The sequence below is a fragment of the Polyodon spathula genome, chromosome 4 (assembly GCF_017654505.1).
Source record: "Polyodon spathula isolate WHYD16114869_AA chromosome 4, ASM1765450v1, whole genome shotgun sequence".
In the NCBI taxonomy this organism is placed as follows: Eukaryota; Metazoa; Chordata; class Actinopteri; order Acipenseriformes; family Polyodontidae; genus Polyodon; species Polyodon spathula.
This window is the reverse complement of record NC_054537.1, coordinates 8,995,199-9,067,287: the sequence shown is the minus strand read 5'-3', so window position 1 is coordinate 9,067,287 and position 72,089 is coordinate 8,995,199. Positions and strand designations below refer to the sequence as shown.

General features: G+C 35.8%; 2 protein-coding genes and 1 non-coding gene across 10 annotated transcripts in view; 1 reads left to right on the top strand and 2 right to left on the bottom strand.

Moving 5' to 3' along the window:
• The window catches only part of LOC121314139 (protein AF-10-like), a 61,181-nt gene extending 52,135 nt beyond the window's left edge, over window positions 1–9,046 (top strand). For 5 of the 7 annotated variants that reach the window (XM_041247102.1, XM_041247101.1, XM_041247100.1 and 2 more), the window contains 10 exons: window positions 1,169–1,286; window positions 2,723–2,795; window positions 3,492–3,643; window positions 4,943–5,131; window positions 5,420–5,496; window positions 5,858–6,216; window positions 6,554–6,574; window positions 6,698–6,794; window positions 7,378–7,584; window positions 8,090–9,046. In XM_041247102.1, the coding sequence (XP_041103036.1) occupies window positions 1,169–1,286; window positions 2,723–2,795; window positions 3,492–3,643; window positions 4,943–5,131; window positions 5,420–5,496; window positions 5,858–6,216; window positions 6,554–6,574; window positions 6,698–6,794; window positions 7,378–7,584; window positions 8,090–8,134 (1,338 nt within the window). In that variant the 3' untranslated portion in view covers window positions 8,135–9,046. The remainder of the gene's footprint in view (window positions 1–1,168; window positions 1,287–2,722; window positions 2,796–3,491; window positions 3,644–4,942; window positions 5,132–5,419; window positions 5,497–5,857; window positions 6,217–6,553; window positions 6,575–6,697; window positions 6,795–7,377; window positions 7,585–8,089) is intronic. The other 2 variants (XM_041247104.1, XM_041247099.1) reach the window with 1 other exon arrangement.
• Window positions 9,047–12,726: 3,680 nt separating this feature from the next.
• dnajc1 (DnaJ (Hsp40) homolog, subfamily C, member 1) lies at window positions 12,727–63,849 on the bottom strand. 2 transcript variants are annotated; one of them, XM_041247096.1, is made up of 12 exons: window positions 63,468–63,849; window positions 45,549–45,650; window positions 44,993–45,039; window positions 39,469–39,634; window positions 38,062–38,147; window positions 36,611–36,704; window positions 33,343–33,433; window positions 30,757–30,926; window positions 17,765–17,884; window positions 14,515–14,570; window positions 13,605–14,073; window positions 12,727–12,907 (listed from the first exon to the last, which is right to left on the bottom strand). In XM_041247096.1, exons 1-12 carry the CDS (start codon window positions 63,615–63,617, stop codon window positions 12,839–12,841), a joined length of 1,620 nt encoding a protein of 539 aa, XP_041103030.1. In that variant the 5' UTR covers window positions 63,618–63,849; the 3' UTR covers window positions 12,727–12,838. The 2 variants fall into 2 exon arrangements, with proteins under 2 accessions (XP_041103030.1, XP_041103029.1); XM_041247095.1 differs by having other exon boundaries at window positions 13,605–14,079; window positions 14,521–14,570; window positions 63,468–63,848.
• A 7,743-nt stretch (window positions 63,850–71,592) lies between these two features.
• Window positions 71,593–71,666, bottom strand: trnan-guu. Its single transcript has one exon. It is a non-coding gene; the product is annotated as a tRNA-Asn (tRNA).
• Window positions 71,667–72,089: the final 423 nt, after the last annotated feature.

Below are 72,089 nucleotides of genomic sequence, written 5' to 3'. Positions count from 1 at the left end.
AGTTTTTTGTTTTACATAAAACAAAAAAAACATTATTGAGAAACTTGTGGTTTTAAGACAGACTTATTAATTGGTTGTTGTTTTGTTATTTGTTTGTACTGATCTGCACACATTGCACTGTGATTATACCAGACAGGATTTGGCAAAGGGTGGCTGAAATGCAGATTGCTGAATTATTCTTTGTAATCCACCTCTGCTGGCTTACGCATTGTTACCAGATGCTAAAGCCAGGACTTCAGCAGGCTAATAACGTACAATGAAAGTTACATATTCTTCGAAAGAGCGAAAGTAAACACAGCCATGGGAAGGCATTTTTATTGCATTGGATTATGTAAGAATTTGGCCAGTGTTTGCTGCTTGATCTGTTGAAGAGTTCATTTTCACTTGTTTGGCTCAGGGCCTAGCATAGGCCTTCAGAATTGTGGTTAGCACCATGAATGAACACAAACTTTTAGACAGACTTTCCAGTAAGTAGGGCTGGCTGGCTGCCAGACTTGCAGCTCCTTGGACGGGGTCATGGTGTAGCCGTGATTTGTCAAGCCCTGCATTATATAAAAATGCATACTTGTGATGCCTGTGTGCTTCCCAAAAAGACTTGTCTGACTTCCAATTCTGTCATTGAAGGAAGTAACAGCATAGCGTGAAGGCTTTACTAATGCTGTCGCTCAGCAAAAGGAAATGTGGCTCTAAGTAGTTAAACTGCAGAGCTGTAAGTCAGACCTTTTTAACCCCTACATACGGCCTGTGAAGTAAAAGAACCAGGCATTTCTGAGACATCTGTTGTCTACCTGCCCTTATTTTGGAAATGGTTTAGTAAGGTTAAATAATTAATGGGATAACCCACATGGTCAGCATACTGCTAAGTCTATTGAAGGGGGTCCTACCTGAATTGTAAAGGTAGCAAACAAACAGATAAGCTCAGTACCCCTAGCGATGCAACATCTGGAAGATTTCTTAACCATTTCACCACTGAACATTATTTGCATTACTGTTTTTATCCCTGTTATGCTAATGTTGCATGTATACCTGCTAAATTACAACTATTTTTTCAGTTTTTGAAGATGTTTAAAAAAAAAAAAAGTTTTTGTATAGTACATCTGTGTAAATTACCCTGTTTAATTTCTCGAAGTGAATTCATGAGTTGAAGTTATTTATCTATTTATTTTAGGCCAATGCATTACCTGGATCCTCATTAAACCTCGCTCCATCTCACATGTTTGGGAACTGCCTAAATCCAAACTCGTCAATGGCAGCACTAATAGCTCAGTCTGAGAACAATCCATCAGGTAAAGGGGCACCCCATTTTATATTCTATGATACAACATTTGTATATTTTTTATAACCACACGCACAATGAAACATTGAAATTCTCTGTACAGTATTTAAGATGAATGCTTTGCAACTGTTAAACAGGATAATAAGCAAGCTATATATACTAAAGATAAACTATGTACTAAATATAAACTATAAATCAGTCCATTCAACAGTTAAACACAGTCTACTTGTTTATGTGTTTACTTTTATATATTGTAATGTCAGGAATGTGTGCAATTGCAGGATTGTATTTTCTACTGTGGCTCATTGAGGCCATCAAAAAAAGAAATATTTTTTGTTGAGCATAAGACTTTATCTCCGTATCTCGATTTGATTACCATTCCGTTCACGTGATGTCATTCCTTCAGTTTTCTTGACCAGAGAAATTATCTTGACACAATTTTTTTTTTTTTTTTATGGCCTCAACGAGCTGCTGTAATTTTCACCTAAAAGGAAACAAAAAAGCACCTATATTTCTGTTTTTAATATGCAGTACTTTTGTTTCTTCCAGTGTTTTTAAATCATGTATGCAGTATATGAATAATAACTTAAGGATTTGTTAATGGATATTAAGTAGGGATGCCTGTGTGAAAGAAGGGGGAAGGGTTTTAGCAGTATAACGAATTAATCAGTTATGCCCGTGGCCTCAAAGGGAGGTCAGGAGGTCACATGACTCACAATTGGGGGGACGGACGACAACTCCTTTTAAAGGGGCCAGATTGGGAATGTTTTTCTTCTCCAAAGCTGCTGCAAATATGCATCCTTTTAGGCTGACTTAAAACATGACCTGGAGCAGCTTTTGTTTCTCTTGTGCAAAATAAAGTAAATAAATACTATTAGAAAATAACTTGCACTCATACTAGATAATACATGTTTTGTTTTTTAGTACCTGCAAATCTGTGAGGCATATGTGAGCTCCTGCTGAACTTCAGGGTCAGTGAAATAGTCAGTCCCGACCCTTAAATGAATTGCACATGGTCTGCCAGACTGCTCTGATGGGAAGTGTGCATTGTGAATAGCCTCGGGCTGGAAAGTGTTAAAAGGCACAGCGTTTTGGATTGGCTGTGACTGGGCATACAAATCCGCTATCCACAGATGCGATTCATTACTTTCACAATAGAAATTAAAAGTGGCTGTTGGGAGGCTGAGGACAGGGCTTGAGAAGATGCAAACCACACTTTGTCTTAAAGAAGTAGAAGAGGTTGAAGAACAGGATCTTAATATATGGCTAAGTCTGGTATGCCCACAGACAGCTTGCACTGATAGCAGGATGCAGCTCATCAGTGCCAAAGTGGGAACATGTCTATAACCTGCCTAGCTACTGGAGCTTATAACAATGTTGGATCTTCTGAGTTTAAAGTGTAATTTGGTTGGAGCCTCTGTCTACTCCGTTATATTTACATTTCAGATCAAGAACTAGGAGACAATAGTCATAGCCTTGCTGGCAGGGGCAGTTCGCCAAGAGGAAGTATCTCTCCACGGTAAGCACTGTTTACACTCCAAGCTGCAGGCAAAGGAAATGTTTCAGGTTTTTTTTTTTTTTATTAAAAAAACTCTGTTCTCTCATCAACAAAGTACATTTGTTGTTGCTGTAAAGAATTAAGTTGATACGTTTCATGTTGAGGCATTACCATTGCGGAGTGTGTGTGGTTTATTTTTCTTTTTTTTTCTTTTTAATGTATATTGCTATGCATTTTGTGAAAGTCCAGTGTTTTTCATTGAAGTGTAATCTGCAGAAACATTCTTCTAATTGTGGTGTTCAGAGAATAAAAAAACCAATTTAGAAAGTAAATAAGAATATAAAGAAAAGTATTTTGGAAACAAAAAAATAATTTCTGTTTTAAATCTGGAGAAACAAACAAAAAAAGTATCGGTAATATTATTTTGATTAATGACATTACGGCAGTTCTGTCAGCACTGTAATTACAAGCAATGTGTGGAATTGGTTTTAGAATTGATGAAGTGTTTGTTGCTAAGCATTCGTAAGATAGATCAAGGATCTGTCTAAACATTCAAGATTTACAATGCCAAATTATCCAGGATTATGAAATTTAGCTCTATTGTATTGCCTTTTTGATTCATGCACACAACACAATGACGTGAGCACAAAAGCACAGTGTTTCCACCCTCCATTTAATTCAGAAATTCCAATCGCTATTGTATTGCCTTTTGAACAGCTCCCCAGTAAGTGGCTTACAGATCCGCTATGATCAGTCAAGCAGTGGCTTTGAGAATCTGCCCCCAGTTGCAACTAGCATCGAGCAATTGTTAGAGAGACAATGTAGTGAAGGACAGCGATTTCTACTTGAACAAGGCGCTCCTGGAGATAGTAAGTACTGTTTTCTTGGGATTATCACAAATTGTATGTACGACGGTATTTTGTGGCATTGGTTACTATTTAATACCTATACATTTGAGTATGATTTCCATACCATGTGAGGTTTAAACATTTGCCTGTTGTCTGTCAAATATATGTTTTTATAAATATATACATACAAATACTAGAACCCTAGTATGATTCTTTTTTCATTGCTTCTCAGGGTAAGTTTGCCAAACTGCCTATTTGCTTTAAACAAGACAACTTTCTGTTTTATTTTGTTTTATGTATTTATTTGTTTATTTATTTATTTACTTCTAATGGGCATATCACTGAAAATGGTAATTGTGGGGGAGCACATGGAGGGATAAAAACAATATTGTTGGGATTTGAGTAGGTGGAAGTACACATGCAGTGTGCATCAGTGGCAAGCACACTGGTTATATTCAATAAATGGCATAAAACTACTTTCTGAAAAAAATAAAACACACACTCAAGGAATAAAATCTCAGGATTTGAACTTACTACATCATTTTTCTGTTTTTTATTATGTATTCATTTATTTTTAAACTGGATCTTGGTGTGTGTTTTCTGTATGCAGGTTTACTTAAAGGCATTGTATCCAGCATCCTATATCAGATGTATTTATTGTGAATTATAGATGTTATGCAAGTATGAATGGGGCAAATTAAGGGAGTAGGACCAGTCTTGTAATTTTAAAATTTTTTTTAAAATGAGTGAATTTAAAAATAAATTCAAAAGCAACAATAATTAAGAGTTGATTTTTTAAAGCTTTTTGTATCAGCTTGGTCAGCCTGTTTGTAGTTCAGATATTTTAGGTCTGTTCTTTAAAAGCAGTGCTAGACTGTGGTGTGTCAATAGATTTGTAAAACTCTGTGTGCTTGTCTGGTATCACTGTACTAAATCAGAAAAACCACCACACAAGTTAAAAACAGATCTGTTGACGACTGCTGAAAATGATTATACATTGTTATGTGTGTGACTTTCTCTCTATATATACATTTTCATTAAGAATTTACATTCTTCTAAAAGAAAAAATATTAAGTCAGTTATTTCATCGATGTAGCTAATGTTATCTTTTGATATGGGTTGTACCTCATAAACGTAAAAGCACGCATCTATTTAAATATGAAACATTTTCTGGAATACATAAGAGAGAGAAAAACCACAGCACTCTCTAATCAAGTACATATTTCTACGTTTAAAACAATTTATGTAATTTCATGAATATGTAATTACTTTAATTGAATTAATCCTTTAAATGAATGCATTTAATTTCTTCTTCCGTAGTCCTGGGAATGCTGAAATCTCTTCATCAGCTTCAGATGGAGAACCGTCGCTTGGAAGAGCAGATCAGGACTCTGACAGCAAAGAAAGAGCGTCTGCAGCTCCTGAGTGCACAGCTCTCTGTACCTTTCCCCAGCAGCGTGCCCAACCCCAGCGCCTCTTCTCAGTTGCAAGTCTTTGCTGCACAGCCTGGTAAGCATGTTCTTGGGACACACCCACAGTGTACACACTGCATCACGTGGTTACAAAGGGGCTTGAAGTGACTTCAGTGTTCCGTTTACTTCTACCAGAGAGATGCACCTTGAAGAATCGAACGGTGTGTGGCTGATTTTGTGTTTAGTAAAGCTGAAAACATTTAGAAATACATTTCTTTTTGCATTTCTTTTTTTGTCCAGGAATTCTTTTGGTTATGATTTAAATGTGTTGAAATTTGAATTGAATTATTAATATTGCTTTATTTGTTTTTCTTTACCATCACAGATCTGTTGAACACAAATACAAGCCCACATCTAAGCAACAGATTTTTGCCTGACAATTCTCTTTCTTTAGCAGCTCAGGTAACTGTTTACCTCCTAACTTTTTTGGTTCTTTCTTTGTGTGTTCTTCCAGGCACTAGTGTCACATACATGGCAAACCCATTAAACATTCAAATTTAGTTTTAAATGTGAAACTGTTGTTGAAGCCAGACTTGCAATAAAGATTCTAAGTTATTAATCTTGTCACTTTGTCTTTTTTTTTTTTTTTTTTTTTTTTTATAAACCGGTTAGTATCCTGTACCAAAAAAAAAAAAAAAAAAAAAAACGCTATTGGATTCCCCAGCATACGATAATTGATTGTAAATAGGAGCAGCTGTGTTAACACAAAGGTGCTGACTAAGGTTTCTTCAGTTTAAAGTGTTCACTGTTTTCTTTGTTCTAGGACGTGACCTCCAGTGGACAGAGCACCAGCAGTTCTTCAACACTATCTACTCCACCCCCTGCTGGGCAGAGTCCTCCCCAGCAAGGGTCAGGGGTCGCTGGAGTTCAGCAGGTCAGCAGTATGACAGTGGGGGCACTGGCCAGTGGTATGCAAACTATGACCTCTACAATTCCAGCAATGCCGGGAGTGAGTGGATTGATGGGGGCTATGCATGGAAACCAACTGGCGATCAATGGGATAGTAGGGGCTTTAAATGGAGTAATCCAGACCCCTGCGTCGGTAGCACAGAACCACAGCCCCCTCTCCCACACAGCTGGACCCCCCAGTGTGTCTCTCTCACTGCCTACCACTCTTAACAGGTGCTTATTATTTCAAATTATTATTAACAGTATATGTCTTCTTTATAGATGTATGATTTCTGCTTTACACCTTAAGGAAGTCTCTGTTGTCCTTGAAAGGTTGTATGTATTATTATGTCTTGGTTTTTTAAATGATTGTTTGATTTTTTATTTTTTTTTTACTTCTTGAAAGTTTTATTCTAAAGCAAATCAAGTTTAAAATAAATAAATCCAGTCTTTTGATATGCAAAAAAATGCACTAATTTCTTACCAAATACAATCAAAAGTTTGGAAATTCATTTAGTTGATGTGTGGATGTTTCCTTTTGTTTTTTGCCTCACTTGCCATGGATTTGCAGTACTGCTCCAGCTAAATCTAGGTGAGCATCGTGTATGTTGGCACTGTTTATTTATTTTTATATGAAGACAGACCTGAGCTGTAGTGTGTGTGGGCTGCTTTTCTTTCCCATTCATAACAGTCATAAAGAGTCTTTGTTTTTCAGTGCTCCTGGACTGGGTATACTCTCTGGCCAGCAGAGACAGCTCTTACTTCACCAACAGCAGCTTCAGCAGCTACTCACATCGCAGCAGCCTACTCCGGTAAGAGACAGCCCCTTTATTAATATTGTACCACTTTCACATACAAATTACACTACTGAGCCGTCTCAAAGACGTTAAAAAAAAAAAAAAAAAATTCTTAAATTCACACAGCACGAAATTGCGCAATATATGTTGCTATAATACCGTCATAACAATTTCTTGTCTCTTAATGTATGGCACTGGAGAACTGCAGTGTACTGTAAACTTCCCTGTGCTCGCTTTGTCCTCTAATAATAACAATATAGATGGAAAATTTAAATAAATATTTAGTTGGGGATGCATTATTAATATTATTTTCATTCAGCAGTCTGATACTAGCTGCAGCGCATTAAGTTGTAGGCTTGTCAACCGTCACATAGCCTTTCACACAGGAGTTAAGACACTTCAGTGCCGTCTTTGAACCACCTCGCGAGCATAAAATATAACGGCTCTGTGACGGTATAGGCAATTCACATGGACCAAAATGATGCATCGGTGCCGGTTCTGAGCCGTCATAACTCGTCTCTGTGAAATGGGCTTTTGAGATAAACAATTAATTTAGTGGTTGATACTGACTGTATTTTTTACCATTGATTTTTCAAAGGAGCAGCAACAGGCTCTTCTGTATCAGTTAATGCATCAGCAGCATCAACATCACCAGCAGCAAGAACTGCAACAGCTTCAGCTCTCAGCAGCTGCACAGGTTCCTATGAATAGCCTGCTGACAAGCACCCAGGCTCCCACACAACACAGCATCACTACCAACCCTTTCCTGACCATGCTTGGGGACCCTTCTGTGCAAAAAGTTACAGTAAGTCCTGCACATCAGATGATCTTTAATGGAAGTTGAAAAACTGCTAATCATAAGTAAAAGAAAAACAAAATGTTGTATTTTATTTTTTAACTGAGATACGGTGTTATCTATTTAATTGGTCTAAACAGACAAGTGTCACCAATGTTTTGTTAAAACATTTTAATTTTGTTATATTTTTGTTCCAAAAGTAGGGATGCCAGTATGTTTTGTCATGAACAACTGCTTTTAAATTAGTTTTTTGATAAACATTATTTGTTAAATTACTACAAATTGTGTATTTTGCATTTTATTTTATTAAAAAGTGGTTCAAGTTTACCAAATGCTTCTCCTTAATCAGTTACCTTGAATTATGGTATAAGCGTAGGGGCCAATACTGTTGTCTGCGACTGTAACACCAACAGTGGGTGATATTATTATTATTATAAACTTTCTTATATACAGCCTCACAGTCTTTTATACTCTAGGTTATAATGTTACAATGTTGTTTTTTTTTTCTTTGTAGAGATTAACCGAGAAAACTGGACCTGCTGTTCAAGAGAAAAGTTGACCGATGATTCGGAGGTGCCTTCAATTGTTTAGCACTTCACAAACATATCACTGTTGATCTATTTTTCTACATGGTGGTGATTTATATGAACAGGTGGACAGGTTTCACAAGGAGGCATTGGACTAACAAATTGATGTCATTTTGTTGCACTAAATTGGAGCTAATCACTTACTGACTTCAGGGACTGCAGAAAACGACAAAAATTGAGCTTACTTTGTACAAGCAATTTCTATCAGCTTGAAACTATTGAAACTTTTCACAAGCATTTTTTTTTTTTTTCCTTTTAGGGGTTTCAGGTAATACAAAATCAAAAGGAACATTTGGGTTTGGGGTGTTTGTGATTTTTGAAATACTGTAGTAGCTAACTTTCTGTGTTGGTTTAAACTTTCAGTACATGTGGTAGAGTTTCCTGTATGCTTTAATTGTGTATTTCTTTGGACCACTCTTGATATGACTGGATGTAGGATTCCAAGCTTTTTATACTGGCTGCTGGTGGAATTAGATCAAATGTGGAAGAAATGGATGTGTCTGTCATAGAGGAGGCTTCCTTTTGATTGTCCGCCTAAACCAAGTGCCTGTTGCTAAGTCCATTGTTTCAGCCAGGCTCTGGACAGCTGAGCATGCACTCGATCGCAGTTCCTGTCAGTGGCAGGAATTTTTCAACAGTATACCAGCAGCCTTTTTTTTTTTTTTAAATAAGCATTTCATTTTACTCCTGTGTAGCTCAGGCAACATATTTAATTATAACCTGAGTGATTTTCTTACTTCAGCTCTGTCAAAGTGAAAGAACTCAATCTGGATCCTCACTGTTGTTCCTGAGGGTGCAGACATGGGAGTGTGTATATTTTTATTTTATTATTATTCTGAGAAGGTATGTACAGTCACAAAAAAAAAAAAAAAAAAAAAGTATTGGCACCCTACACTTAAGATAATTACAAAAAGAAAAAAAAAAAGTGTTACATACAAGCATTTGTTGAACATTAGCCACTAATTTAATATGACAAAGACCAAAATACACAATTTCTGGTGGTTTAACAAACAATCTTTATGAAAAAGACATAAGCACTTAAGCAATTTCACATATTTTCATGACAAAAGTATTGGTACCTTTACATTTAAAAGTCTGTACAAAGTAATAGAACTAAAATGTACTCATTGATTGGAAACCATTGCACAGTAATCAAGCTGCATTATAAAGTAAATAGCCTTAGAGGTAATTATTGTTTATCTTCCAACATGACAATGACCCAAAGCATAGTGTTAAGTCAACTCTGGAATTCTTGAAAAAAACAAAGGTAAAAGTTCTGGAACGGCCTTCGCAATCAGAAGATCTGAATCCAATAGAAATGCTTTGGGCTGATCTGAAAAAAACTGTAGCCATGCATTGTGTATCCAATCTGTGTGAGCTGAAGGAAATATGCAAGATGGAACTGGCCCAGATTTCACCAACAAGATGTAACATACTTGTTAAGAATTATCATCAACGTCTAAAGCTGTAATAAAAGCAAAAGGAGGACATACAAAATACTAAAGCAGGGGTGCCAATACTTTTGTCATGAGCAAATACTTAAAATGAAATATGTTTTTTGCTAAAGATTATTTGTTAGTGCTAGGAATCCTATATTTTGCATTTTATTTTATTAAAAAGGGGTTTGTTTACTAAATGCTTGTCCTTAGTAAATATTGGGTGCAACTGTATATATATGTAAACATATATAATGTATAATTCTTGAAAGTAAATAATTTTTACTGAACATCTCGGGGGGGGGGGAGACAACAAACTTAGGATCCTGAAATTGTAACATGGAATATAAAAACAAAGTATTAATGAATAACAATAACTAAATGCATTTCCCAGGAAAGTAACTACAAAACTGGGTAAAGTTGTAGCTTCTTAGGAAAACTACCCTATATATATATAAAATGTGTGTGTATTAGCACTGTGTACAGAGATAGACAAGCATCTTGGATAAAATCTTTAAAAGGTTTGACACAGTTTGTACCTTGTATTTGTAAATATATGTTGTATGTGATTCTCCTTGGATGTCGTGAAGAATTCTTAAAATAACCTCAATATTTGCTTTGTAATATTTGTACCACACACAGTTGTCCAGTGATTGGAGGCAAAATATTAATTTATTTTTATATATGCAGGGGAATTTTAGAAGTCACAGCACCATTTTCTAGAAACACATATGCAGTGTAGTTAAGTTTATTTTGTATTCATTTTGCCCCACAAATTTCTGTTATCAATCTTTATACAAAATGGAATTTTAAAAAAAATCTTCATCTTATTCCACAAAATTTATTGTTGTATAAAATCCTCTTTTTAAACAAGTTTGTAGTGGCAGCTGTTGCTGGTTTGTTAAATCCTGCATTTTTTTCTTTTTTGTGTGTACAGCCTAAGAATGTTTCTTGGGATGAATTTAAAAAAAAAAAAAAAACATTTACTACTGTTTGTTTTAGTTCTCAGTCTTGTGCTTAATCATCTGTATAACTACACACATGTCTACCTCTACCCTTGTGCTGTAACTAAATGAGATTCTGCATACATTACTTGAAAAAAGAAATGGTGCTGATGCGTACACTTTAGAAATATTTTAAAGTATTGTAATATGGTGTGATCCTGTGTTAGTATATCTGAATGTGCTATGTTAGCAATGTGTGGCTCTCAAATCAAAACATTAAGATTTGAATTATGCTTTGATACAATGTGGTGAATTCTGGAAGTACGAAGGTACTTGTTAATTTCTGCATGACAATAGTTAACAGATTACAAAAATTCGTAGAACTATTTTTGAAAGTAAGCATGTTGCAGCAGTTGTGTTTACAACAATAGAAAATTGTCCCAGAACGTTACAGCTCACTAGAAGTTGAATTCTTCCCAGAATTGCATAGCCCAGCATGTTGCCTCTGATTTCTCATTGGTTCATGTTCCTACTACCCAATTAAGGCTGGATGGGGTCATGGAAAGTACCTGATGGGTATTTAGCAATTCTCAGGCTAAGCTAGCAGCAGAATCCAGTATCTCTTCAGTAATAAAGTATCACACATCCCAACTGCATGAGCAAGGTAGCAAAAATATGGCAACACATTATTGAGATTCAATGAAGTTTATTTCCTTTGTTTTAACTTTTGGACAAGTTAATAAATGTCTGTACTTTTCCTGTACTCTCCCCTCAAGTTTATGCAAAGGCTTTTCTCAAAAGTGTGAATTCAGGATCATGACTTCAACAGGAAAGGGTATATTCAGAATCCAAAAGACTTAACATAAAACAAAAAACTTGGTGCTGCTGTAATTTTGAGAAAAAAAATGGAGGCAGGGAGTGCCGATGTTTTGTGGCTGTATGTTGGACTTGGAAGATCATGAAAGCATGGGTAAAGCTTGTTTAAAACAAAAGCAGGAAGCACACTATGATGGGAATAACATTTATTATTTGACCCTGTTCTTTTTTTATGTGACATGGGTTTCATTTTATGGTAAATAAGGAGGGTCTCTGCTAATATTTCTGATGTCGTGCATCAAAGGCACCAAACTATAAATCAAATGTGCATTGCATTTAAAAGGCTGTGTACAGCGACTTTGTAAGGCACTCTCAATAGCTTCACTATGAACTTCATGTTAAAACAAAATGTGTCGGAAAAGATTTAATTCTTAACTCCAGATTAACTCAATTTTCAAAGAAAGGCTAGAACTGATATAGCTATATATATATATATAGATAGATATATATATATATATATATAGATATATATATATATATATATATATATATATTAGATATATATAGCTATATATATATATATATATATATATATATCTATATCTATATAATAGATATATATATATATCTATATTATATATATAGATATATATATATATCTATCTATATATCTATATATCTATAAATCTAGAAAAAGAATGTTCTTTGGATGTCAAAAGTCACTGTAAACAGCCATTTTCCCAGTTAGAACTACCAGCCCTGAGGCCAAGAAAGGATTGTAATGCATACTTATCATCTGAAGGGAAAAAGAAAATTGTTTGATCATCTAGTTTTATTTCTCGGTTCTATTTTTTTAGATGTAATTTTACAGTAAAATGTATGCTTAGAATTGATGCTATGTTCCTGAAAGCCTGTATTTTTATTTTGTAAGAGAGACCTGCTGTGAAAGTGCGATAAGTTCAGCTTGAAATTAAGAAACAATTCAGGCAACCAATAAAAGACATATTTCTTTCTCATGTAAACCTGTTTGCATAGAATACATTAAAAACGACACGGTCTTATTACGTTTGATCATGAAGAACCGTGGTTTGCTATGCGGCGTATTAATTTTTAACACGGGTAAATTACGTAAAATAACAACCCTTTTTGTAATTGGGTTTTTTAAAATGAACGTATATGCATACTACGGTTGCCAATTTGTAGTTAATACAATAGTCGGTTTTTCTCCTTTATGTAGACAATGCCAAAAACAAATGGAATATATAGATATATATATATATATATATAAGATATATATATTATAATATATATATATATATATATGGTATAATCCATTACAAAAATAGTTTTACACTTAAGTAGATGTTAAAGCAAAATGTATCATGTTTATTGGTGTTCAATTAAGGCATGTAACACAAAAAACAGGGAATTAAAAGGCTTGACACTTTAAAACAAGAGTCCTGGCATTGCATGTTTCAGCTCAGCTCGTGGCCTGTTTCCTCTTTTGTACCAATTCCGCCAGTAGCTTATATCGCATCATGGACTCTTCCTGCAAAAGGAAACAAGTGTATTCAGTTATTTTAGAAAAATGCTTTGTTTTATAGCAAAAACAATCATATTTAAGAAGGTTCAATGTGTCCAGACCATACCTTGTCAAGTGTTTGAAATAATTCAGTCATGTTAGTATAATTCAAATTAAATCGTATTCCCTGTTAACACTTTTAATGCAGTTTAAACTCCACCACCTTGGGTTAGGCACATGAGACAAAACCAGATTATTTGTCTACAACTTTCAAACATTGTCATAAGTCAGTACAAAAAATAAACTTGGTAATTCCACTTATTGTGCAGTAGAAAGTGAACCATCTCTAATATATATTTTAAACACACATTCTTCCACACAAAGTGAACCAGTGTTTTCAATTTGTGATGGTTATTCCTACAGTTTAAAATGCAGCCAAAGCATGAATCATCACTGTTATAACAGTATGTGGGACACAAATACACCCTGCAATTAAAATTAGATTTGCACAGATAATCCTCCCCCCCCCCAGATTGCATCTAAACGTCCTATCTAGAGATCTTCAAGACCAGCACCAAAGGATTGCTTATTTGTAATTTCTGACACTAAAGTGGCATGCATATTTAATACATGCCACCTTAACTAGAGTATATGAAATACATCAAGTAAGGAAAGGTAAGGCATCCTTATTCTGATCAAAACTAGGTAACCTCTATCCACACACCTTTGATTTTCCTGGAACACATTTGGCTATCTTATCCCATCGCTCTGCGGTCCCCTTCGGATACTGCTGCAGGGCCAGTTCAAGCAGTTTCTGCTGGTTTTGAGTCCACACCTCCTCTGCAGGTTCACCTCTATCTTTCCCTTTTTTTTCCTCACTGCTGTCGTCATCCAGCGCCTTGCTATCAAAGTCCCTCTGCCGCCTCCCTTTGTGCTTTTCCTCAGAGTCATCTTTGATCATGACTGTTATTTCTGGGGCCTTTGCCACTTTTCTCTTGCGATGTCTGGCCTCTGTTCCTGCAACAGCGGTTTGGTTTCCTCCAGTATCTCTGCGTGTCGCTGCGTCCTGAGTAGGGTTATCAATCTCCTCCTCCTCCTCCTCCCGCTTTGTGATAATGTCATCTGGTAAACCTGCTGCTCCTCCTTTCAATGCCTTGGTGGTTTGGGCAGTGGATTTTAGTTCAGAGAACCTAACTGTAAAAAAAAAAAAAAAAAAAAAAAAAAAGTTATACAAATCAATGAAGCATAAGGGAATATGAATTCCCAAAAGACAAAAATCATTAAATGTAGGCCGGTAATTTTAGTAGGCATGTCTAGGCTTTGAACAGGGTCCTACCAGAAAGTGTTTCACTTTGCAGGGTGCCTAGAATCTACCCGCACCATACACCACTATTTTATTAGATTATTGTCAACGCACACAACAATAAACAATTCAGGCAATTAAGCAACATTTTGTCATATAGGTTGAACAATTATTTCTAGTTAAGTATGGTGCTACAAATCTGGATCTACCAATCTTTAAAACATTAACTTAGTTATTACAACAGAAACATATATTGTGTACACACTAAAGAGATACAGAAAGCTGATTAATAACTTTTTTCAGCTATGTTTACCTAAAGGAGTCATAAATTACTGTACCTGAAGTGCTGGCAACGCAGTCTTTGAGTTGCTTGACTTTGGAAGTTACCTACATGAAAATCAGATTTGCAAATCAAAAATCAAGATTGCACAGTACAGGTTTTCAAATACAAAATATTGAGGCATAACCCAAGTACAAATACTTAGAAAGAGGAACACACATTTAAACAATCATGTATTTGTACATTTTTTTTTTTGTATGCACTGTGCATTTTCTAAACATCTCCGACAAACACGTTGCACGTAGTACTGATTTAAGGCATGCTTTTCAACAAATCCCTTCACATAACAGGGAGGATCAACGCTACAACCAATCCTTTGTTCCAGGCTGGACTTAAACCATTAAAGTTAATCAATGGCATCTTGGGGTTCAAATCTGAGGGTTTTATATCCCAGACATTTTCTGTTTCATTATTGTTCACTGGAAAAAGACCGGACTTGAGTTTTATGTAAAGAGCTTCATGAAAAGTTAAATCAGAAATGCGTTACTTTAAAAGTATACCACTCACTGCTGTTATAAGCTTACATAATTAGTTCATGCTTCCACAGTTTATTTAAAAATAAATACCACATAAATGAATATATACAATTTGAAAACTGAAATAATGATCAAAGTAGCAGTCAAATTCTATTAATATAAACATATGGCTCAAGCGTTGCAATGAAACATGGCTTTTGAGTAGTTGTTTTTATTCAAATTGTAGTTCAGTAGAACATACCAGCAATACAAAAAAAAAATGTAACTGATAGCCACAGTTAGCTTTTATTGTATTATTCTTAGTGTGTGTGTGTGTGTGTGTGTATATATATATATATATATATATATATATATATATATATAATTTGCAAGTACAATTCCTCTTTCAAAATGTTTGCTCTCAACTATGTAATGTCTGAAATTGAATAATTTCCCCTTTTTCACAAACATCGTTAACAAAAAAAATTAAAAAATTATTTACAATTTTACAATACTGTGCAAATTTTGTATAGCTATTTACATAGGCACTGAGGAAACGTTTACGGCTTTAAAAAAAAAAAAAAAAAAAAAAAAAAACACACACAGTCAGACCTCTTTGATAACATTAATGTTAATTATCAGAACAGACACACCACCACAGCACAGACGTTTATTCCTCAAACTTAATTTACTAAAAGTAGCAGCTGCTACCATCCAGGAGCGAGACACTGGGAATCTTCCTTTGTGTTTTTTTGTCCCTGCATGCTGATTAAACAGGCAGAAACCTATAATCACCAGCCTGTAAGATTCAAAACCAGTTAATCATTTCCTTGTGTTTCTACAAAAAGACAGGAGCTCTTATCTAAGTCGGCTCCTCTTTTCTGCAGCCCAGCGTCAGGCACCACACTAATTACAAAGGTCTGTCTGACCCTCCCTGCCTGTCGACTGTTTTGTTTCCTACCTGAGCCCCATTTTTTCCACGCAGACAGCAAATCCCCTATCAGTCTGTTATCATGGTTGGGATACACAGGATTTAAAAAGTGCAGAGGAAAAGGGGAATCGGTTTACATCCTTTCGATTGCAAGAGTAACGTTACTTAACAAATACATAACCTGAGCTCTGTCTGTCTGTCTTTAATTTAGCAAATCCACAGTTCATAATGTCACATTATGCCAGACTTTTTTTCTTTTTTTAATAGTTAAATACATTTTACGTTTCGCAGCTGAACAGTTTGTGGATGCTGTAGTTGGTTGATTTTATTTATTTATTTATTTTTTTACAGTATCTAGTTTATTGCATTGATCCTTGAATTGAATCTTGCAAGTTATTTTAAAGCAAGCGCTTTTGCAAGCGCATTAGTTATAGTAATTGTTATTATGCGCGAACAGAGATACATGTAGGAACTATTTTGATATACATATGTTCCTGCGCAACTTAAAATACTTATCGTAACCTACAAAATGAAAACAGAATTGTCTGCATCTCACTAGACTATATGTGACTTGTCATACACCAAGAGTCTAATTAGGTTACAGTGTCAGTCTATGGGACTCCAAGCCTGATCCATGGGATCAAAGACCACAGCAATGCATGCACTGCCACAGTGCCTAGACAGCTTCAATTCATGACTCGCTTTCCTGAAGAAAATCAGCATGTCAGATGTTTGTCAGTGGTGCACACTGGGCTCCAAGCTGCAAAGAAGTGGAACGAGAACTAGGCCTGAAGCTACCAATGCAGAAAGGAAAATGGGTCAAAGAACAGATGTGGGAAGACTAAGAGAGAGGCCAGGTGCAGATAACCAGGTCAGCTAGCAGGAACTTTGATTAGAGTAAACTGACACTGCCTTTTCTTCTCCCAGAATACCTGATGTAAACAATCAGAACGATTCAATTAATCCTGCACGCCAGCAGCAAGGCCAAGTGAAATCAGGAAATGACTGCCATCTCTGAAACTACAAAAACTTGTGCTTTTACCTTGTCAACAGCACTAACTACTGGTGAGCCAAGGTTAGGGCTTTTTTTTTTTTTTCTTCTTGTCACATAATACTTCAGCCATAGAAGATGTAGTATTTGAGGTTGGGGGTTGGGGAGCTTGTGCAATAGCTGTCCCCTATAAGCAGGGGAAAAATGTAACCACTAGTTTGGAGTCATTGTATGAAGAGTATTTACCATATCTTGCTGTTTCTTCTTAATTCTAAGGAAAATTCATGAAAAACAAATCCTTATCACTAGTCTGTCTTTGGTCAAGTTGTTTATTTTTCCAAAAAAACATCTGCTTTGTAACACAGGCTGAGCTATGAGCTATTTAAATACCTGGGTCACATTTCTTAATTAGTGGAAACCACCTGCTTCATCCAACAGACCAGGCACTCCTGTAAGCAACAGTATCTAGACACCAGAAATCTTTAAATATGTAAACTCCAACTCCTACATTGACTGATCTGACTAATGTTCTTTCACTGCTCAAAAGGGGTTCCCTTTCACAATTCAAACTGTGGTGTTGTCTTCCCATGCTCACATTACAGTAGCGCAATTCCCCCAGGTCCAGAATCCCCTACACAGCTGATCATGTTACAGCTGTTATTTGCCAAAGTAGGAACCCTCTCACATCTGCTTCTTGCTTAGCTAGTTAATGGTTCACTTCCAGGTCTTGAATGCATTGTAGCCTTTTCTTTCATATACATGCGTGCATTATTCTTTCCCAGTCTTGCGCCCCAACTACGTTCTCGTTACACGGCCAGTATTGTTCTGTCACTCATTATACAATACAAATCCGGGTGAACTCACATCTACCACTGATCGACCCAAATCGTGAGCAATCTTTTCCCATCGACCCGGGGTCCCTCCTGGGAACTTAACCATACTTCTTGTAAGCTGACTGAGGTCCTCTTCTGTCCATTCAAGTGCCTGCAACAACATTAAATTGCACCGTTAATAAAATAATTAAGGGGAACATTTCTCACAATTATTGAAATGTTGCACTTTCACACAAGTATTGTGCTTTTTAAAATGTATTGATTATTGTTAAAGTTGATTAATGGCAATTGTTTTATTCTTGAAAAAAATGCATAAGACATACATGAAAATATTAACAATGCAAAACAAAATGAAAATAGAGAGCAGTAATAACAACAAATTATCCAAATGGATGTCTGTTTATTTTTGTTAAGTTTAAGGGGCAAATGATTCTTAATTGCAGTGTAATAGAAGGACTGCTCACGTACTTCTATTGCTGGGGAGATTGATAAAATATATCAGCAGAAATAGCACAAAACAGTCCTAAAAGGGGGAGAGCTTCATAAAAGTAAAAAAAGAACCTGCCAGATGTTTTCTGCCTAACGAATCCAGCATCTTCCATTTTGTATTCATTCATACATTCATTTTTTTTATTATTATTATTTTTTTGCTTAATTGTGAAGAAAGAGTAATACTTGTTTGTTCCCAATTTCTTTCAGATAACAATTAGACATGTTATTAGGTATTAGTCTATTTGTATTGTCAGGATAAGTATTTGAAATGTAGTTTTCAACAAAAGCTGTTTCATGCAGAACCTTTACACACACACATATTTTTTATAAATCTGAATTCTGGAGCTAGTTTTCCTGCTATACAATCACTGTATTTTTTTGTGTATTAGAACTAGGATAATGATAAAAATGAATACACTATTTGAGGACTGTGATTAGCTTGTAGCCAAGATGCAATTCATTAGACTTCACAATGTTAAACTTTAGTGCTAATGACCTTTGCATGATTGTCCTTTAACATTTTCCTGATAGGGGAGTCAACTGCATTATTCGCTGTGATCATTTTTAAGTCACTAATTTAAGATTGGGATCTTAAAATAAATTGCTGATACTTAAAAGTATTTAAAATAATTTACTAAAATAAAAAAAGTTACAAAAACCACAGAAAGAAAACATGTGGCGATGTTCCCATTAAGCAGTACAGACGTCAATGGAAATGACCACCATCTTGGATAATGCACATCCCTGCATCGCAGCCCTCAGTACAGAACAACAGCCACAGAGGTGAGCGAGCCCAGGGCCCATCTCCACAGTTACTGAAAGCTCCTCGCTGACACTAATCCTCCCTGTCATTCTCCCACTGTGCACGGACCACGCGGTCATCCGCCTGCCGCACTGCAGGCTTAGCAGGGCCCTTCCTGACTTCTTATACTGCCTCCCCTAATCAATGGCTTGAGTGTGCTCCTTTCACCATGTCCAAATGGCAGCTTCGCTCCTAATCAAAGCGTGCTGGCCCTGTTAAAGGCACAGCCACTCGCAATGCAAGCTACTGTTATTCAGAGACTTCTGTCCTGCAGGTATTTAGAATGGTGCAGATAAAGGGTCCGAATTTCACAACTGGAAATATCTGGCTGAATCCTTCTTTACACAAATACTGGTATTGACATTTTATGATAAATTCAGAAAATTGAAGTTCTAATCTTAGCTGTAGATGTTTTCTGTAAAATGTTATTAGCATAATAAAATGTGTTGTGATCCTTCAAGCCTCAAACACCTACTGGCAGCAGTAAGAGGGTATAAACAGCATGCCCTTGCTCTGCTATAGCAATCTGTTAAAGATAGAAGATATTCTTATTTTTAAATGTAACTAGACTTTTGAACTGGTAACAAATGCATTCTCACAACAACATAGAAGGAAAAAATGTCTAACAATCCATACAGCATGAACACTAGATAAAATGTTCAATATGTTCATTGTAAAATTCAGTATGAACAAATGAAGCATTCTGTTAGAAAATAACATGCATTCACTAAGCGCTATCTGGGGATTCATGATTGAATAAATGCAGCACACAACTGATGCTTTGACAAATCTGGAATAAAGAATTTGGTGGGATAAAAGGATACCTTTTAATTTTGCAGAAATGTAATTTTGACAGCAATAATGATCTTGCAGGTTGTATTTTGTAATTAAAAAAAAAAAAAAAAAAAAACCCTCCAAAGCTCTGAATATTGAAATCGGTCTTCGCATTAACAGAACCCAGCTTCACATTAATCCTCTCCATTAAATTAATAAATGCTGCCTTTTCAAATTAAAATACAAAACCAGCCATAAATGGAACCGATTTAACAATTAATTAGATTACAACAGCATGTATGATGAAACATGCAGCAGCGTTTCCAAATCCAGCATGCGAGAGGCAGTGTGGGTTTCAGATCATCCATTTGTTAACCATCCTAATGGCAGTCACAGTGCAAGGTGGAACTTCTCATCAGTGGTTAATTGTGGTTTTAGATTCAGCGAAGAGAAGGCGGCAGAGCCCCAGCAGAAGCCTGGAGGGTGGTCATGGTGTGAACGCATTCTCCTCGCTTTAATCTGGAGCCAACTGTAGCTTAGAGTGCCAGATGAATGCACAAGCAGACTGTTCTGTCACTGGAAACCATGTGTCCAATATTATTGAAATAAGAGGCCAAAAATCAATTTTCAGCATTGTGATATAATAGCAGAAACCACATGGAGAGGGGGCAGCTGATATTTTATAAATATAAAAGGCAAGCATTCAAGTTCCCAGCCATTTACTATGTGGAGTAAAAGCTCTTGTGCTTTACCACCATTCACATACCCAATTAAGACCAACTATGTAGAATCGGTCCAGTGAAATAGTGGAACCCATTGATATTTTAATATGATGCCAAGGTTGCAGCTCAGCTTATGACACTTCAGCAATGCTGTTTTTCATTTAGTTTCATAGGGATTATAGTACTGTACTGATCAGCAATTGTTTCATGTTGTTGGTCTGGCATGCCTTGATAATGGTACACTGTTTATTTATTCTTGCACCTTTTACAGTGTAGAAACCTTGCATGTTTATTGAAATGTATTTACATTTTTGGCAACAAAATGAATTGTGGCACAGGGTGGGGTATTCTTTACCCTCTGAAGCACTTCTCCACTATTAGCTTTTAAACCACAACATGCAATCAGCTCACTTTGCCCCTGAATTATCTGAAAATACCATTACAGGTCATGTTTGAATGTAGAGTTGCAATAGGTGCTCTTAGTGGTGGTGTGGAGTGCACTAGGGACAGTAATCATATTTGATTGTGTGACTGGAGGCAGAATTCTGAGAAATTATATAAAAGTACATTTTAATTTGTTAGTGCAGAAATGCCCAATATACAGATCTGAAGACTGAAAACCTAGTTTGTGTTTCTTTAAAACACACTAGGTCTTCAGAACTGAAAAGCACCACTAAACAAGGCTCAAAAGTCTGCAATTTCAGTATAATTTAAACATTTCTGTTGACGTAACCCTTTGATCTTGTGATTGATTAGTTCTACTGAAAGTGGCTGTGTGGCTTTGAAGAGAAGGGGAGTGCTGGCAGATATATTGTTGATTAACGAATCCACAGAAAACTGTGGATTCATTAATGAAACCACAGTTAGAACAATACAACAGAAAAGCAAATGCCATTTTATTACGCAACAATCACTTCAATTAGTTAATGACAGCACTACACATTTCAAAGGTATCACTCAGAAAGGGGCTTGCATTTCCGTTTAGCATTCCATATTGTTTGCTAAAAGTAATACAATTATACATTCACTACTTCTGCACATTTTCTGGACAGGTTCAGGAACAGCAACCTCATCATCACTTGGTACATCATCAAATTATACAGACATTCCATTCAAACTCAGCTTTTGCATTTCTTTCCTTTAACCATTGTTCAAACAAACTTACAGTCCATTTAGGCTTACTTATCAAATCGATCGCTGGCAATGATACTTAGTTCTGTTTTAGGTCCAGCAAAAATTATTCATCTCTTATCGTTGTTTATCCCTTACTTGTATCTTAGTATTATGCTGTATTCAGATATTAAATGAAAACATCCCAGGATTAGCTATTAGACTGTTTATTTATGTTGTTTTCATTTCAAGACCCTGACCAACACTTTGCAATTTTTTTGCACCTGACTTTTAAAATGTACCTTTACACCAATCCTCTACTGTAACCCTAAAACCCAGACATCATCATTATCATTAAATGTCATTTAGCACTAAACTCATATTCGCATCACAAAGCAGAAGTTGTATTGAAGGTTATCTATATCTGAGCTCAACCCTAATCTTTGTAAGAGAACATTTCTTTCTAAATCTCATTACAACACATTAAGCAGCTTCTGGGATTGGCAGCCAATTATTTTTGATGGTGCAATTCTCTTCGGACCAGCCTACTAGACGGAGCTGCATTGTGTTTGAGGGTTTCTTTGTGCTGGGAGATGCAATATCAATTTTTATATTGAGGTTTATTTGTTTCTAAATGAAGAACCTAGATTACGGTTTCTAAGGCTTCATTATAATAACTGTGAAAGTAGTTACTGTTCATTTTGGCTTCACTGCTGCAAGACATTTGAACTTTCTGCATTGCTAAACGCTTGCCCAAGAACATATTCTAGTTCTACAGAAGTCTCAAATCCTTTTTATTTTTATGTTCATATCAATGTAAAACTTTGTTTGTTTATCTCAGCGTTATACAAGATCATAATGCAGTGTAAAAAAAAAAAAAAAGGTCCTGATCTTCCATCAGTAAAAAGAGAGTTGTGAATTGTAAATAATGCTTGGTACAAAAATAGCAATTAATTTTGTTAGAGGGCACTTAGGAATTCAGGGACAAGATCACCAGCAGGACTAGCAGTTAATTATGTAAAACAGGGTTAAGATCTGTTCCTGTCAAATGGCAATGGGAATTTGCTCACATTTTAACTGAAGCCAGACAAGGGCAGCCATAATGCCACATGGTAAATATGCATGTAATCAGATGCACTTTGATTGGCTCTCAGGGCCAAACTGTAAAGAGTCATGAATTACTCAAAGTACCCAATAAGATGTGCTGCCTTTTCATGTTGCAAAAGAACAGAGCAATTCTCCATAGGCCACCTAGAATTCTCTGAACAGAGTAAAGGGGGTGCTGTATACAGACAAGCCTCAGGTGTACCAAACAAACCCTATATAATAATTAATTAGAATATCAATATTAAAAAAGGATTTTAAAGACTACAGTTTCTTTACAGCAGTTGTTTGTGACGAAAGCACTATGAAGTACTCATAACTAAATGCCCCAAAAACATTGTCCATCTTTAAAAAAAAAAACACAACTAAAATAAGAAATTATAAACAACATTTTTAACAAATTGTTTTATAGATCAGACACACACAAAAGTCTATTGCTTTAGATATTCTTAATTCTGCATTTAAGTTGTCTTGTCTCAGTTGTAAATTTATACCTGGACAATGAATTAAATGGAGTAAGTGCCCATAGGCTACAGCTACATTGTTTCAGGATAAAGCTGGTCTGAGCCAGTGACCTCTCCACTTTCTAGTGCAATCCAGGGATGGGAGGGAGTGTGTGTGCGTGGGTGCGTGGGTGTGTGTGTGTTGGGGAGGGGGAGGAGAGTGGATAGTCTGCTTCCTTAGGGAGTTCTCCATTTAAATATACCAAAAGATGGCAGGACCACAAGACAATGCACAACACATGGGTTTTTATCAGGATCACTGGAATCCTTAAGAGATGCTTAACAGGTTTATTTTAATACAGTTTGTAAATAAGCACTACAACAGAGGAACTTATTACCTTTAGGTATTTTCAGACGAATATACTGAAAGACAGAATTTCACTTGTAGACATTTTTCACAAAAAATATAAAAAAATATAATATAAATATAATACATTTAAAATGGTTTAAAAATTATGACATTTGTTTGCTTATTTTCATTTCAGCACACCACATCTGGTTATTTTTATTTTTTAAACTTAGCTGCATATGTTAGAAAGAAAATGAGCCATGTGGCCATTCTCCTTGCACAATTATTATTATTATTATTTTATTAAACAGTACACCATCAGCAGATACTACAAAAGCATATACTTGTTAATAGCTCCCTATCCACAGGACTTACCATAGACAATTGCTAATGTTAAAAAAACAGACACGATACAAAGTTGTAATGCAGTACAATATTTCAACAATAAAACCAAGTGCCTTACAAATAATACAATTACAAAAGAAAAATGTTTTCTAAATCACATAAAACACCTGCCAAGTCAGACCATCACTTCACGCAACGTAAATGATATTAAACTGTACTGCAACCTTTACTTGTACAGCTGGCTCACGATATTCTGGAGGAGTCATTTTTCAAAAAAATTGAAAAAAGGAAAAAAAAAAAAAAAAGAAATCCCAAAATATGACATGTGAAAAACACAAAAAAAAACAGGCAGGTGTGGCTTTTTGTAAACATTATTTGTTTGCCCGAGAGGCATCCATCACCCCCTCCTCTGTGGGAGTTTTGGGGTTAATTGCCTGACATAACTTGGTGGATATAAATAAAATAAAAAAGGCTTGCTTGATACAAGATTTACAAAAAAACTAAACAAACAAAAAAAAGATAAAAACATGAATCTTTCATGACCAAACAAAACATTACACAAATTGAACTTCACTGCAGACTGGCCGGTTATACAGTACAGTACGCTGACAATACAAGTGGTAATGGCTGTGGATTTTTATATATAAAAAAGGAACTTACAGAAAATCCTAAGGAGCACTATTAAAATAACAAGCAGCATATTAACTGGTGCTTGGAGAAAAGCGCCTCTCATATTTCAAAGCAGCACAGATGCGAGAAAGCCCAAGGTGGAGTTGAGCAGGTGGTGTGGTAAAAGCCTATAGTAACTCTACAAAATGGGCCCACAGGTGCACACCCAGAGTCCCCAAGCAACTAAAAAAGCCATACAATCACAACAACAAAGACTTGTGCCCCTCAGCGAAAGATGCAAGCAGAATGTAAAAACAAAAATGCACCGGCAGCAAAGTCAATAAATGAAACCAGGCCCACAAAACAGAGCTCCCTGGTTATGGGTCACCAGCATAATTACAACCAAGCATTGCGCACATCTAAATCAGAGGGCAGCATTCCTGAAATGCACATTAAACTGCTTACAGTTCTGTAAACTTGTTTCAGAAATGTCTGGTTTTACAGACGCTGATCAGTACCAATTTAAAAAAAAAAAAAAAAAAAAAAAAAAAAAAAAATCGAATTGAAACTTCTTATTAAAAAACAGAAAAATGCACACCCAAAGTTGTATAAAAAATATATCAGTTTATACGCCTGTTGGTGGGTTTGTAGTTCTCATTCGATGGCTGTCTCTTTTACTCTGGATCAACACTGTGGGGCGATCTTCACACCACACACTGAAACTTAATGAGAAGGTCTGACTGGACATAATACATCAGCCCAGGGAGTCTCTCCAAGTGAAGAGATGGGCACCACCAACCAATAATCCTTGGGATGGCGTTACAAGGAGCAATAAAACACTCACTCATTAGCACATATGCACACATTGTTAACTACTGCTAACAGACAAGAAATAGTGGCCACGAACAAATTTATATATTAAAACAAAAAAAACAAAAAAAAGTTGTTTTACAGATGTTGACAACATACTGAAACGAAGAGATTTCCAGGGCTGTCTGTATTTTCTGTCTTAGGTAAAGTATGTAATCTCCCACCCTCCAATGACATGAGATCCATTTGACAATATAATCAGCTTCCGTTTCGGCATCTAACTCGTTGTAGAATCCCTTTTCATGTTTTTGCATATCAATAAAGAAATGCCAAGGATTGTTCAATTTTAAATAATCATTTAAAAATAATTACACCTACATGATTTACAATAGGATCAATCTTCAAAAGAAACTTCAGAATAGACCGTCTTTTCCATTTAAATGAAAGACAGCAAAACATTTAAAAAACATAACAGTAAAAAATACAAAGCATAAGAATGACTCTTGCATAGTGTTAATGTACTTCAATTTGTAATGCCATATAATTTGAAATCAAAACGTCTGACACTGTTTCTCAGACACAAAACTCATTTGGTAGATGCAATAACTCAGAATGCCAAAAGGCGTTTTTAATGACTGGCAGCCTCACTGTTAGTGAGGTTGCCAAAGAATTGAGTGCAATCGTATGTGACTTCACAGTTATAATTATAAGCTTAATACATGTGCTTATTAGATTAATGGTTTGTTCTGTTGAAGTTATGACATTTGAACATCTTAATTCACATTATTACAAAGAAGCAGAGTCCTACTTAAAAAAAAAAAAATGTCTGTGTTAGAATGAACTGAAGAGCAGCTTATGAAAAGCCTCAGTCTTTTTGAAGAATAAAAACACACAGTATTTGAGAACTTGCAACAGAGATCCACACAGACGATTGAAAACCACTGGGGGCAGTAGAAATTCAAATCAAATGGCATTAGAAAACACTGACTCCTTGTGTGTTACTAGTGTTGCAACTTGGGTCTCAACCAATTAGAGAGAGGCACAGAACTGGTTAAAGGCTCATCCTTTATTTAATCCACTTCGCCACCTTACTCTAACAGAATTCTTTCAATGCACCCGCACACACCATTGGCCCCAAAAAAATGGGGAGGTAGAAAAAAAGGCAGAGGGTTTGGGGTCCCCTTAAGACCCCAGCAGCAGTAGAATCTTAATACATTCTGACTGACAACACTTCATAATATTATTATTATTATTATTATTTTTATTATTATTAATAATAATAATAACAACAACAACGCAGATTCCTTAATCCAAGGTGACTTACAGATATTACAGGGCAGTACTGTACAGGGTTACAATGCAAGATAAATATTTAAATACAGCGTAGTTTACAGTAAGTGCAAATAATGCTACTAAAATACAGTATGAACTAGTAGAACAAGTTAAGATTACAACAAATTATATCTATAATGACATATTAGTAGTGCAATAGTGCAAGGACAGTGCATCAGCTGAGGATCCAGTAGCGCGGTGCTGAGGTCAGGCAAGTCCAGTGCAGAGTAGGAGGGGTAGATCATGAGATCTGCAAGTACAGTCTAATCAGGCTTTACCCCAATGCGGCTGTTAAAAAACATTTTCTTCACTAGACAAGGATATGGTATTATAAAATGAAACTTTGAAAATATATCTGACTTTACATTTGTCACAATGCAATGGGCATAAGGGTGTGCAGTGTCTTCTGGGAATAGTAGTTAATCTGGGACACGCTGAAAGGTGTTTCCAATCAGCAGAAATACAGAGGAAACTCCCATAATTCAGGCATGTCAACATTGGCCTCGATTAACTTTAGTTTAATGGGGACTAAACAGTCATAGGACTTCCCACGCTATCGAGCAGTGACACTGTCCATGTTGTTTTTTTTTTTTTTTTTTTTTTTTTACATTTTCCCACCTTCTTTTGGTCAAAATCTCATTTCGCCACTGAATTGCGCATATTCAGTAATGCAGTGCTTCAGCAGGGGGTGGGGTGGTTTGAGTTACTCCTCCAATTAAAACCAGGGATCAGACTATGTCACCTGCCATTGGTAGTACTGTACTGTGTGTGGGATTATTTCAGATAGGAGTTTGTAACGGAGACTTGCCTCCTTCGAGGAGCCAGAAGTGCTGTTAATATAGGAATGTTGAATCTAGCGTTTTGGTTAATTTAATTTTTTCTTGCATTTTACACAACATTTCTTTTTTATTGAACATTATTATATTATAATGCTGCACAATAATTAATTACATTTTGATTTAATTTTTATTTATTTTATGATACAATAATAATAATAATAATAATAATAAATTCCCCAAGTGTCTTTTAAATATGTATAGTCATCATTCGATATTTCTCCAACTTATGGTGTTGGAGGCCAACGCTGGTATATTCTTATATATATATAGTTGTAGGGGTTCTACAACTTCTTTGGTAACTTTCAACGAAGCACGAAGGGGGCAAAGCTTTCTAGCAGTAGTTCTATGCCTGAAGGATGCTATATTATAGTGCAGTTATTATTTCGCATTTCAGATCCAAGGATGTCGCTGTATAAACCTCACCCTTTCATCCTGAATTAAATGCTTTGGCACTATGTTTCAACATCTATACCATATACTATTCAGAGATCTCCCTCCAGCTATGATACATTACAAAACTGCATACTTTGGCCTTTGCATTTCTTGGTATCGGAAACGATATGCGTTCAGCGACCTTCAAAGAGGGTCACATATTAAAATGTGCAGTAAAATCATTTATCCTCCTACCGTATACATCCACTAACATCTGTAAATGCAATTTAGCAGTGTGCCCATTAACCTGTTGCCACACTACTGTACACAGTAAAGGTTGAAGACTATTGATCATTAGAAATAAAATCAGCCCAGCTGTCATTTGCATCACCTAGCCCTGCAATATGCTGTAATAGGCTGTTCCACTTTTCAAAAGCAGCTGGTGTGGACCAGAGAAAAGCGTTCAAAGTTAAATCTATTCTTTACCACTTAAGGACTCACTCAATTAACTTTTCAGCATGTTTTGAGAAAACAGATTTGTGCAATTAACGGCTTGAATGTTGAGCAGCTTGTAAATAGATAACACCTGTTCCACATTCAGCAATTGAACATTTGAAAATGTACAAAAAAAAAAAGCTACTTCAAATATTTTTTTTTTTTCTTTACATAAACCTAAAAACCTATTGCAGATTTGCCAAACATGTTTTATAAAAAGTGTATTACTGTATTTCAGAATTTCTTGATTTCAATTCTAGTCAAAAATCAACTGACTTACTAAAAGTAAATTAGGAACACAGGTAATACAGATCTCTCTCCATGAATAAATAACGAAGTGAGATCATTGTATCTCCATGAGAAGGATTCCCTGTACAAACAGGCTTCTTCTGTGGCAGCAGCACTAACTAACAAGCTGCACAGAATGATCATGTCTAGACTAGATTAATGGCCATTATTCAGCAACTATCATGTAAGTGTGCACACATGCAATACCTTTATTAAATGTGGACTCGTATAAACAGAAGCAGAAAATGCACAAAGTTAATAGTATATTTATAAAATAAATGAAAACAAACACAATAGTAATGGTTTGTTATAGATCTTGTATGGGGACCATCATGGCGTGTCTTATTTTACAGTTTAAAAATTAGGTTTTCATACCCTTATCTTTATTTCGTATTAAGCCACCTGGTGCTTTGTTTATTCCCCCCCCCCCCCCCCCCCCCCCAGTAATTTTGTGACATTCTGAAATGTTTGTCAGTTTTATGCTTTCTTTAAATTTCACTTTCTTTCACGCTGTCAAATTACATTTAACGGTTACCGCCACTCAATTTTCATGCAATTATTGTTTTTTTTTTTTCTTGTTTTTTAAAATTACAATAAAACACACACACACTTACCCCCAGACTATTTACACTATAAAGCCTGATACTGGTACATCAGGGCTTGATTACTGACTTAGTTTAAAAGCACCACAGGGGACAAGACAAAAAAAAAAAAAAAAAAAAAAAGAGTCTTGTGATGGATGATGAATACCTACTGTTACAATGTTGTTGGGGAAATCTTTGTTTTTAAAGTGCTTTCTAGAAAGGAGGGGATAAACTCTTTTCATGCCAGAATTTGGAAACATATTAGGGTCTACGGTGACTTTTTGGAAGACGAAACACACTCATAGCTATTCCTAAAGATCAAACTATATTATTGGGAACAAAGCACCTAAAGAATAGGAGCGAGGCTTTAGAATGCAGCACTGCATATGCAACCTTTAAAACTGCTCCTTCACACCATAATAACGAAACAAGACAAGTGATTACTTCCTGATAGAAAGATTGTTGCTGCACCAGCCATGCTAATACACAACTGTCTACAACAAACATTATTTCAGATGATGGCTTGGAGGAAATAACATGTTCACTCACTTACTGTGGGAGCATAGCACTCCTCTTTAAACAACAATAGCTTTTAAGATATTTATAAAAGGGCAGCCCTTTTGGCATGCATAGGCCCCACATGCAAAGGGGCCCTGTTCCAATGTGGAGGGTTAGAAATAAAGCTCTAGCAGGATTGGGTCAGGGCACTGGTATCAAACCCTTCCATTTACTCGCTTGCTTTTTTATCAACTACAATTAAAACCGGACATATAACTCCCTAAAACAATAAGCAAGATCCAGGGGCCTCTTCTCCAACAGGTGCTGTGGAATCATTAACATCCGCAAGTAGACAGGAAATCAGATTTAATGTCTTATAAAAAGAATGCAACCATTCTATGCAGAGCTGTAAATTAACTCTTGTGGGAAGCAACAAAGAAACCGGTTAAATTAAATAAATGTAATATATTAAAAAGGGAATAAACAGTTGCTGTATTTAAACTCAGCAACCGAAAGAGGCATAAAATGTGTGTAGCTCACATATCTTCTAAAGACCAACTATATTTCTATATTTATCCACTTTAGTCCCACTTATCTACAGATTTACACTTATTACGACCAAAATATTTATTTCAAAAACTACAGCCTGTTCATGAACCTTGTCCAACTTATTTTCAACAGATGATTACAAGGGATTAAAATCCCTATATCTCTCAACGCAATAATTGTACTTTCATAACTGAGGAAACCAAAACACAAGTTACATATTATGGTAGCTATGGCATTTGGTTATCCACATTAAACTTTAAAAAGATCCAGTACCATCTGTATACCCTTACACCACTGCCATGTATGGGTTACACGTGAACACTGCGCATAGCAAACTTTCCCCTTGACCTAGGTCACAGATTTTCTGCAATAAACAAGACACTAGCATCCCTACTGTCTCTTAGCTATTCTCCTTCTTTCCGTGAAAACGCACAAGAAAACGTTGCCTATCCAATTTTAATGCTGCGGAACAGGAAGGAGAGAGAGTATATTGCAATAAAACGTACCTTTTTCTTCTGTGATCGTCTTTTGTCTTCTAGCCAATCATTAATTTGTTCCTCAATATCTTCAATGGTAGAGCCCTGATCGTAGGATGGCGCAAAGGCATTGTCCTCTGAATAAGCAGTGTAGACTGGAAACTCAGATTTCACCTTCTTCACTTTAGGCCTCTTTTCTTCTGCAAAGTTTAAAAACAAGGATTTAGACGATAATACGCGAGTCCAGCAGAATGTACATATTTGTGCTGCTGCCAAGCTACTACATTCACACTTTCTGATAAAGCAATAGCCTTAAAAGTATTTTAAACTGTTTCATACTGCATAGGAAACATGTTTATCTTTAAGAACTGACCAATGACGCTTTTCATTTTTTTCAGTGCAAAATATGGACAAAAGCGTCTTTAAAAGGCTTTCTTATTAAATTTGCTGGAGCGATAATGTTTAAGAAATATGGACCTATTTCCTGTGTCAAGACAACGAGCAGCACCAGGCATACCCACAAAAAGTTCAAACCCAACATAATTGGTTGCCATGCCTGCACAAAAGATGCCCCCAGTAGGGTAATATACTTTCAATAGATGATCTATTCACATCTATTGTCCTGGCTGCAACACATTGCTTTAATGAGACCCCATGTTGCATTCTCTCCAATCTGCAAATTACATGGAATTCCCTGCCAGAGTCCCTGTATACTCCCCTGAGGATTCTGCCCAATCCCACTGGTAAAGCTGATAGACGTGAGGGCAGATTAGCAATTAGGTCATGAAAAACAGCAGCATGAAGCAGTCCTCAAGCTGATCTGCATAACATGTATTTACCAAGTTAAATAGGCAGTAATATTATTACTAAAAGTGTGTTCAAGTGATAGTCTTTTAAATTCCAGGTAATAGGAAGCAATATCAAAATATGCCCCCAACATTATTTTGCATCATTAAGCATGAGGCAACAGAGATGGTTTAGTTATCTTACATGTTTTCCATCAAAAGGAAGCTATTTTAAGATGCACTGGCTTAGTTAGGGATTTACAAGAGTGAACATCTCAATCCTCTTTACCTTTGTACCTTAACTTCTTATCTACTAGCAAAGTAACCATAGTAGAACATGAACAGACTCAAATGCGCATAGAAAAAATGGGTTTTAAACAAAAAATACTTAGATTTATTTACTTATTTTAATATTTCTGAAAACCAAAAATGTATCGCATTTTAAATGATATTAACTTTGTACCTATGTTCTATAGCTAAAATAGTATTTTCAAAGTGAATTAACTGTCTGAGAATTTCAGCTCCTTCCACATGATACTCCATATTACAAAATATGCCTAAAAAAAAAATCTGTTTCCTAAAATATTCCCTTCAATATCTAGTCAATCAGCTGTGCTACTGTGAAAAAGCAGGTTACAATGTGTGACAGTGACACTAGTCACTCGGAGAGCCAAGTTTAATCAAATTCGGTCAAGCCTTCATTTGTCTAACAATTAGCCAAAGCAGGTCAGCTCAATCACTAGTACAACTGACTGAGCATTTCACTGGTATGAATGTTAGAGATATGAAACCCTCACAGGAAATAAATACAAACAGAAAAAAATTAAACATGACACCATACATTATTTTAGCTAAATACCCAAAACAAACACAATGTGTTTAACAGTAAAATAAAATGTTTGTTTCCTTGCATTTACCTTTCCATTGCTCTCTTGTATTTTTTTGTCTTGGATCCACAATTGCCACAGTATAGCAATTACAAATCTATTGACCTTTTCTCCATATAAAGCAAAAGACCAAAAAAAAAAGAGCATTGAAATGTTTTCCATATTAAGATATATTATGTTTGCACGCACTTGCAGTTAACATTTATCTAAAATGTTTTTTGTTTTGTTTTTTTTTTTGTTTTTTTTTTATTTAGATGGATGTTTGTTTCTATGAAAGTTTGTATCTTGTGAATGTAATTTTAAATTAATTGAAAGATGTGTGTTCAACTTCACAGTTCACCCAACCTACCAGCTGGCTAGGAATTGATCTTTAAACAAACATCTATGAATGAGGCAAGAACCTTTCCAGATAAGATTTCATTAGGATATCAAGATAAATACTGGTAAAATATTCATCTTTTATGTATTATCTAAATGGAGAAGCCTAGACTATCAGTCACATGAGAACCTGGGAGCACTCCCCCTCCTGCAGCTGAAATAAATCTTATATTACACCTTTCTCTACTTCATACATATAAGAGGACCTTACTGCCACATGCTTGGGTTTTCTGATGAGGAAGTCATTATTTGTCTCAGCATCCCCTTTCTCCTGCATGTTTATATTTGAATTTCCTTATTTAAATGCATATAGTCCTTATCAACATGCTTAACTTTTACACATTTATTTGGTCTTTGTCCAACTGATTCTCTCTCACATAGACTGGCTCAATAAAATGTGTGTGTATTATTTTCTATATATATATATATAGTGACAGCATACCATTACCCCCGTCTATACCATTAGCCAGTGTCACCTTTCTGGTTTCCCTGTAAAGTATACAGATTGCTCAGATATAGTTCTTCCTTCATAGTTCTAGCTAATAACCATTAACTGCTGGACATACTTTGTGTGGCTTCTTGTTCAGCCTGGGCCTGGGCTGCTTCTTTCTCTTTTATCTTCAGTTCTTTGTAGTCTTCATAATACTGTTTGACATCCTGCAAGAAGTCAGATATTCAAAAAGGTAATTATCTATATAATCATTTGTCTTTTCACGTGTCCTTTTCTCATTGCATTTTGCAACAGTTTTTTCCAAAAAAACACACACACACCAACATAATCTAAAATACAACACACCCAATGAGAAAATGGTTGTTTTAAAAGTGTTTCTTATTTTAGTTGAATAACACATTTTCACAGAAAAAAAGTAAATCCATGAAAAAGAGTTTAAATACAATGCACAAGAAATGGGAACGGATTTATTTAATTATTTATTTATTTCTAACCATTGTAGTTTTACAGCTTCTGGGTTTTCGTCATTAAAACAAAAAACAATCAGGCCAATAAAACAGGTAAACATACGTTAAAACAACTCACCTACCCATGTTCCACAATATAAACTAGTAAAAATCGGTATACATACACAACTTAAACAGTTATGTAATATTAACAGTGCCAACATCAATAAAAGAAAACGTTACAGTTGCAGCTTGTGACATTAGTAAAATGCATCTACTTGTCTGAAACCATGCCAGACCAAATGAAGGAATCGTGGAAAAATAAATGCATCCGTTGAAATGAACTTTATACATCCAACTTAAACATGAAAACTCCCCTTTCACCAACACAGTTTTAAAATCAAAGTCTGCTTTGATTGTAGTAAATGCAGATGTATTTTTCCAAGCTGGCAGCAGACACTGAGGATCATTCTGGACATTGCAGAAAATGCAAGGTGTGTGTGTGTGTGTGTATGAGAACAATAAACTACATATGAACTGACACAGGAAGCCTTCTTGCACGCATTCTCTCTGCAGGGGACGTTGGGAAACCGAGTTCAAAATGCCCAGCCAAAAAAATTAATCAAACTGCTTCATTAAATAGTAAAAAAATAAAATAAAATGTACATAATTAACTCTTTAGTTGACTAATTGGTCCGATTAATCTGTTAATCAGAGCAGCCCTAATATGTATTATATACAGTGGCTCTCAAAAGTATTCACCTCCCCTGGTCTCCATTCAACTAATTGTGACTTCTAAAGACAATTGGTTGCACCAGAGCTTATTTAGGTGTGTCATAGCAAAGGGGGTGAATACTTATGTAATCAATAATTTTCTGTTTTGTATTTGTAATTAATTTAGAACAATTTGTAGATTTTATTTTTCACTTTGACATTATGGACTTTGTGTTGATAAGTTGCAAAAACTCCTAATTAAATCCATTTTGATTCCATGTTGTAACACAATAAAATGTGGAAAAGTCCAGGGGGGGGGGGTGAATACTTTTGAGAGCCAATTTTTATGTATATGTTATATATATATATAATATATATATATATATATATATATATATATATATATATATATATATATATATGTGTGTGTATATATATATATATATATATATATATCGAGCGCTCGAAGTGGTTGGATCATAGGAGCAAAAATAGATTTAACTATTGCTCTAACATCCTTAAATCACTAGGCAATAGTCTCCACGTGATTGGCATTACTGTCAGTACCACCCCTTTTCAAAAGAACATCTTTCATCTCCACTCCTTACAACAAGAGAAAATGGCTGAACACTGATTCTGTTACTTAACAGAAAATTAAATTACAAATCATACTACAAAAGAAAGATGCTCCAAACACTAGAATGGTGATTAAAACTGTCACTGTTTTCTGGCTTTCTGAAATTCAACTCTATGCAAAGAAAAGTGACGGCCGGGACATAAACTGAAGTATGCAGCAGTTAGCAAGTCGCACGGAGAGCGTACGCCAAAAACACTTTGAGAACTATGCAGTATGAACTTCAACATTGTCCGTTATGCATTTACTTATGGTGTATCGGCTTTATTTAAACAAAATATACAAGTAAATATGTATTTATGAATGCTGTACCAGCTATATTTAAACAAAATATATAAAGTCGTATTTACTATGCAACCTTGCCTCACTTATTTTCTTGACTGATTCATATATTAAATATGTACTGCAGACTCAGCCATTAAATTAAATGCTATTGTTACCTCCAGGGTGCGGCTTCGGGCACTACAGCCCCATCTGTAACAATAGTCTTCCCTCGGGTCAATAAATGTCCACCATAGCCCTCCACTCAGGTCCATATTTACTACATCTATCTAGAAACTTTTAAAACTTTTATTTTTATGAGACGACAGAATCAAACATGTACTTGTATTTTCTAATATTTCATTTAGACACGCAGTTCTGCAAGTTAGCTCTTTACGGGTAAAGTGCTTCAAGGGTTTTAAGCCTCAGTGTGTTGCCTGCATTTAAATCAAATCTATTCTTGGTATACAGACTATTTATCCTTTGAGAAATGAACCCTAACATGCCATTGCACGCTTGTAGTTAAACATGCTACAAACTGTATTACTAACCATTAAGAATACTATTTCAACAAAATAAAAAAATACATATTTGGATCACACACACAGTACCGGTAATTATACATTAAAATATAACAACTGTATTCCGTCCCCCCTGCTGCTCATAGTTTAACAGGAGATATGCATGTACAGCATGGACTTCACCAGCACCCCTTTGGTCATTGTCTTGCATCACTGTGCTCCCTCTGGCTTGTTCTACACCAGTACAACAATTCTGCACTTTATTTTTTTATTGTTGCATAGCAATCGTTTTGAAATGCCATTCTAACAGGCTTGATCACATTTGTTCTTGACATGAAACCAAAAATGCTGTTATAAAAGCCCACATTTACTTCATTGTGAAAATACCCCTTTATTTAAAACAAGCTAACCCCATGACAGCACAGGTGGGTGAAAACAACATCCGATTGCATTTCTACCGTTCTCTCCCAACCGTTTAGAAATCCCAATTCACTTTGGAAAGGACGGACAGGCAATAACACAGGACAGCATTTCCCGTGATGTGTGATTGAGGTTAAGAAAGCAATGTTCACGGATGCTCCCTGGTTGTTACAGCTGCTGCCGTGGGAGACGGAAATCGTTTCAGCCTTCCAGTCATGAACAACTTATACAAAAGCAGGGTTACTATCATCATCCTCCTCCTCCTCCTATGGACCAATCAAAATGTCAACCGCTGTAGCTTTTTTTTGTTTGTTTGTTTTGTTTTAGATTGTAACCTCTCTATCTGAATACGACATTTTCTGTGAAGTTGTGGATATTTAGTCTTACCTGTATTAGCTGGGGTAGAGATTTCACAGAAAAATAAAGCCATATTCCGAGTTTGAATGGCAGAATGTCATGCCACTGGGGTTTGTCAGAAGACCTTAGTTTAAAAAAAAAAAAAAAGTTATTTATTTCCAATAGCTATTAAACTAATGTACAGACAATAGTTTGATAGAACAAAAACATGCTAAAAGTATAAACAATTAATTGAAACTTATATAGAACAAACAAAACCATATTTAACCAATTCAACTTTTTTTTTAACCCATTAATTTTTTTGAGCAACAAATAGTAAAATGCAAAAAAAAAAAAACAAGTGCAATCACTATGTGTTTGAGCGTTCCTCTGATCAGTTGACTCTGGCCTACTTTAGAGCTAGTGGGAAGGGAAATAACAGAGCGACCTATTGCTTTTCATCGGGTCTGCAAAATGAATACCTGAGCTCTGTGATTTCCAGCTAAACCGATTGACCATCAAGGAGGTGTTCACATGTGCCAACAGCCCGATATGAAGACTGTAGCATAAACAAACCAATACATAAAAATGAATGTCATTCACAGTTCACTGAAGCATTACTCACTGATGTCATCAGAAGGGAAGACAGGCAGAACAGTCTCTGATCTCCCTCCTGCATTGATCCCTTGCTGTGTGAACTATTTTAAGCCCTTTATTTTAAATAATCAATAGGAAAAATGACAGTAGCTGAATGTCACTCTGCCTTATCAAGTCTAAAGATGGAGCATTGGGGAAAGTATGCATTTATTTACTCACAAAAGCAATTCTCAGTTGCACTCGTTCTGATCAAAGAATGCATTGAATCTCAGTTACCGATGTTTAAAACAAAAACAAAAGGTTGTGCAGAAACTGATTGTAAGTAGATTTCAATACACTATAAAAATATACCATTTAATTTAATTGCTCATACTTCAAACACATTGTCATCTTGAGACTTCTTGTGATCTTGTTGAAACATTTGTCTAAAATTACCAACTTTTTAGTACTATAGTTGTGAAAATCCTTTTACAATTATAGCCTGTATGTTTTAACTTAAACTGAATCACTTTGTCTCGACAAGTTTCACACTCTTAACCCAGTTGTTTATTACAGACTACACAAAATCCCCTTCATGTTCACAAGGATTAGTAGTTTAAACATTACTCTTAAACACCACACTATTTCTCTAGTAATTGTTTAAGTAGTTCTCCCGTATCAGTACTGCCAAATATTTAAAATAATTTAATATCAGAGTGTACAGTGGAAGGACACAAGCCACTAATAACTACACATCCTGTGGTCCAATGTGTGCACAATATTGCATTACCTGTGAGCATACCCTTTGCTGTACTTACATGACCAGAGTTCGACAGTAAGCTGATTTTCTTATGTTTTTGGTAGCTAAAAAAAAAAAAAAAAAAAAAAAAAACCCACAATAAAAAGTGAAATACAGAACCTGTTACCTCTCATTCTTTTCTTTGACATCCTCCGCTCCCTTGTTCCCAGTCTTTCTCCTTTTTTCTCTCTTCTTACGACTCAGAAGCTCGTCCTTAAAATCAGAATCATTGTTGCAGGTGATTATTAACATGTATCCCTACAATGTGGTAACAGTGACACGAACAAACACTGGGAGACGAGCACCCTCTATGCAAATGCATCCACCGGCCCTGCATGATTAAGTTAAATCATGTGCCTTAAACAACAATAACTGTTGCCATGGTGCCCAATTCCACTTAAACACAGAAGACTCAAGTCCAGCTCTGTCAGATATGTGCATCTCCATAGCAATCAGGGTTTATTGTAACACGCAGTCATTCAACTGGCCTGCTTGCTCATTACTCAGCTCTAATAAATGCACTCCCAAAATAGAGAATAAACAGGGGGCCAATGAATTCTGTAAAAAAAAGATTCTGCAAACAGATTCTGAATTATTGACAGGATAAATGAGTTTACATTTTACAAAAAGCAAAAAAAAAAAAAAAAAAAAAGCTCTTTTTATATTGGCAAAATAAACCCATGACCAATGAATAATGCAATGCTTTACTTTGTCTGCCTGTTCAAAATGGTTCTCGTTTAAATAATAGGGAAACATTCATCAACACTGGTAAGCACAATTAAACAGCATTTTGTTTCTTCCGTAAAATGTGCCAAGGCCTATTTAAGCATGAAAAGTAAAATAAAGAACAGCTGAAAGAACAGAAAAGACAACCATTAGGCTTAATCACTCATGCAGTGCACGTAAGGGCACAATAATATGAAGTGATGAAAAAAAGGAAGCACAACAGTTTAAACCTAGTTGTTTCAGCTGAAGCATTTTATTGAGGAAGAACTTCACAGGAACAACGTTTAACAGTATACTTTGTTCAATACATTCCAAATAGAAAAACCATGTACAGTAACTGGAGATAGTGTATTTATGATCATATTTCCTATCCCCACACAACCACAAACTTAGTTATGATTTTTTGTGTGCAAAATGAATGCTCACAAACAGATAACCAGTTGATAACTGTGCAGAATTGTCCAATGGTTTTGTAGTGTTGACTATTGTTAAATTGGGGGATGAGATTGAGATTCAAATCACAGCATCAAAGCGTAAGGTATGCACTTGTCCTACAATACAGCTGCTTTGTAAATAATATTATTTTAGATAGCTGTCAATTTCAGGAGGCTGGTTTTTACTTTGGTGCTAAATCCGCATCTGTGAAAACCAATTGTCTTCAATAAAAAAAAAATTACACACGTATTGTAATGACTGTAAAATTACAACTACACAGGGTTACACCATTACAACACGGTTCATGCATTAGCGCTGACTATTTTTGTTTAAATTATAACGTTTGAGATCAAACGGAAAATCTGAGGCTCACCAGTTGCTTCTCCAGATATATTGACCAGATGACAGCGTAATGGCCGACAGTGAGTATAATAAAGAGAAGCAGCCCCAGCTCAGCATTGCTCATCTTTCTCACTCGCCGGTAGTAGAATACAGGCTGCCGCCAATCAGGGAGGCCATTGACCAGAATATCATTGTACCTGAAGAAAGAAATTAAAGAAAGAAAGAAAGAAAGAAAGAAAGAATTAGGGCTTGGATTTCACTGAAAATGTATTTAAAACAAATAAAACACCAGTGTTCTTTTACAATCAAGATTATCACAGAACCATGAAAAACAGTATTTTAAAAAAACATATTTCTGCTGAATAAATATGCACTGGTCTATTTATTCTTTTTTTTCTTTTTTAATTCTATCACCCAACATATATACACATTATATAAACTGCTGTGATTATACTGTAAATGTTGAAATAAAACATTGCCTGCAACTGTAACATACCAAGTAGCCATCCAACAAAATGTTCACCTACTGGACTTGCTTTTCAAAGCAGTCTGTATTTGTAACAATTCATGCATGCTTTTTAAAACACACAATTAGGTCAGTAAATGGGGTGGCAATTTTGCTGTTGCAATTAAAAAAAAAAAAAGTAATAAAAACATTAATTGAAATTACATACCTCCTCAAATATATTGCACACTTGCATTCAGACACAATTTTTTATATATAATATTTATTTACAGAAAGTTATTGTCCATAAAAACTAATTGTGGTATTCTTGGAAACATGCAGGCTAAATTGCAACAATGCAAGCTGGGCCCCTATATTGTCATGCAGGGCAGCAAGACATTTTCTTTCTTAAGTAAATTGAATAATAGTGCAGCTGCCAGAACTGCCAGCCTTGACAAGGGAATCCATCTAATTGTGACCATCGATGCGGATTACATTAATACAATATTGTAATTTAATTTTAATTAAATATTTAACAGCATAAATGTAATTACAGGCTTAATTTCATCCACAAGACTCCAACATTTCAGTTATCCCATCTTGGAATACTTTCATACTTTTGGTCCCAAATATTGGAAAACCAGTGCTTGTGCAACACAGTAACATGCATTTTTACTTTTATTGAATTTTAAAAGCAAATCTATTTGTGTAATGCAATATTTTATTTTAAAACAAACGAGACGCCTATTATATAATACATACTGAAGCATCTTTAGATCATTCCTACTTAAATTTACAGCAGTACAAGTACGTCTCACTCAAATACAGAAAAGTGATCTGTTGATTATTTTAAAAGTGAATGGTAAACAGGATAAATTATAAAAAAAAACAATAATAATAATAAATAAGAGTTTAACACATTCATTCTATCTTGGGATCTGGTAGGGATTCATATTTCTTCAGATACACCAAATTGAATTTAATGTACCTGTCGTCTATTTTTCTAGAAATATTATCTGTAATTTAGGATTATTAAGACTTTATATATATAAAAAAAAAAAAAAAAAAAAAAAAAAAAGAGATTTGGAATGATTATATTGCAAGTTAAAAAAATAATAATATACTCACTTAATGTATTGGCATCTTGTGTGTTTATCAAATTTAGTATCATAATTAAAAAGGAAAATGTAAACTTGTTCTTAAAATTAGGATTCACTCATTGAGCCTTTGTCTCACATTGATTGTACAAATTTGAACACCAATTTCGAAGGACCAGGCAGAGGAATCAATGTTCTATTGATTTTACTATCAATGAACATTATCATGGCTCACAGGAGGCAGATTCCATTTTGACCCATATAAATGTGCAATGATTGCCTATAGCTCAGTTGCTTCTTTCATGGTACTTAAAGTGTGCGTGTGCGTGTGTGTGTGTGTGTGTGTGTGTGTGTATATATATATATATATATTCTCACAGTACCAGTCAAAAGTTTGAGTACACCTGCTTGAAACCAGGTTTTTCATGATTATCTATGCTTTTAACTGTATAAACTTGTCTATAAACACTTAATATTTCGTAATATGATGTGTACTTATATAAGCTGATAATCATAAGTGAATTGCATTCAACAATTTAATTTTTAAATGAAAATGTAAATCTTGTCAATTTTAATGAAATGGTCACCCAAAGCAAGGGGATTTCAGTCTGAAGCCCAAGTCAATTCAAAGTCTGAAATGTGTATAACACAGTGTTGGAACACTGGCCTAAGTATAAAAGTGTCTTTGTTAAATGTTCTCCGAGTTAACTAGCATGTTACCCAATTATCCTTTTTTTTTTTTTTTTTTTTTTTTTTTTTTAGCAATTATTGTTAACAGGTGAAGGTCCATGATTACTATAAATATAGGTAGCACAGGCACAAGTTTTTCATTCCTGAATGTAAGGGAGCAGAAAATGCCAAAATATGCTCAGTTAAGCAAAGAACTTTAAGAAATGAAGGTCAATCTTTAAGACAAATCGCAAGAACTTTGCAAGTGTCTGTAACTGCTGTGGCCAAGACCATCAAAAGATTTGAAGAAACTGGCACTCGTGAGGACCGAACAAGGTCAGGCAGGCCAAGGGTGACCTCAGAATCAGTCAAAATTTGAAATATTTGGGCGAGAGGGCGAGCGCATGAGTTCTGCATGTGTGGTTCCCACTGTCAAGCATGGCGGAGGTGGTGTCATGGTCTGGGGTTGCTTTGCTGGTGACAGAGTTGGTGATTTTTACCAAGTCCATGGCAAGCTCAACCAGCTTGGCTATCATAGCATACTTCAGAGGCATGCCATTCCAGCAGGATTACGGCTCGTTGGGCAGTCCTTCATTCTTCAGCAAGATAATGACTCGAAACACACCTCAAAGTTGTGCAAGAACTATCTGGCGAAGAAGCTCAATCTAATGACCTGGCCTGCCCAGTCTCCAGACCTCAATCCCACAGAACTTGTATGGAACGAATTGGACAGAAGAGTCAAAGCAAAGCTACCCACAGTGCCCTACATCTCTGGGAATTGCTGCAGAAGAGCTGGGAAGACATGTTGGGTGATTTCCTGCTGAAACTTGTTAACCGAATGCCTTGTGTTTATGAGGTTGTTATTAAGGCAAAGGGTGGCTATTTTGAGGAATCCAAGAGACAATTTTCAATTTTCTTGAACATTGCTTTGATACTCCTTATGTTTTGTATACTGTAGCATGTGTTTTCATTTTCAAGTATTTACAGAAATGTATACGATGTAAAACATTGTCAATTATGAAAAAAATCTAGTTTCCAGTAAGTGTACTCAAACTTTTGACTGGTACTAATATATATATATATATATATATATATATATATATATATATATATATATATATATATATATAATCTCATGTATACCACTTTGCACCATATACAGAAAAGTTTGCACCATGCACAGGATAGCAGCCAACACACAGCTGAATCGAAGAGCTTGCTTTACATTGTCTAGCTCGTCATATAGCCGTGCTCCCTCTTCAAACATTTATTCATATGGTCTACACTTTTTGAAATTACTTGCTTGCAAAAACAATTCTTTGTACAGGCATGCAAAAGGTAGACACCTAAGGCAGGGGGCCTGAGCAGAGGTATACGGTTTCCAGTGATTCATGGAAATTAGAAACACAGGGTGGAAGTACCAAAAGGCAGTTTTGCAATATTATTTCATTCGTTCATTTTTCATACCTCTATTCAGAGGTTGGTGCTTGCAGCCCATTTTGTTATTTTTATCTGCATCAGTTCAGAGAGCATTTTCTCTGTTTGATAAGCAATAAAAATTCTAATCAGAAACAGGAAAAAAAAGTGACTGAACCTCTGTGGCTGCTTTTTATTCAATGAACCCCTTTCATAATTTACTTAAATATCCTTCCTGAAGTTTACTAGCTGGTGACACTGGGAGCGATGTATCATGCAATTGAGTAAAATTGCACTTTCTTAATTCATAAGCACTAGTAGCTTGATCATTGGTTCAGTTTTTTCCTGTGCTGAATATATATTTGGCTCCTTCATTGTTTTTTTTTTTTAATACTGTACTTTTGGATATGTAAACATTTAAAACACAATTCCATGGAATTGTCTTGCTTCCTGTGAAGTCTGTCAACTTCTGTCCAACGGCTTAGCTGTAATCTGACCGTATGACCTACAACACAGGAAGTGACTAAACAAGAAATTTATCCTTAAATACAAGCAAATATTTGAAAGCGGTTTTCATCACAATGAAAAAGGGATCCATGCTAAAGAGTCCTTCAGCTAACACCAAGTAGAACGAAGGTGGATGCATTACTCATTTAAACTAGTTGAATGCCAGCTTATAATTGGTTTTGTTACCCCTCAATATAAATCGAGAGATTGTATTTACTATTAGACAGGGTACTGAACACAAAGGTAATCACCTGTCATAGTCTACTCACTATGCTGAGCAATAGAACATTAAGATGTCAATATTAATCCATACTTTGTTACATATTACCTGTAGCACTGAATAATAGTGATTGGAGCACTGGTCTACTTATTTCTTTCAATAATGGGAGATTTAATTTAATTTAATTCCTGCATGCCGCAAATTGAGGTTTTCAGCATATTTTTTTTTTTTTTTGGGGGTGGGGGGAGGGGGGGTTACAGAACAGTTCAATGTAGCTAATCCTTCAATGCCCACTGTACTAATTCATCCCTTTCCAGGTGCAGGATCTGCTTCTACTGGAAACATAAAATCAAAAGGGCATTAATGACCATAAGAGATAACAACAGGATATTTTATTGCACAGATCACCATAAGAACATTGATAAGAATGGCTAGAAAGGGCCACGTTTACACAAAGATTTTAAAGGGTTTGCAAAGTATTGAATAAAGGATTTTCCTTGAAATCAGTTTCACAAAGGAGTTATTTATGGACATAAAAAATGTATGGAATCCAACAGCTTTTGACTGTTGGTTGGTCTCACAAAAGTGCATGGATACAACCGAGACTTCAAACAAAATCCAGTGTTACATATTTGTGAAATTTTACCTTGACTCAATTTCAAAAGTAGGCTTCCAAATGTGTAATACTGTTTTTTTTTTATTGACATTTTGATGATATTCAAAGCTGCTTGAATGTCTCAGATTTGTTTTCTAGACATGATAATAGCATTCTAATTAGCATTTATGTGGCAGACAAAATACAATGTGTAACTAACAAAACCATCCTGCAAAAAATGTGTTAAGACTTCTTAGCAAATGCATGTGCAGTTTAAATATATAAAAATTAGAGATACATTTTTATGTTTTATAATTCCACCATAAAATTTAAATGTTCTGTAGCATTTACCAGTTTATTAAATAATAAATGACTACTGCACGCCTTATTCTTTATGCATCCCTAATCATTTTCCAAGCACTAAGTAATCAGGCACTTCCAGTCGGCCCTATTTACCAGCAGATGTGAAAATCACATACATGGGAATCCTATTTATTCACAAGTGGCAAATTCAAGACAAGGCTTGGATATTGCAAATTATTTACAACTACACTCTATGGTTTATTTAGCATCCAAATCTTTTACAGCACAGTGTTTATAACTTACCGCTGTCTCCTTTCCTCATCTTTCAGGACTTCATAAATAGCAACCAGCTGAAAAGAAAACAACCCAATTACATGTAAACAAACAAAGTGGGGCACTCTTTTACTACACGGCAGTTCTGCCATGTCTAAGTACCAGTATATCAAATTAGCTAATCATTTCAGGGCAATCATTTGCCACCACTAGTACCCTAGATGATTTGCATCGATTACTGCAATGTGGTAACAAACCAATTTAGCACATCCAAACGAGTACAAACAACTGACATTTTAATAGTAGTGCATTAACAAGAACAAAAAAAAGAGGAGCGAGAGAGAGATCTGTGATATTTAAAAAAAAAAAAAAAGCCTCATTAGCACACTATCAGGCTTGATTAACAGAAACAGCATAACAAAATAAAAACTCAGTTGTAAATTATAGTTTGCTTGTATTGTACTTAAGCTCTGCAATTCCAATTGACTATTTAATTTCCATATGTCTTCCAAATACTTGAGGCATACAAAGAATAGTTTTTTTTTGTAGCAAGTTGCAAGAGGAAATCGAGCATTAAAGCATTTACTTGTCTAAATTGGGTTTCTGCATTCTCATCTTTGTTCTTGTCCGGGTGCAAGGTCAGAGACAGCTTGCGGTAGGCTTTCCTAATGTCTGCAGATGAAGCATCCTGTAAAAACACAAAGCAAACTTTGTCAGATATATAAAAGTGGTATTCCAGCGCCCTGTTCTGATCTCAGAAGACAGTCAAGTCAACCACGAGCAGGTCCTCAGGCTGTAATTTGAGCAATGGGAGCAGCAGCTTCTCTTTCCCACATCACTGCACAATCATCGATTAACTTTTACTGTTCTATGAAGATAAGGTGGGTATTCACTCTGCTGGGGCCACATTTTGTACTGAAGGACAGCGTTCATGAAGAATGTAATCACAATTATTAGGGCCATTAATAATAGCTGATAGTGTTTAAAACGTTATCTAAGTGAAAACGTTTAGAATCTTAACTGTTTTAAAATAATTCATAGTTAACGTCAGAAATAAATCTCCGTACAGACAGTGTGAATAAGTTAGAGTTAAAATACTTAACCTGGTTTTAACCATTTAGGAAAAACTGAATTTAACCGAACTATCAGAAAAACAAATGTCAAGTGCAAATCTTAAACAATTTACTTAGAGCTTGACAGTCACTGGGCTACCCACCTCACAAGCAGTAGATTCATAACATTTAAAATGTACAGGAATTACTTAGTTAGTTATGTGTTTCCACTTGATTAAAAGTAATAATTTTACCAGTTTACCCCTCCCCAAAAAAGTAAAAAAAGGAAATAAGAATGAAATGAGATCAAGAAGTGACTGACTGCCAAAAACCTGCCAACTGAAAACTTTGTTTCCTGCCTTTTAAAAACAGACTTACCATCTTTTAACAATGAAGTTTAATTTGTACTTGCACTAGCCAGTTTAATCATTTTTACAGCAAATTTGATGTTCATTATTCGGTTTCACAGTTCATCTAGATCTAGGTCTACAGTACTCCAATATAAATGTCAAAGTCAGACTCCAGAAGGGTATTATATAGGTCAGTTATAAAGTAATGAGACTTAAGTTGTTTATTTTCAGCATTGTACATTAATGTACTATAAGCTGCTAAATGCTCATAATACTGATGTAATTCTAAGAAATTAGAAATACTTGATCCTCCTCTTGAAAAAGGATGCAAAGCATTCTCAAATGTGGTCTTTAAAGCTTTATACAGAAATCTGTTCAGCTATTTCACCTCAAGGGTCTGTACTTGTGTTGTAGGGTTTTATATGCATCAACTGAATTACTGACTGTAAAATTGTAATGCTTAAATCTGAGACACAGTGGATGATTGGAGTGCTGCTGATTCAGGTGGATCAGTGCCCAATATTACTTCATCGGGATAGCTCTCTGAAGAAGTTACATTTCATAAACAGTACGACAGTAATAGCCAGTACTTTATTAAAACAGCTGCCCTGTGCACACATGTCTTATATAGATCAAAACATAAGTTTATTGTCGAGAACAAGCCATTAATTTGCTATGGAATACATACTGCAATGTTGTGAACAGCAAACAGATTTAAAATAAATAAATAAATCTATACTAAAAGTAACAAAAGGAATCCACAGCAATTCATCTTGGATATTTGCTTCTTCCATTTCCACTGTTGGCAATTACTCTAAGCCATAAACGAGGATAAGCATAAGACTACAGGGGAAAAACTGAAAGAAACATGCTTGTTTTAGTTCGAGGTTACTGTTAATGTGCACTGGTGAGAAGTCTTTTGCTCAGGATTTTCATTTATTTAAAAAAAAAAAAAAAAGTTTTTACTATCGCCTCCCTTATGAGATGTCCTTGGAAGAAAGGCATTTTCTTGGATACAACAAGGTCTTTTAATGAAAGTGAATTCAATAGATTTAGTGGTGTTGTCAGATTGATAGTTTTATTTATAGCAAGAGTCTGGAAGTCAGGGTGGGGTTTAGAAAAAGAAAGGTATGCTTGAACAAATAAAAATAACCAAGTAAAACCACACAAAAATGAAGGTATTTTACTGTTGCAAATAAATACAATCGTATATATAAAAAATAATAGTACAAGTCCACTTTTAATAGTTAGCAACACACCTGGGCTAATGTTTAATTACATTACATTTGTTTAAGAGATACCTTCCTTTATTTATGCAATGCTATACAACCTATGGCACAGCTTTTCAACGAATAACCTCGGGTGTAAAATGTTCATATCATTGCATTGATTTTTATTCTCACGTTTTCTACTCCTGCAGCTGAGTCGAGTTTTTAAATCAATATCTGCAAAATTCTACTTGTGTGAACATGAGCATGTAGTCTCAAGACATTTCGGAGATTCAAAAATCTTCAACATGCTCGCTTAAAGCTCTCCTTTCAAAGCTAAATTATAAAATAATGATCCAAATAAAAGCAGGCTGACCAAATGAAAAATCTTCAAATCTTGGGGGGGGGGGAAAAAAAAAAAAAAAAAAAAAAAAAAACAAAACCACCTTCCTTTGTGCACTATTCTAACATTCTGGACAGCACTTAATCTAGTTAAAAATAAACAAGGGCATGCAAAATTATAGGTTTACTGGATTATTGCCTAATGCAAGCCAAATCTGCTATAGGATAGGAAAAGTTTGGTGAAGATTGGTGCATAAAATCAAGCCTGTTACCACCAGTCTTGCATGATCAACATAGAAGGGTCCATTTTTGGAATGAATGGCTGTGGAGAGCAGGGCATGTCTAGAAGAGAAGTGAATAGGGTCTTTTGTTCAAATTCGACACGTTATTCTTCATTTTCTCATCACTAGTACCTTAGTGCATGAACGTCAAAAACAAAGTGATTAAATAAAACACTGGACAATTATGTCCCCTGTATCCAACACCCTTATTAAAATAAAACTAAAAATTGTCTCTGAAAAAGAATGCGTCTTTGTTGAAATACTTCTGTGTCCTTGTCCTGGGGACTGAACTGCACTCACCCAAAGTTCCAACGGTAAGCTTCTAGTCCAAGCAGCCTTTTATACAATTAAAAGTCAAGGATTTTTTTTAGCCGACACATTTTCATCTCCAGAAAAACTGTAGAGTTTAATAAAATGAGTAGGTGCACAGCCTCGTCTGTGTCCTTACTTAGTTTATTATTTAAGAGATATTTGAAAGAAAATAAAATGTGTTGGAGTATCACGCTATTATTTGTAACACAGGTACACACACCAAAGCAGCAAAACAAGATTCTTTACTACATGTGTGGGCTTTTTATTGTTTCAACTATCCAACAAAATGCACTATATAGAAATATTCATTTTGCATTTATTTTTTCAGTAAATATAGGCGTACCAAACAGGGATGTTAAAGCCGTAAAACACTTGAACTGTCTTAATATTGCGGCTATCATCTTGGCTAAAGCTTCCGAGGACTACAAATCAAATGCAAATTATTACAGGAAAGGACTGGGCTATGATTGTTATTTTTCTACTGGACTGATTAAGCCTATGATGCATGTCCTCAGCATCCCTCAAGATCCAACAGAATCTTTGCACTAAACACAATTTAACAAACACTCAGAAGAAAACCACGACTGACTCAAATCCTACATATCAGATCTCATCAAGCAAAGAAATGTGACCAAGTTCAGACTGGGGTTGGGAAGATAATTAACATATTGTGGCATTTTGTTCTCTACCGATTATTTATCGTATGATCTGTAAATTCACTATTACTTTTATGTGAAGAGTGTAGCACTGTGTAGAAGTGAAGTGGCTTACAAGTGAAAAGGTCTGGATCCCTTTTCTGATGCAAGTGTAAATGCAAAGGCACATTTTACTCAGAGGCATAAAGAATTTTAACAGCACTAAAAAAAACTACTCGGGGATAATATAATGCAACTGCTCCTTCTTGTAACAAGTTTTACAAATGTTTTATTCCTTTCTTAAATTTGCTTCAATAAGCTATTTATATTTAATTTTAAAAAGACTCAATTATATATAATATATATATATAATATATATATATATATATATATATATATATATACAGGTGTGTCCAAATTTTTAATATCGTCAATTTTGAGTTATTTTTGCCCCAAATGCCAAAAGTGCTTTGTAATAAAAAAGAATTTCCTGTCTACAACATTAAAAATAATATTACACAAATTTTACAGTACTGCCACAAGCAGAATATACTTTTACCATAAAAGTTTTTTTTTTCTTTTAATATATACAGCAACAGTAGGACAGAATTTAGAACACACATTTATTTTGTTACTAAAACATTTAACCGGATCATGCAAAACCACACATGTACACATGAAAAAACATGCAAAATATACAGAACGAAATACAAGCAAGCCATGCATATTTAGTTCCATCTATTAAAATTGTACACTGTACAATGAAATTAATGTAAACATTTACTCTATTAAACAGATTCACGGCCTTCCCTCAAACAGGTGCACAGAACTGCACAGTCCCTACATTACAATGGGTATCTTTCTATTTATCACCAGTGTATTGCCCTGCAATATCTCCAGTGTCCTTGGAGGCTTTTGAACAGCTTTACTGGAACAAGGGCCAACAAAAGCAAGCAACCAGGTCAAACCACAATTTACACGACAAAAGGGAGACATACGTGCATCTAGACCGATCTACTTTCAATAATATTGAGGCAAAATGGGAAGCCAGATATTTTAGGTTTGAATCAGCTGAGGTTTAGAGGATTACCCAGTCATATCAAAAATGCAAACACACATTAGAAGATGCAATACTGTGGTTATACCTTGGCAACATTTTCATAGCATCATTCAAGGAAACAAATCCCTATTTTTACTGTAATAGTATCCAGTATAATCTAATCAAAACTGTGTTCACTTATTGTATTAAAAACACACAGATCTGTAGGCCCCCTGTAATGCATCTGAAATTAAAATACAAAGGTCTCAGATTTGAATATTCAGGCTTAAAGCTTCTGTGCCTTATAAAAGGACTTGCTTCCAAATAAAAATACCATTTTTTCTCATTTATTTTAGTTTTCAAAGCTCTTGTTTGAAGGAGTAATGTGCAAAAAACAAAGTGCTGGTGTTTCTGTCACGTTTATGTTGTCACTGCTTGTGTGTAACTGCTATACTGCTAATAAAGCTTGTTTAAGGAGGAAAATACATCTCTCTCTCTCTCTGGCCCTCTACTCTGTGGCCATGCACTACCCAATGCTTTGTTTGGTTTGTTTTGGAAAGATCCCCCAAATAACTTTAATTCCAGGCATAGGAATTACAAAAGAACAGTCAAAATGGAAAACAGGAGAAATCCACCTCAATGCATTTCACATATAGGCCTGCTACACATTTAAACTAACTGTTGGGGAAATACAGGGAATTCAAGTAAGACTACTGAAGCAGTATTTGTAGAATTTTTATTTTGAAATAAGCAACAGTCCTTTAAGGGAATTCCTATTTAAATCTCTCTAACGTGACCAAGAAGCATGCAGATCAGTTCTGACATACTTCTAACATTAGTATGCGATTGTGCCATAATGTACTTAATAGTGAAACATGAACTCAAGAGAAGAGACACTTTACATGCAGAAAAAAATATGATTTGGAATAAAGCCTAATGCCATCATAAAAACAAAGAAATATAAACACAAACAAATGTCAGATATATCTTAATAAAAATGTTAGTGAAACATAAACACAAGAGAAGAGACACTTTATATGCAGAAAAAAATATGATTTGGAATAAAGCCTAATGCCATCATAAAAACAGAAATATAACACAAACAAATGTCAGATATATCTTAATAAAAATGTTTATTGGAACTTGGGCTTTTGTCAAAGGTGCTGCAAAGTGTTCCCAAGTTACACTTCTATATTTCTGTAGTAAATTCTATATTTTGTTTCTGTAAGGCATCCCTGGAATCCATTCATAATTTACTCATATACTGACTCAAGTGGTCAAGGCAGGGCACTATACTTAAATCACAGAAACAAAATTAAACTATTCACTTATTGCCAATACTGTAACTGTGATGAGAATCACATTTAATGAATAGAAATGATAAAAATTATCCACATCATTAAGATGTTTACATTTACAGTTCTGCCCTTGTGTTTTAACTACATCTATAAAAAAGTGACCCATGCAGTACACATTCATAAAATCAGTGTATGTTTCATAGGATGTTTAAGACTGTTCACAGGTTTTTGACATGCCAAATAAATAAATAAATAAAGGCTTCCAAGTAAATAAGAAATGCAATTAAGACCGGCAACATCTGCCGTGATGAATCCAGATAATACCAGGTGAAATAACCCCAGTACATTTTAAACTACCAATTAACCAGGTGCCAGATCCCTTGTGCGCCAGGCTCTCCAATTTCATACAAGCAGCAAAACAAAAGGACAATTTTTACGAAGACAGAATTTTATTTTTCAGTACAAGATTTAAATCTCTAGGACTAGGGGGGGGCTGGGGGGGGGGGGGGGGGGGGGGTTTTTATAAATTAAAATACACTATATAGATTCTTTGTAACTACATTTTTCAATCCATCAGGTTAAAAATGTTCAAACAAACAAACAAACAAACAAACAAACAAACAAACAAACAAACATCATTAAAAGCCTTAAAGTCACAATTTCACGCATGCAATGAAACAACAAAAAGCACATGTGACTTGGGCTGCATACACTGCTGTATATTAGAGCTTGTGCAACATTTAGTTTAAGGTGATCAGAATACTGCTCACAAAGCACACTAAAATGACAGTTTACCTCAAATGTTAACATAACAGACACAGTGAATCACAACTGCTATCTTTGTGGTGGAGAAAAGGGATTGCATTTAACACGGAATTGAAGAAAAGATGATGACATCATTGTCTTGAATTCACAGAGAAAAAAAACACTTAATATTCTGCACTGAATGATCTAGAAAAAAAAAAAAGCAAAAAAGGTCAGTCCAATTATGCCTTTGACTTAACCACTGCAATTCAACCCTGTTAATGAAAGCCATCAAACCCCAAAACACTGGAGTGCTCTCGCTGCATATACAAAAATCAGCAAAACCATAAATCTGATCCTCATTATTAAAATAGACTTGGTGAGTTGAGGTAAACGAGCGACACTAATTCATAGACCAAGGTACCAGCCCATATGCTTTCACTGCCAGCGAGTGCTATACTGTAGGCCCACAACCTGAAAATAAAACGCTTCAGATAAAAATCTGTTTAGAAATGGTTAGTCTAGCATATTGTACTGAAAATCAACTGCAGCTGTTAAGTACTAATAGAATAATTTTTTTTTTAAATTGCATCTATTTGTTTTTAAATAATAAATGATATTTCCTGCAGCGTGTATAAACACACACACAGTTTATCTTTTTTTTTTTTTTTTTACTACAGCCTTATGAATGGATAACACACCCGAATAAATAAGCACACAAACAGCAAGGCCAAATGAAATAGGCTTAGAAAACCAGGAGACATGGAGCTTTCTGATTTGAACAAACAAATTTGTCCGTTGAAATTTATTATTTATTATTACTAATAATAATACCTAAATACACACACTGACCATACACAGAACTGAAGCTCCATCTAGGGGTCCTTCTAACAGGCAGTAAACTTGATATTAAAAATCACCAGGAATTGTGAATAATATCAAAACGCCTGACAGAGCCCCCTTTGTTCCTCCTCATTTACAGTTCACAATAGGCCTAACAGCCTGCCTGCAAGCTCTCTCAGGAGTCTGGAGCTCTCGTTCCACACCACTGCCATCAAGTGGTTGGCTGGCAGACAGAACCAAATAGACCAACATAACCCTTCTGGTATGTGATCCCTGTGCATCACAACAGGCTGATAAAGCAGCATGCGCGACCACAGCTGCCAAACTCAAATCAAGAACATTTACGTAAGACAGAAATTTCAGCTGGCATTTCAGAATCTTGCCCCGAGTGTACTGTATAATTAAATTTAACACTGATCAATGTAATCAAAACCTAAATTCATATTTTGTTCAGTTTTTTTTTTTTTTTGTATTTGTTTTGTTTCTCATATTCACTTCCTTGGTAAATGAACAAATTTAATAACACACACACACACATTTTAAACCAAACATTTGTTACATTTTATAAAATGTCATTTGTAGTGCAACCAATATGCCGATAACCAAATAGTTGCAGATCTAAACCATATACTGGCAGCAAACACTTGTTCTGCAGCTGATACTTTAAAGACCTAGAAGAGTGCAGAAAGTGAACAAACTATACACTCCGATAATGTCAAATACACTGCCGACACAACTTGAACATTCAGAAATGCTATTCGAGGTATATAAAACTGAAGTCCCCTAAAGTATTGCAGTTCTAGGGAGGTGTCCAACAAACCATGTCGCTTGCACAAATTCAGCAGTGATTTCATAGCCTTTTTATATGATATTTTGTTTCAGCAGCTATTTAGGACAACTTCAACAGCTGCCCAACCTAATCTAGTTGTTATAGATTTCATGTGAGGAAGAAACATTAGCTGCAGGTCAGTTTCAGGCAACCGTTGTTTACTTTTAGCAAACTCATGTTTACAACTGAGCACAAGATGCAAGGTTACGGTTCTACTCTAAATCAGGCTAAATGTTTTGGGTTTTTTTTTTTTTTTTTTTTTTTTTTTTTTTACTGGAAATTCACACTTGTACTAAGACATCATCTTTTCCTTGAAGGAGGAAGTATTTGACAGATTTGGGCTTAAAAGCAGACAAATGCTGTCATCTGCTGTGCAAAACTCACACTGCACTGCACTGTTCGGACAGACTACAGTGGTGTTTGTAAGCAGGGTCTGCTCCCTGAAATGGGGTCTAGTCTCTGCTAAAGTTTAAAGCAATATCAGAAGAATAAGACAGAAGAAAGATGCTGTGAGCAATATGGATAGTCCTAAAAGCAATCAAGACGAGCCTGTTAAAAAAAAAAAAATTATATATTTGTACTGTTTTTTTGGTTTTACACATTATACAGTTGTACTACATGAATTACAAAAATGTGCCAGAACATCATCTAGCTTGGAGAACCATCATTGTAATATTGCATTCAGTAACTATGCTTTAAATCAGGACAACATAAACCCTAGTGAACTGGCCCAATTAGTACTAGTGCCCAGGCACTCAACTGTACTTTTTCAAGCGTTCTTTCTTCTTCATCATCATGGCTCAAACAGCATCATTGTTGTTGAGGTATTAAATAATACAAAACTTAATGTACTGATTTCAGCCACCTGTCTGTGTTATAGCACAAAAGACAGGGGAACATTCAACTTACTGAGGTACATCAATGGGGAAAGGTATTGTGCATCTCCTAAATGCCAAGAGGACAGCTTGCATTTTTGTGAACCTTGACCTCATATCTCCTAAAACATTGATCATGGTCAGAAATACATATCAGTCTTGGCCAAGGAGCTTCAGAAAAGACATGCTTCATTATAAAATACTGCAGTTGACAAATGCTGTATATAAATCAATTTTAAGTGACCTTAAGAAGTACCATTCTGATTAGGCTACATTTAATAATGGATATAACCGACTGGAAAATACCACACTCTTAATGTTACTGCATACACAATGAAACACACATTAACATTCATGGCCAACATGGCACATTTTGTAATTCAAGAAGAATGGAAGAAATGCGAATGCAGTAGGCACAGTATGCTAGGTGCACACGTCTTAGAATAAGACAACCTTGAGACCCCAAGATCTTTAAAGACGATGATTAATCAATTGGACTTCCTAATCATAGTCATCCCTTTCTTAATGTACCTAATGACTGCCATTGGTACAGTACATCAGTCTGCAGGGTTAGCATTAGTACAGCACACAGTGTAAAGAGCACAATACCTACAGTTACACTACAAGTAGCCAAGCTTTAGTCTTGTACAAAAGATGTATTTGTATTTCCATTCTCAATGTCTTAATAAACAAATATTATTGCATAACCTGTTTTTGCACTTAGACAACAAATCTGTCCAAAATGCACGTGCTGTTCAAGCTCATTGGTCAAATATGCAGTAATTTCCATTTATAATATGTATATTAATATTAATAGTCCATTAATATCTATTATCTAACTAATATATCTACCACCTATTAATGAGCAATTTATTTTAATGATTGATTTAAATAATGATCTTTATAAAGTAGGTGCCGGCAGTCATCCGGTTCAGAGTGCAAATTATAAATTCCACTGAAGCACTGCATAGCTATACAGCAATACTGTTACAATAATGGCAACATAGGCAAAGGAAAATGTACAGTAACTGCATCTTTTTCTGTTAAATCTCATAAAATCTTTTTTTTGTTTCTGGTGAACCACTCGATTAAAATAACTTAAGTGCCTAATAATTTGTTGTTCCATGTCTATTCATTCAGATTCTCACCCAATGAAACAATTATTTTAACAAATGCAATAATATTTAACCAACCATTTACCAATACATGTTCCCGAGAATCTTAAAAATCACTATGAAATTCTCTTGGGGCAGTATTGCCAAATGGCTTTTTAATTAAACAATTAAAAGCCACAACACAAAGCACATATTTACAGGAAAGGTTTTCCACAGAGGGACTAGCTCTACCAGTTATATACAAGTCCCATTGGTGGAGTACCAACAGCATGAAACAACCAGCGTTCACGCTTTAAAAATGACTGTGGATTAAGATTATTCAACCAGCTTCCTGCCTCTTGTGCTTGCAAAAAAAAAAAGTCATGTTGTCAGTTTGTTTTTTTGAGTAACTGCACTTCAATTCCACCAGTTTAGATTAATCAGATGTATCTCTCCAGGAAAAATAAATCAGTGAGAACCCTTCTATCATTCAACCAATTTCTATTTAAATGTGATTTTCTTTTCATCCAGGCCTGCTTTCTATTGCACTAGGTTACACTTTACCATTTTTTTTTTTACTTTCCTCTTTCAGACACAAACTATCTACAGTAGCATTGATGTTTTGCTGAAAGGGAATAACAAATTTTCAATCCTGTCAGTTATACATACATTAATTAAATTACTGTACTGGTGTATCTGTTCCCTCCTGGATGTACAGCATTGCACATATAATAAAATCTATACAGAATGAAGTGCCATCTTAGCCCTGTAGAGGGTGGGCTTTCCAAATCAGCCCACAAGCACATGACCTTCCCGCTCAAGCTGTTGAGACAGACTATGGAACTGCTGTTGTTTGTAGTAGGCGAGTGTTTCTAACAGAGTTCTAGAAATAGTTGCAAATAACAAACACCAGGCAAAGTAATAAGTAACAATAGTTATTTGTTGGTATTCTCCTGAAAAAAAAAAAAAAAAAAAAAAAAAAAGATTGCAAAGAGTGCTACAAATCATTTCCACAGAAATTACTAAAATCAAAAGAAAGAAAAAAAGGTTACATAAACACAGCCAGGAAGACAACGACTGAATAATATGGGTTTATTTAGATTTTCTCTTAAATCAGTTAAGATCATGTAAATGATATCGACCACCACTGAGGTCTCAATAGTCTATTCCATAACATTCAGTGCAATAAGATCCTTTACATTATTAGGCTCTAAAATGTTACTAAATTTAATTCAGGCAGTTCAAAATGTAGGTTAATCCATTATTTAATAAAACAAGAAAAAGGAAATGTATCTTACTGGAATATCAATTAAAGAAACTACTTCAGAATCATGTATTTTCTATTAGGAGGACAGGATACTGAATCTTCAAAACTGAATTCATGATAATAAAATCTTCTCAGTTTTTGAGCCAACATTGAGAGGAGTGGGGCGGCTCTAAAAATCCGATGACTATAAGTTTAAGCTAGACACTGCTGGATGCAATGCAGTTACTATACCAACAATGGTTTGGTATTCTTTCTGGTTTTACAAGATTAATGCTGTTCACTCATATGCCTGCATTTTAGCTGTGCACCTGAGCAACATCTTTTTCTCCTTGGTTATTAAAAATAAACTGCATCAGTTCATTACAGTACAGTTTTAAGAAAACAAGACAAACGTGTGGTCCAGTGGTTACAGAAACTGGCTTGTAACCAGGAGGTCCACGGTTCAAATCCCAGCTCAGCCACTGACTCTGTGTGACCCTGAGCAATTCACTTAACCTCCTTGTGCTCTGTCTTTCGGGTAATGACTCTGCAGCTGATGTACAGTTCACACACCCTAGTCTTTACAAGTCACCTTGGACAAAGTTGTCTGCTAAATAAGCAAATAATAATGAAATGGTGTAGTCATAAGGGCAGCTGTTAGGGATTATTTTACAACAGCAAACAAGGTGATAACATAGTAAAGACAGGGCATGTCATTCATTCACTGGTTTCTTTCCATAGAAGCAAAATAAAGATAGATAAATGGCACCATTTCTCCAATTTAGTAAAAATGAATTATGTACTAATCTAGTAGTAAAAGTGAGGTACTGTGAAATGCCCAATTGTAAAGAAAGGTAATTTTTTTTTTCTTAAATGTAATAAACCAGTATTTTGAGAAGACCCTGTCCATCATTTAAATGCTGCTGTTCCATTACTGAAGGTGGTGGTTTATACAAAAAATAATAAATTAACATAGCAGTCTTAAAATCACAAGTTTAATGTAACTTGAATATATCTCAACTCCGTTTACTATAAACCATAAAAACAAAAAGATGCATTCAACAAAGTTTGGACTGAAGTGAGATACTGATTGCAATCATCTAATTGTTAAATATTTTTGTTTCATTGGGGACTCTACCAGCTGATTTCAGGTCATGGTTAGAAATAATCTGGGAATGTCTAACCTAAGTTAACAATAACATTAGGTAGACCAAGATTAGTTCTAATAAGGGACTGCGAAACCAGCAGCAAAAGGCAATACTTCATTTGAGAGGTTTGTGAGAAAGCAGAACCAGTTTCAGCCAAATTAATTTGATACTCAAATTACCCAGTCCTCACTCTTAAATAAAAAATACATACACATATTGCCAGGAAAATCAAATCTTTCTGAAATGTCTGTTTAGCCGATTGCAAAAACACAGCACAGTCTGTTCTCTGGAAACAGAACAATACTTCAAGACACCTTCACATATTGTAGACTTTCACCAAAAGCATTACCAACTTGTTAGCGATTACCACGGTGGAGGTTCTGACATCTACAGCTACAATATTTTTCATGGAGCCAAAACAGTGGACTTAAAGTATAGCACTAACTGCCAGACAGGCTTGCTAAAGAGGTTGTTTAGTGCTGCCAGGTGACTTTTTCTAGCAAAGTATAGGTCCTACTCTTGCTAATCTGAACCTCTGTTTCATAATCAGACCTACCAGGCAAATCATGATATCATAATGAAATACACAATAAAAGCAGTTGTGAAAACAATTAACACAGATAAATTCGAACATAACTGCAACTGGTGGCTTGCATATGTAGTCTATAGTGCAGGTCATCATTTAAGTAAATAAGTCCATGTATTTTAAAGTACAAAAAACATTTGCCTCTGTACTTTTTTGATTAAATAACTTGAGGGTATCCAAAACATATAATAAACAGCATTCCGAACAAGTCACAAATCTGGCCCTAACTGGATCGGACAAGCAAAAGTCTACTGTGCTAAAATGAAAGTTAGTAATACAAATTAGACACATTTTAAAACATGCAAGACGCTGAAAAAAAGACTTATTCTTCAAATGTTTATCTAAAGTTGAGGGAACACAAAGCCACTTTTTCAGGAACAGTGGCTTGAAACCTGGCTCCAGGAGGCCTAGTTTGAGGCAACTTTGTCGTATCAAACCCCAAGTCTTCCAGTGGTGTGCCATGCATTGTCTGAGACCTAGTCTCCTGAAACCAAGTTCCAAGCCACAAAGGTGCTTCTTGTTCCCTCAGCTTAAGGTTACATTACAAAGTTCATCTTCGATGCTGTTGTATGGCTAACCAAGTAACTTTGTTTGTTTTCATAAGTTTTCCTAAAATTGACCTGACCTTTTAAATTACAGCCGGTTGGCAATTTGGAAACACTCTGTTAACGAATACCAAGCAAGCTTCCAGGAAAGAATTCCACACATTCCAGAATCGACTCCAACAAGGAAAAAAAAGGGGGATTTACCATAAGTGATGATGTATTTTCATCTGATTAATATACAGTGGCTCTCAAAAGTATTCACCCCCCTTGGACTTTTCTACATTTTATTGTGCTACAACATGGAATCAAAATGGATTTAATCAGGAGTTTTTGCCATTGATCAACACAAAACAAGTCCATAATGTTAAAGTGAAAAGTAAAAATCTACAAATTGTTCTAAATTAATTACAAATATAAAACAGAAAATAATTGATTGCATAAGTATTCACCCCCTTTGCTATGACACACCTAAATAAGCTCTGGTGCAACCAGCCGTCTTTAGAAGTCACACAATTAGTTGAATGGAGTCCACCTGTGTGCAATTAAGGTGTTTCACATGATTTCAGGTTAAATATACCTGTCTCTGGGAGGTCCCACAGTTGGTTAGTACATTTCCTAACAAAAACTACATCATGAAGACAGAGAAACATTCACAGCAAATCCAGAATATGGTGCTTTTGAAGAACCTTTCAGGGGTAGGATATAAGAACACTTCCAAGGCACTGAATATCCCCCGGAGCACAGTAAAGTCCATTATTAAGAAATGGAGAGAATATGACACAACTGTGAATCTGTCTAGAACAGGCCTTCCTCAAAAACTGAATATTGGGCGAGAAGGGCACTAGTCATGGAGGCCACCAAGAGGCCTATGAAAACTCTAAAGGAGTTACAGTCTTCCACAGCTGAGCTGGGAGATACGTGCATACAGCAACAATAGCCTGGGTGCTTCATAAAACTGGCCTTTATGGGAGTTTGGCAAAAAGAAAGTCATTGTTGTAAAAAAACTCACATCAAATCTCAGCTAGTTTGCCAGAAGGCATGTGGGTGACTGAGACCAAGTGGAAGAAGATTCTATGGTCTGATGAGACCAAAATAGAGCTTTCTGCCCTCAATGCTAAGCGTTATGTTTGTTGCAAGCCTAACACCACACATCATCCTGAGAACACCATCCCTACTGTGAAGCATGGTGGTGGCAGCATCATGCTATGGGAATGCTTCTCTGAGTCTGGGCCTGGAAAGCTCGTGAAGATAGAGGGCAAAATGGATGCAGCAAAGTACAGAGAAATCCTGCAGGAAAACCTGAAGTCTGCAAGAGACCTGGGACTTGGGAGAAGATTCATCTTCCAGCGGGACAATGACCCCAAACATACAGCCAGAGCCACACTGGAGTGGCTTAAAAACAAAAAGGTCTATGTCCTGGAGTGGCCCAGTCAAAGCCTGGACCTCAATCCAATTGAGAATATGTAGAAAGAGTTGAAAATTGCTGTTCACCAAAGGTCACCATCCAACTTGATGGAGCTTGAGCAATATTGCAAAGAAGAATGGACAAAAATTGCAGTGTCCAGATGTGCAAAGCTGGTACAGACTTATCCAAACAGACTCATGGCTGTAATTGCTGCCAAATGTGCCTCTACCAAATATTGACTCAAGGGGGTGAATACTTATGCAATAAATTATGTTTTGTTTTATACTTTTAACTAATTTACAACAATTTGTAGATTTTATTTTTCACTTTGACATTATGGACTCCATTTTGATTCCATGTTGTAACACAATAAAATGTGGAAAAGGAGGGGGGGAGCGGGGGGGAATACTTAAGAGCCACTGTAGCACTCTCCAACACTAACTTCATTCATTCTTGAATATTTTACTACCTATCTCTGACAGCAGCGAGATAATTCAAACTGCAACTATACCAACGGATCGGCCTGTGTGAACATTTACATAGTGTAGCAGAGTGTTTTGGGAGGTTGGAGCCTAAATGACATCAAACTGAGGTTAAGTGTTACTGATCTGAATAGTGACAGTTTCACGTTAACAATCTTGACTTGGTTTTTTAATAGTAATTCACCTTCTTTTGCGCCTCAGACTGGTTGCTGTCTGTGTAATTGTAATGAAAGGGGGCAGGGCTAGTAGTTTATTCTGGGACTGGGACACTCCTGCCAAAGAACTGTCAGCAGCTTTCACGCCTCAGTTTAAAAACAAGCATCTGGAAAACTGGGTTCATAATTATTTTAGTTGCTGTGTAATGTAAAGATATCATTAGTGGAGGTCAATACAGTTTTCAGTGCATCATAACATTTTCCCTCAGAAGAGCATAATGTTTTTTTCAAAGTCGGCAAATAAAATGAGAATTGTAAAATGCATCCTACTTAAAAGCGCACACTTTTTGTACACTTGCCAATAGTATTTTGCAAGGTTTACATACAATACAGCAAATAATTGACAACAAACTCTCTATAAAATATCAGCTAAGCTACAGTATGTACAGTATATATACACATTTTGGCAAAATTGTATCCATCTGTTGGTCGTTACGGCAATATCTTTCTATTACAGTGAGTCAGCTGTTTTATTTTGTTTATAAATGTAATAAAATTATCAGTGCCAGTAATGTGAACAACCAGTCCCCTGTTAAATCTGCTCTTAACTGGTCACACTTATTGCAGGCTATCCAACCAGAAATCATGGTAGGTCTAATTCATGAACCTGTTGCAACAGAATCATCCATAAAGGGAAATGAAGCAGTTTATCTTTACCAGTTGACAGCATACTGTACAGTATTTAGCATGGGCTTGATCACATTGCTAGAACATGTTATGTTACTTCAAATCAATAAAATGCCTGACTCAAAATGTTCAACAGACCTTTCGGCACTGACATCAGGGCCACTCTGCAAGAGATGGACACAAGTTCAATTTTGCCAACAGTATACAACACAATGTACTATACCAGCCCAATGTTATTGGGTCCACACTGTCATTGTTCTTTCTTTTTGGTTACAAAACTATGACGATAGTCTGGTAGTTAATAAACCACAAATACCATTAGCGAGTGTACAAAAAGTGTAGCATATCTTTTTTATTTTCCCCCAGACATTGGGGGGGCTAGGGTAAAGGGGTCTGTATATTGTATGTATATTTATATAATATTTATAAATATATATATAGATATCATATATATATAATATATATTATATATAATTTAATTTGTCTATAGTTTTCAGATTTTATATTACAAAGGGACTTACAAAAGTCCGGTCACATGCACATTTAAACATTCATACAATTGTCAAACAAATATACATGTGTGATGATAGCTGAATATTGGGGTTAACGTTATGTAAACCGTTTTGGCATCCCTATACTTTTGCTGGTTCAGGAGATACATATTATATTCTGCGCCTTAACAGATGCAATGTCAAGAGTCTCGTTTCTGAGAAACTGCAGACGGTTACTGCAGTGAAAAGGACACGTCATCACGTAAATTGTGAAACTTACTCATGCCGAAAACCAAGCCTATTTATCACAGAAAATCGTTTTTTGCACAATAGTGCAACTAACCAAGGCCCCCCAAAGCCTGGGTTTCGCCTACTTAATTATCCCCATGTCAGAGCTACTTCCCCGTGTTAGTTCCACTTCCCTTAGCGGTCGTGCACCCCTCTCTCTAGCAAAGGGACAAATATATCACAAATATCACTTGAGACCATCCTTACACCCAGATCAATCATTAGCCCCTCAGTTTTTTTTTTTTTTTTTTTTTTTTGATTGACAGAAGAATGAAACAAATTAACAGAAAACCAGTTTCATTCAAAAGTTTAACTCAGTGACGAGCTCCCAGCAAACAGAATTAATAAACAATGGAACACTTTGTAACGCACAAGAACGTCCCTCTGCAGTTCCTGTTACTAAAGAAAGCAACGCATTCCTGTCGGTTTGAGGGCAAATTAAACCCTATCACACCGCTGATGAAGGGTTACTCACTGGAACCTCGGTAAAGCGGAAGTCCATCCCTTCAGTAAAACAATTTGCAACACCAATAATGTCAGCAGAAGGACGATTACAATTAAAAAGTGTACCTGAGCAACCGCCAGAAATTCATAAAAGTTCTGCTGAATCTCTTCCACCAAGTCAAATAGCTCCAGATCAGTATCCCATGTGAAAGATGGCAGCGGGTTTGTGATGAAAATAAGCAAAACAGCCAAGAAAGCTGGACCTGTGGAAGCCATGCTCGTGTGGGCACGGTAATTCAATGCACCTCTGGGGGGGGAAATAAAACAAGGCTATAGAAAGTTTATATCCCTTTTAAGTATTCCTTGACCTGGTAAACCAAAGACGTGGCTACAGTTCTCGGCCCCTTAAAGGAGCCGCGCTTCATTTGTGATCCGCTGCTCCGCGATACCCGACACCGGCGAGGAGGACTTCACAGCCTGGGGCTACGTCAGGTTGCTGAGTAACCTGCCGCACACACACTGCCATTGCATGGGACTTCGGTGAGCTTCCGGGTTTAGGTTCACACACGCTGTGAGAGGTTTTTTTTAGTTCGGTAATCATTAGTGTTAATTACTTCTTGCTTGCATGGTTATGTTGTGGTTTTTTTTGTTTTGTTTTGTCTTGTTTTGTTTTTTTACTTAAATTACTGTAATTTTATATAATGGATTTTACAGTGTAACAGTAATCAATATCGATCAATCAATATTTATTTTATATAGTTCCTTTCATAGTGGACCACCATCACAAAGCGCTTTACAACATAGCAAGGAATAATGCATAATACAGTGAATAGTAGATTAAATACAAACAGTAAAAAATACAATGCAGATATATTAAATACAAGGCTAGGATGTGAATTTTAAACATTGTGGATGCCTGTGTCATGATATAAATAAGATGGAGTGAAAAACCTGAAATAGCAATTTAGATAACAGCTAATAACAGATATCAGGCACTAAAGTTGGAAGAGAGTTCCAAAGAGTCGGAGCCATGAAGCTAAACGAACGTTATCCAAGTGTTTTGCACTTTTGCTTGGGGATAACAAGCAGGCCAGAGTCAGAGGACCTCAGCTTGCATGCAGGGACATAGGGGGTCAGCAAGTTGGAGCGATACTCTGGACCTGTGTGATGAAGGGCCTTGTAGGCAAGCTGGAGAATTTTGAAAGCAATCCTGAACTTTACAGGTAGCTAGTGCCCCTTTGGGGTGATGTGATCATGTTTTTTTTACAACTGGTAAGGATCCTAGCAGCGGCTTTTTTTAACCAGTTGCAATCAGTTTATGGCGTGTGACAGACCATCATAGAGAGAGTTGCAGTAGTCGAGTCGAAAGGAGATGAATGCATGACAGGAGCAAAAGGTAAGACGGACCTTTGAGATGTTTCGGAGGTGGTAGAAGGAGTATTTGACTACAAAGGAGATTTGGGCATCAAAGGAGAGCATCCAGAAGTACACCTAGGCTTCGTACAGTGGGGGAAGGCAGCAGCAGACAGTTTCCTACTACAGCAGGGTGGTTCTGGAGGGCCGGTGTCTCTCCTGGCTTTTGTTCCAGCTGTGCTCTAAATTACTTAATTAGACCAATAATTGGTAATAATTTGTCCAATTAAGTAATTTAGGGCTAAGTATACGAGAAGACGTTCAGATTTGTTAGTGTTGAGCTGAAGAAAATTGGTAGACATCCATGCCTCGATGTCTTGGATGCAAGATGGGAGCCGGACCATTGCAGAGGGACATCCAGGGTCTAGTTTTAGGTAGAGCTGGGTGTTCTCTGCATAGGCGTGAAACATGAGGCTATGTGGTGGATGAGGTGACCCAAGGGACGCATGTAAATGTTGAAGAGAAGAGGCCCAAGAACAGACCTTGAGGGACACCACAGGTGACCGGGTTTGCATCACCACTGCTTCCATCATAGAAGACAGACTGCATGAGTCCACATAGGTAAAAGGACAGCCAGGAGAGACAGGTTCCAGAGATCCCAGTATACTTCTGAAGGCAGTCAAGAAGAATGGTATGATCTATGGTCTCGAAAGGAACAGTTAGGTCAAGGAGAACAAGGACAGAAGGTAGCAGCAGCATCAGCATTAAGCAGAAGATCATTTACCATCCTGAGCAGAGGCTTTATCAAAACCCTTTATGGACATTTTAAATAAAGTAATAGAAGTAATGTTGACAGTAAAAACAATAAAAGGTAGGGTAAAGAAATATAGGCTACTGACTACATGCACACACTGGAACTACCATCAGTTTTATTTTATTCAGACATAAAAGTAAAAATTGTATTACAAATATATATTTTAAAAACCTATTTACAAATAGTTTTCCATTTTAAATAAATATTTGACATAGAAACAGTCTCTGACAATAAAACAGAAAAATATAAACAGAAAATAATGTAGTGCTTACAAGCAGGAGCGACCCCAGAAATCTTTCATTTGGTACGGAAAACTGAACCAAACCAACATCCCATCTCATGCCAATAACGACACTGCATCACCGTGCTGTAAAGTGTTTCAGCCTATCAGAGTACTGCATTTCTGTTCTTACCTGAGTTTCACCCTAAGCATGGCATGTTAACATAAACTTTGTGCCAAAATGTTGTGACAAAACAGGCAGTTAAAAAATAAAAACATCAATAATAATAATAATAATAATAATAATAATTAATAATAATAATAATATTATTATTATTATTATTATTATTATTATTATTATTATTTATTATTATTATTATTATTATTATTATTTATTATTATAACACGACTTGGCAATTATGTTTAAATGTGTTATTCATTTTAATATAAAACTGATACAATTTAAATACAAATGAAATGTGTATAAATGTGCACTTAACATACTCAATCTTGGAAGAGCAGCAGAATTCACATAATGCAATGCTTTGAAAGCAAACAAACCACAAGTCAGCAAGTAGTTCAGCACCACCTACACTCTGTCACTCTCCCACCCATGAGCACCACACAGGCTCTTAGGGTGACACACATCAAAACACAACAAACAACAGAATGACATTGACAACCTCTTGAACCATGTAAAGGAACAACAGAACAATGAAATACATCCACAAATAGCACTCATGAACATACAGCAATAATTCAACATTTCCCTCCCCTTTGCTCCTATTTCATTATTCCGCCTCTTACTCCCAGCTTTTCTCCAGGAGATGGCTGCCAGGTTGCAGTGTTCCAAAGCTGCCGGTCCATAGTCCATGCATAGTCCAAGAGTCTTGGCCAAGCTGCGGCAGGGGCAGTGATGGCTGGAAGTCGACCCTGTCCTGAGTTTGAATGTCCATCTCCCCAGCTGGTGGTTCTGGCAATGGTGCCAAGAGGGAAACATGTTCTGGGCTCCTAAGCCTTGGCCTCTTCTGGATCCTGGGGGAGTCCTAGTCCATCCCGGGGCGGTAGGGGGCCAGGCAGTACTGGTGGAGGCCCCACGTCCAGAGCATAACCCGGTAGGTCACCTCAGAGAGCAGCTCGAGCACAATGCACAGACCCTGCCAGTGGATGGTCAGTTTTGGACAGAGTCCCTTCTTCCAAACCTGTTAAACCGCTCCACCAGCCCACCACTTTGCGGATGGAGCAGCATTGTTTGGGTACACACACCTCCACAAACACTGGGGCTCCACAACAAAGCGGCAGAACCTACCTCCTGATCAATGGCCCGCTGCGCTTCCTGATCCTTCAGCCGTGTGCAGTGCTTTACGGAGTAGTCGTGCCCCTGCAGCGCTTCCATCCAGTGGCCCGCCTGTCCTTCTGGCAGGCGGAAGCTGAGCAGGCACTGTAGAGATGTGTGGTCTGTACCACAGCCAGGAGCTCTTGGGTGGGTCACACAACAGTTCTAATCTGCTTTGCTCAATGCCGGCTGTAGTACTCCACGACCCTCTCTCCATCCAGGCCCTCCTGGGTCAGCACCGCCCAGTCGCTCATGTCAGTGTTCAGGATGAAGTTCTTCTGGGGATCAGGGAACGCTAAGACAGGGGCGTCTACGAGGGCCTTCCGCAGTTCTTTAAAGGTGGCAGCACAGTCTGAGTCCCAAGCGAACCGTAATTTAGGAAACTACCTGCAGTACAATGCTAGACCCAGAAAACTTCACACCTCAGTGCTGGTCCTGAGGCCTGGCCAGTCCTTTTCAGGACAATTACACTTCCTCTATGTTAAATAGTTAAAAAGTACAAAGGTGTGAGTGATATAATGATGTTTTATGGTAAAGAAGTGTACAGTTGTACATTACTGTTTTAAAAAGATGATTATTTTTGGATACAATGTCATACTAACTTCGTAATCATATTAACATCTTGTTGGATACCCTTGAAATCAATATATCACATCCTAATGGCAATCAGTAATGTTAAGTAAATTAAAATGTTCCAGTCTCAAGTGTACACAAGTTGCTGAATAATTGGAAGTTCCGACCTTTTCTTTTAAATACAATGGAAAAAGTTACATGTGTATCACTGCCTGTCCAATGCAATGTGACATTGGTCCCATACGCATTCAAAGCTTTGACTTGTGAGTTATTTATCACTTTTTTTTCCCCCAGCTGTTTTATTAACAAAAAAACTACAGCTGTTTGATATTCATTAATATTAAACACATTTTATTCATAAAAAACACACACATAAAAAGAGATGTTTTGGTAAGTGTTTAGTTGGCATTTGTCTTCTTTTACAACAGTATGACTGCTAAACATCTAAGGTTTCTTTAGTTTAGTTTAAGAATTATTTGAATGTTGTTATCAGGTCTAGATCTAGAGATGAATGATCTTTATCTTGGGTGGTATTTGAACAAAACAAATACACTGTATACAGTTAAATGAGCTGAAGTGCAGATTTGTAGTTTGGGGTTTAGATGGGCGGTATTCAGATATGCCACTGTTCAGATTATTAGCCCACTTGAATCCCCATAACTTATAAACCTTTACATTATAACTGCCATAATGCCTGTCACCTTTTAAAAATATTTTCTTAGTGCACAGTTTTAGAAACCTTTACATATAACTGGCCAATAACGTTGTTCACCGACAGTTAAAAATAGTTGTCTTGAGAAGATTTGCAGCATATGTTAAATTAACATACAAAAGGCATTGTTATTTCTTGATTTCATGACCTTGTGAGACAAGAAATTAACTGAAAGGGACCTTATATCCATTAAACCTAATATTCCAGGTAGATATTGAAGATTCACTTTTTTATGTGAAAATTTACAAATATGGGTTATAAATTTTATTCAATCACTGTATTTTCCCTTTAGTTATTATTATATTTACTATTATAATATAATGATAATCAGATATTAATAATAAGATATAAGTACATTGACTAATAATTATTCAATTGAACACAGTGTCAGAATTTTCAAACAATAATTTATACAATATGAAATAGAAAAACTAGAGATCCATGTTATTTGCCAATATCGTCATCATGTCAATCATTTTTTTTCATATTATATATATATATATATATATATATATATATATATATATATATATATATATATATATCGTACGTATGTTAACAAACATTTTAGCGCCCTGAAATACAATTTATAATAAATATCAATTTATTAGTCAGCAGGCTTGTAGAGCAATAGAAACAACGCGAACAATGAAAACGTGGCCACACATAAGACAAACTGAATAATAATAATAATTTTTAAAAGTATCAATATATATCAATATATGAATATATATTTCATTCACAATTTAACTCGTGATTATAATTCTAAAATATACAATACAAAGTGTGTGTCGGTGTAATACTGTTCTGAGTTCAATGCTTAGGCTACATCCGCCTCCAGCTGCGGTAACAACACTGATTCCAGTGATACTTTCGGAATTTCTTCTTGTTCCGCCGCGAGCTGCAGAGAGCAGGGAGACATGAATTGTTGCAACCAGGGGCCAGTCGAGGCTGTCTGTCCCGTACTGGAACCCCTCTCTCTGGGTTTTACCTTCTGTTCTGTCGACTATGAAAGCTAATACGCGCTGCTATCCGGGTGGGTCTCAACGAGCATGTGGGCTACCTGCGCTTGAGAGCAAATCTGGACGAGACGTACTAGCAACTATTGGCACATCCATTTTGTCGAATATAGCTTTCACTTGAGATTTACATACCCAAGATGGCCGCGCTGCTCTTCTGTTCAATATTGTATTTTAAAACTGTTTTAAAATCAAATTCTTCCAGTCCTTTGAAAATTACATATTTCTGTCATGTATGTGCTACTGTATTTACAAAACTGTGATGAACTACACGGCATACGTACCAGCAGGCAATAAGGTGATTCTCCATCCGTATCAGCTGGTAGTAGCCCAATGTCTTGAGAATGAAAAATATTTGAAATGCTGTGCATTGTAACACTAGCAGGGTTGTGTTGTGTTGTGTTATCTGCCACTCGGCTGCGTTATCAGTGCGATGCACGTGTGATCTTTCCATTCGATTTCAAAACAATGAAAATTGGTCTGAGTAGATTTTTTTTTAAATGCACTGTACAGTCAGTGCTTTGTGACACATTCTATGAAAAGCGCTACATGAACCTAATAAATAAATAAATAATCTAACGATTTAACAATTTGTTTTGTAACCCTTTCCGACAATACTCAGTAGCCTATGTGATCTAAACTGAGCACGCCAAAATTGACCATACATCTAAAAATAAGATGTATTGTTAACTTAAAGTTGAAAGTATTGTAACTTCGCCTGCGTTTGTACAGGTCACTCTAACAGGCACTGGTTTACTTGGCCTATTTGGTATTTGTTAGCTTAAACGTATTTATGTTATTATTTGAGTGAATTAAGGTAATGTTCTTTATAGCCAGAACAGTCCGTTAATCTGGGCACATTTTAATTAAAAGCAATAAGACTGTTTTAAAATTGAATTATTAGAATTCCAATGCTAATTCCGATTATTTAAATCAGACTATTTATTTATTTATTTATTTATTACTGTACAAATGTCTATAAGGGCATTTAGATTAAAAGGTTACTGTCGTAGCTTTAAAATATCAAATGCATTTCTATAGGAAACAGTAGGCTACAACTTTTTTTAAAATCATGATGTGATAAAGTAATTTTTAATGTATTCATTTAGTAGGCTATAGTAAAAAAAAAAAAAAAAACTGTACGATTTTAGTTTTCTTTTAAAACATAAAAACATTTAAAACTTGTTTCATATTAAAATCGTGTTAAATAAACAGTGGTAGTCGTACTATTACTTTAATATAGCATTCTAATAACCTAATGCTAACCGAGAAAAAGAAATAATAGTAATAATAATAGCCTAGTGTAACAGCATTGAAAAACGAAGAAGTGTTATGACCTTTAGGCGCTATCTCAACACTTTAAAAACCGCAGCTGTTGTTAAACCCACTGAAGAGGGGAAAGGCGCCTGTCATGTTTATCGACTAGTACCTAGACACACGGCAAAGACGTGCTTGCTGTTTTGCACGTATTTCCCGGAATCGATGCGTGCATCTTGGAAATGATAGCTAATTTACATAATATTGGCAATCATTTGTCTACAAAGGCTAGAGTTAATCTTATGACGATATTACTGAAAACTCAGATTTTCCATTTACGTATTGCGACCAGCACATGAGCTGTACTTTAAAACTATACTGCCTGTAATTTAATAATACATTCAGGGTGTTTTTTATTTCCCCCCATACCATATAATAGGCTACCCATTCCAGACAAGCCCATAGAATCACGTTTTGTTTCAAAATCGATACTCTGACAACTACCCTATCATATAGGCTAATTTGGACACGATATGCGGTGCAGATAGGCTATATAAATCCCTTTGAGTGAAATATGGGTCATTTAAAAAAAGAAAGAAAAAAAGAATGCAGTAGGCATATGTAATATATTCTCATTACAATTATAGTAGATTATTCGTCAAGCAAATAAAGAAGCGTAGAAAGGTGATTCTCAGTCTGGACCCAATTTGGTTATTTAGGTTTTTAAAGTTGGTACAGTCTAATTATTACTAACGAAATATAAACGTCAAATTACACCGATGCTACTGTTTGACTTCACAACTCCAGTCAGTGTATTACTGAAGGACCAATAGATCCAAGGATATTAGCTCTGTTTTAATCTAAATACCCATTAAATTAGAGAACAATGCACCATGCGTGCACTAACATATATACAAATATGTTTAAATGTTGTTTTAAATATTATAATAAATAAAAAAAAAAGAGTCGTCCCTGGGTGGGCTTGAACCACCAACCTTTCGGTTAACAGCCGAACGCGCTAACCGATTGCGCCACAGAGACGCTAGTTCTTGAAATGCATATTTGTTACCAACACCGTATAACAATTTTTTTTTTTTTTTTTTTTTTTTTGTTCCTGGGTAGTAAGTGTTATTTCCTAATTGCTTATGCCTCAAAAGTATAGAAAATGGCTATTATTCCCCACAAACTTTGCTTTTGTGACCAGGACAGTGATATTTCTATGTGTGTTTTTTTCGTTCACATAAAGTCAAAAATACAGTATAATCGTAAATCTCGAAAAACTACTCGCTTCTAAATCTTTTGTAGTCATTTTTGTATTACTCTAGTATAAATACATGTTAATTTGGATTCATATGTTGTTTTTTTCTGACTATATGTGAACGAAAAGACACACATTTGCCCGTTTTCCCATTGGAAATAGTGATATTTTGAAATACCACTGTCCTGGTCACAAAAGCAAAGTTT

What these genes read in the sequence shown, in the direction of transcription:
- dnajc1 (XM_041247096.1), bottom strand. Translation starts at nt 63,617, where the DNA reads ATGGCTTCCACAGGTCCAGCTTTCTTGGCTGTTTTGCTTATTTTCATC. An exon ending in TATATCTGGAGAAGCAACTG is followed by an intron (nt 38,148 to 39,468) that starts GTGAGCCTCAGA and finishes TCTGATTTTAAG; the next exon opens with GACGAGCTTCTGAGTCGTAA. An exon ending in TGAACAAGAAGCCACACAAA is followed by an intron (nt 30,927 to 33,342) that starts GTATGTCCAGCA and finishes TAAACTTTGCAG; the next exon opens with AAGAAAAGAGGCCTAAAGTG.